This window comes from Rutidosis leptorrhynchoides, chromosome 2 (genome assembly GCF_046630445.1).
Source record: "Rutidosis leptorrhynchoides isolate AG116_Rl617_1_P2 chromosome 2, CSIRO_AGI_Rlap_v1, whole genome shotgun sequence".
NCBI lineage: Eukaryota > Viridiplantae > Streptophyta > Magnoliopsida > Asterales > Asteraceae > Rutidosis > Rutidosis leptorrhynchoides.
Window position 1 is genome coordinate 620360761 of NC_092334.1, and position 72089 is coordinate 620432849.

General features: G+C 35.2%; 2 protein-coding genes and 1 pseudogene across 2 annotated transcripts; 2 read left to right on the forward strand and 1 right to left on the reverse strand.

The window, feature by feature from the left end:
• The first annotated feature begins 18833 nt into the window (after window positions 1–18833).
• On the forward strand, window positions 18834–22889 carry LOC139893546 (glucan endo-1,3-beta-glucosidase-like; annotated as a pseudogene).
• A 3088-nt stretch (window positions 22890–25977) lies between these two features.
• On the forward strand, window positions 25978–27109 carry LOC139893547 (uncharacterized). Its single transcript, XM_071876718.1, has 2 exons — window positions 25978–26733; window positions 26823–27109. The coding sequence occupies exons 1-2, from the start codon at window positions 26112–26114 to the stop codon at window positions 26837–26839; spliced, it is 639 nt and encodes a 212-aa protein (XP_071732819.1). The 5' UTR covers window positions 25978–26111; the 3' UTR covers window positions 26840–27109.
• Window positions 27110–50165: 23056 nt separating this feature from the next.
• LOC139890045 (uncharacterized) lies at window positions 50166–50534 on the reverse strand. Its single transcript, XM_071872952.1, has one exon. It carries the CDS (start codon window positions 50532–50534, stop codon window positions 50166–50168), a length of 369 nt encoding a protein of 122 aa, XP_071729053.1.
• Between the last annotated feature and the right edge of the window lie 21555 nt (window positions 50535–72089).

Below are 72089 nucleotides of genomic sequence, written 5' to 3' on the forward strand. Positions count from 1 at the left end.
TATTGTTACGATTTGATATATATAGGTTAAACCTATAACTCACCAACATTTTTGTTGACGTTTAAAGCATGTTTATTCTCAGGTGAATATTAAGAGCTTCCGCTGTTGCATACTAAAATAAGGACAAGATTTGGAGTCCATGTTTGTATTATATTGTGTAAAAACTGCATTCAAGAAACTGATTTCGATGTAACATATTTGTATTGTAAACCATTATATAATGGTCGTGTGTAAACAGGATATTTTAGATTATCATTATTTGATAATCTACGTAAAGCTTTTTAAACCTTTATTTATGAAATAAAGGTTATGGTTTGTTTTAAAAATGAATGCAGTCTTTGAAAAACGTCTCATATAGAGGTCAAAACCTCGCAACGAAATCAATTAATATGGAACGTTTTTAATCAATAAGAACGGGACATTTCACAATACCTATTAAAGAAGAAATTATGTTAGCCGAAAAATCTCAACTCCCGGTAAACCCAGAGGAGGTTCCAGCTCCATCCAACTCTAGTTTTCCGGAGCCACAGTATCGTTGGCATGGACCCATGATCCCTGGAATAAACGAGGATCGTCCATTTCTAAACAAACATGGACATTGGGCCAGATACACCGCCGACGGGCGGGTTGTGAAGATTACGCCTGGCAGATTTCGGTTCATGACCACCGGTACATATTCTTGTACACATGATGCAGACAGTTCGTCATCATATTCTCCTACACATGACTCAGACAGTTCGTCATCAGACGAGATCAGTGAGGAAGAGAATTTCGCTAATGAAATAAAAGAAGTCACTAAGGAGAAATTCCAACTTGCTATAGATAATAAAAACAACCACAATAATAAAAAGTCCTTAATTATTAAAAAGGAACAGGACCATTCGATTCGTCACCACCCTTACCATAGTAAACCCACCGAGGCACCGAGCACCTCAAAACCCCAACCAAAAATTAAATACACTGCTAGAATGTCTGTCGGACCATGTGAACACAAACAATTGGCAGAGAGAACCAAATGGGAAGAAGTTTTTGATAGTTCTGAATAAATGACCTCGCATTTTACATGCGCTATTCTATTGCTTATGTGTGCTACTCTATCTTGTTATGTAGAATAAGCATATGTAAAATATCGGTATTGTATGGTATTGTATTATTTTGGTTTACTAATAATAAATGCATGGAATGATTATTTGTATTATTACTACTTCTTATTATTATTATTACATAATAACGTAGTAACTCGCTATAATTTTTCATAGTAGAATATTATTAGGATTTTAGTAGTTAATTCCTTGTACTAGCTATTATGTATGAACTTAACGGGTAGGTAATACCCTAGAAATAATTATAAAATGCTAATAAGAAGAAAAGGCTTTTATAATAATTGGTTCATATTATTAATATGCTATGATTAACTATTGACAACTCATTTTACCTATAATATTCTATATGATTAAATTATCTCTGTTGTGTTTATTGAAGAAACATGTCTCAAATGTCGGATGCTGAGTTTGAGGAACTAGTCGAGAAACGTGTGAATAAAAGAATTGCTGCAGCCGAGGCAGCAAAAGCAACAGCTGAAGCAGTAGCCAAAGCAGCAGCCAAAGCAGCAGCCGTAAACACAAACTCACGAAACGGATGCTCATACAAAACTTTTCAAGGATGCAAACCACAGACGTTTAGTGGAACCGAGGGACCAGTCGGTCTAACCCGATGGTTTGAAAGGATGGAGTCCGTTTTCAAAATCAGTAATTGTACGGAAGGAGACAAGTCAAAGTATGCTTCGTGCACGTTGCAAGACGGTGCACTTACTTGGTGGAATAATTATGCTAAAGCAGAAGGAGTAGATACGGCATATGATATCTCTTGGGAAGAACTAAAAAAGATGCTAATCGAGGAGTACTGTCCTCGAAACGAGATCAAAAAAATGGAATCTGAGTTACGTAATCTGAAGATTTTCGGCGCGAATCTCAATAACTATGAAAAGCGTTTCATGGAACTAGCCTTGTTGTGTCCCGAATTGGTGCCAAACGAGAAACGAAAGATAGAAATGTATATTGACGGTTTATCGATCAATATCAAAGGAAATATTACATCGTCCAAACCGAATACAATGCAGGAAGCCATGATAATGGCACACCAACTCATGGACCAGATCACAGAGAGTTCGATTAAGGTACCAATTACCGAAGTCAAGACAACTGAAGGAAAGAGGAAATAGGAAGACTATAAGGGCAAAAGTACTCAACTGAAGAAACAAGAAACTTTTAAAGGTAAACAAGATGGGGCAACTACTAGTCCAAACTATAAGGGACCTCATCCGTTCTACAAAAGATGTTACACACATCATGCAGGTTATTGCCAAGTGGTCTGTGATAAGTGCAACAAGAAAGGACATGTGGCGAAAGATTGTTATGCCACCGTTTCTGAAGTAAAGACAAAATCGACCGATGTCAAGAAATGTTTTGGATGCGGGAAGTCTGGTCACTTTATAAATCAATGCCCTGATAAGGAGAAGAACAAAGAACCCGCACGTGGGAGGGCATTTAATGTTAGTGCCAGTGAAGCACGTGAGGATCCTAATCTTGTCACGGGTACGTTTACCGTTAATAATTAACTAGCTTCTATTATGTTTGATACGGGTGCTGATAGAAGTTATATGTGTAAAGACTTTAGTTCTAAACTAAAATGTGCATCATTGCCTCTAGAGGATAATTATACTATTGAATTAGCTAATGGTAAACTGATAAAAGCCGATAAAATTTGCCATGGTTGCGAAATAAATCTCGCTGGTGAAACCTTCAAAATCGATTTGATACCCGTAGAATTATGAAGTTTTGACGTAATCGTTGGGATGGACTGGATGTCCAAAACAAGAGCGGAAGTTGTTTGCGCTGAGAAAGCAATCCGCATCCCTCGTAAGGATGAAACGTCATTAATGATTTATGGGGAGAAGAGCAACTCGAAGCTGAACCTTATCAGCTGTATGAAGGCCCAGAAACTTATAAGAAAAGGTTGTTATGCTATTTTGGCACACGTAAAGAAGATCGATACTGAAGAAAGAAGCATTGATGACATGCCGGTTGTAAGAGAATATCCCGGAGTATTTTCAGAAGAATTACCGGGGCTACCTCCACACAGATGTGTAGAATTCCAGATTGATCTCGTACCAGGAGCCGCACCTGTAGCCCGATCCCCATATAGACTTGCACCTTCAGAAATGCAAGAATTACAAAATCAGTTGCAAGAATTATCGGACCGTGGATTTATTCATCCCAGCTTTTCACCTTGGGGTGCTCCTATTCTGTTCGTCAAAAAGAAGGATGGATCTATGAGAATGTGCATAGATTACCGAGAATTAAACAAATTAACGATCAAGAATCGGTACCTATTACCGAGGATTGATGATTTGTTTGATCAATTGCAAGGATCAAGTGTTTATTCTAAGATTGATCTACGCTCCGGATATCATCAGCTGAGAGTGAAGGAAGAAAATGTTCCTAAAACCGCGTTCAGAACCCGTTACGGTCACTGTGAATTTTTAGTCATGCCTTTTGGATTGACTAATGCTCCAGCAGTATTCATGGATCTAATGAATCGCATCTGTAGACCGTATTTAGACAAATTTGTCATTGTTTTTATCGATGACATATTGATTTACTCGAAGAACAAGGAAGAACATGAGCAACACTTAAGACTTGTACTAGAGATACTCAAGAAAGAAGAATTGTACTCAAAATTTTCAAAGTGTAATTTTTGGTTACAAGAAGTACAGTTTTTGGGCCATGTTGTCAGTAAACATGGAATTAAAGTTGACCCTGCCAAGATCGAAGCCATTTGTAAATGGGAAACACCGAAGACTCCAACACAAATCCGCCAATTCTTAGGTCTTGCTGGTTACTACCGAAGATTCATTCAAGATTTCTCTATAATCGCCAAACCCTTAACTGCATTGACTCAAAAGGGAAAGAAGTATGATTGGTCCACAGAACAGGAATCCTCATTCCAGTTATTAAAGAAGAAGTTAACGTCTGCACCCATTTTGTCATTACCAGAAGGAAATGATGATTTCGTGATCTATTGTGACGCTTCGCGCCAAGGTTTAGGATGTGTATTAATGCAACGCACAAAAGTTATCGCATATGCCTCACAACAACTAAAAATTCATGAAAAGAACTATACGACGCATGATTTGGAACTTGGAGCAGTAGTTTTTGCACTCAAAATATGGAGACACTATCTATATGGCACCAAGTGTACAGTGTACACCGACCATAAGAGTCTTCAGCATAATTTTGATCAAAAACAACTCAATATGAGACAACATCGCTGGGTAGAGTTGTTAAACGATTACGATTGTGAAATCCGTTACCACCCCGGAAAGGCTAATGTTGTAGCTGATGCCCTAAGTCGGAAAGAAAGAGTAAAACCTCTTAGGGTCCGAGCTTTGAACATTACATTTTGTACTGATCTCACAAAGCAAATTCAAGCAGCACAGTTAGAGGCTTTAAAAGCAGAAACCGAAAAAAGCAAAATGAGCAAAGGGTTAGAAAAACAACTTGAAGTAAAAGCCGATGGAACCCTGTATTTTGCTGGTAGGATATGGGTACCAAAACATGGTAACCTAAGGCAACTAGTACTGGATGAAGCACATAAAACGAGGTACTCAATTCACCCAGGAAACGGGAAAATGTACCACGATCTCAAGAAGTTCTATTGGTGGCCTAATATGAAGACAGAAATTGCTACTTATGTAAGCAAATGTTTGACATGTGCGAAGGTCAAAGCTGAGCACCAAAAGCCGTCAGGATTACTGCAACAAACAGAAATTCCGCAGTGGAAATGGGAAAGAATAACCATGGATTTCATTACGAAATTACCAAGGACTGCAAGTAGTCATGATACTATTTGGGTGATATTGACCGTCTAACTAAATCAGCTCACTTCCTACCAATAAAGGAGACAGACAGTATGGAGAGATTAGCACGCCTATATTTGAAGGAAGTAGTTTCCAGGCATGGTGTACCTATCTCCATCATATCTGATCGCGACACCCGATTCACATCACGTTTCTGGCAGTCATTACAAAAAGCATTGGGAACTCGATTAGATATGAGCACCACTTATCACCCACAGACAGATGGTCAAAGTGAAAGAACAATACAAACATTGGAAGACATGTTACGGGCATGCGTGATTGACTTTGGAACCAATTGGGATCGACACTTACCGTTGGCAGAATTTTCATACAATAACAGCTATCATACGAGCATCAACGCAGCGCCATTTGAAGCACTTTACGGTAGAAAGTGCAGATCTCCTATCTGTTGGAGTGAAGTAGGAGAAAGACAACTTACTGGACCAGAAATTATTCATGAAACCACCGAAAAGATCATTCAAATACAACAGCGATTGAAAACGGCCATGAGTCGCCAAAAGACTTATGCTGATGTAAGAAGAAAACCGTTAGAATTTCAAGTGGGCGACAAAGTCATGTTGAAAGTGTCACCATGGAAAGGCGTTGTACGATTCGGTAAACGAGGAAAGCTAAGTCCTAGGTACGTAGGACCCTTTGAAATCACGAGCAGTTGCTTATCGATTAAAGCTACCGCAAGAACTTAGTAGTGTTCATGACACATTTCACGTGTCAAATTTAAAGAAATGTTTAGCTGAAGAGGATGTCGTAATTCCTCTTGACGAAATACGAATCAATGATAAACACCATTTTATCGAAGAACCTATTGAAATCATGAACCGTGAGGTCAAACAATTAAAACAAAGCAAAATACCGATAGTTAGGGTTCGTTGGAACGCTAGACGAGGACCCGAGTTTACTTGGGAACGTGAGGATCAAATGAAGCAAAAGTATCCACATTTTTTCACTGATATCGCTCATAAAACAGGTACTACTCAAAATTTCGGGACGAAATTTTCTTTAACGGGGAGGTACTGTGATGACCCGGAAAATTTCGACTAATTTAAACCAATTCTCTATATGATTTAATATTATGTAAACCGGTATATATATATATATATATATATATATATATATATATATATATATATATATATATATATATATATATATATATATATATATATATATATATATATTATAAGATGTACAAGTAAAACACTATTTGCTAAAGTGAAAATGACTTTGCTACATCAAAACACTATTTGCTACAGTGAAACGACTTTGCTACATCAGCTACAGTGAAAACGACTTTGCTACAGTGAATTGCTACAGTGAAAACGCCTTTGCTACAGTAAACACTATTTGCTATAGTAAACACTGTTTGCTGCAGTGAACACTGTTTGCTACAGTAAACACTATTTGATGTCGACGAACTAGCAAATAAAAGCGGATCAGGCGGCCATGTGATCGCATAGCAAAAACACTGAAAACTCATGCGATCGCATGAGCTACAGGAAATTGAAAAGTATTATAAATACGCCAGTTTGTTCGACGGGATATTGCACATCTTTTCTTTTCTTTCGTCTATGATCAAATATTATATTTATAATTTATATTTTATAATTTAAGTTTAATAATAATAAGGTATATACGCGGGTGTTTTTAATTCGGGTTTCAAACCGTTTTAAGCTAAGGAAATATTGGGTATTGTTCGGGGTATTGTTCTTGAATCCAAGGCCAACCATACAGTCGTCTACCATCATTACGTCTACGCAATTTGCCTACAATATTGAGTCTCAATATTGAACCGTGAGTTTATAGTATCCCTTTTTAAATACTTTAAATAATTTTTGGGCTGAGAATACATGCAATTTATTTTAAACACAATAGGACACAATTACATACTAAATTCTACACTGAGTTAAACCAAAAATCCCTTAGCTTTGGTAACTAGTAGCTGCCAGTACATAGGATATGGACTGGTGGGCGCGAATAAATGTATATGAATCCATAGGGCTTGACATCCCCGTCCGAGCTAGAGCGCTAGCCTTTTAACGGACGTATGTTATTTGAGTTTATGACACGTTGGTTGCGTGTATTAAAACGAATGGGGTAATTATCATTATAACGTTAAAGTTTAGTTACCAGGGTGCTCTGTTACGTAGAATCTATTGATAAACTTTTGATGAAATCTTGCGGTCTATCTTTATATATATTTATGACTCGAGCAATTAAACCTATAACTCACCAACATTCGTGTTGACTTTTTAGCATGTTTTATTCTCAGGTCCTTAGACTGCTTCCGCTGTGATGTGCTTGTTTCCTGCATGGAGTCTCTCATGCTTTGTACAAAGTTTATTGCATTCAAAATAAAACTGCGTTGTGTAATAAATAATTGGACTGTGATGTCAACCTGTAAATTAAAGACTTATGTATTTTGGGGTTTTTCTTATACCTAAGCACTCGCCCACATGTTTATAACTTTCTATGTTTAGAAAGTCACTTATTTTAATGAATGCAATATTTTATCAAAACGTATCATATAGAGGTCAAAACCTCACTATGGAATCAATGATTAACGTGCCGCGTCAATAGCGATTTTGACGGGTCGTTACAACATCTGTATTTTTGAATTTGATGATTGATTCGAAATTGGGCTATTGATTAAAACAAGTTGCGAACAGAGGTATCGAGCTTATGTTCTTGAATTTCTGGTTTACAAATCAGATAGCAGCTGAAGGAATTATAACGGATATGGATAGTGGAAATCGAATAAATTTAATCAGTAGTACAGAATGATCGATTGTGATTTATTAAAGGTGTGTGTCGACAGGTTATCACAAGCAGAACAGAGAAAACAGGAAAAAAAATAACTGATATGGATATATTGCGTAATTATCTGTATTTATAAGTTATGTTTAATATTAATAATTAATAACTATATTAAATATAATAATATGTTAATAATATAATGTTGTTAGATAATATTACCTAGTTCTTAATTTAGTGAACTCATAAAATTAATAAATAACATTAATAAGTAATAATATAATAATTATCATAATAATAATTAATACTAATAACAATAATAATAAGTTGTATAATAATAATGATAACAATTATTACAATAATTTTAATAATTTTAGTGATATTGATAATGATAACACTAATAATATTAATTATAATATTAGTAATTATAATAATAATAATAATAATAATAATAATAATAATAATAATAATAATAATAATAATAATAATAATAATAATAATAATAATAATAATAATAATCATAATAATAATAATAATCATAATAATCATAATAATAATAATAATAATAATAATAATAATAATAATAATAATAATAATAATAATAATAATAATAATAGTATAACAATTTTAATGATAATACTTATAACGATAATGCTAATAATAATAATAATAATTAGATAATAATAATTATTATTAGATAATAATAATAATAACGATAACAATAACAATAACAACGATAGTAATAATAATAAATGATAATTTTATCAAAAATGAAAATTTTCATAATAAGGATGTTTTTAATATTATGAAAGCTAAATAATTCATTTAACAAAGGATACGAGGCAATCATTGTAAAGCATGTATTGAAAATTAATCAGGATACTCCATTAACTTTTGTCTAACCTTTGTTAGTTGACACATTTATTTTTATTTGTAAATCACTTTACCAATTTTTCCGAATACCGTTAAAAAGGAAAGGTTTCCTAAATCAAATTGGACCTCTCAACAGAGACTCGTAATCATACAATGTATCCGATAAATCAATCATTTGATATTATCTTCTAATTCCATCGATAAACATATTGAAATAAATACGTTCATGTAAAGTACTTTACGTTTAATATTTTATTAATATTCTCAAGTTATAATATATATATATATATATATATATATATATATATATATATATATATATATATATATATATATATATATATAATCATATCCATTTATATAATGGTTCGTGAATCGTCGAAATTTGGTCGAGGTTAAATGAATGTATGAACAAAGTTTAAAATTTTTGAGATTCAACATTACAGACTTTTTGCTTATCATGTCGGAAACATATAAAGATTAAAGTTTAAATTTGGTCAGAAATTTCCGGGTTGTCACACCTATATATCAAGGATGTCTAGTGTAGTGCTATAAGTCCGATAGCGCGGGTAAGGGAGGCGCTATGTAAATAGCGCGACTGGTCTGTACGTAGTTACTAAAAATAGTATGTGTGTAACTTCCTAAAATAGACCAACCCCTTGCCTTGTGATTCGAGTCCGTTATTTATAGTTACAGTGTTGTCCGTTCATTGGAGCCACGTGTTCTATGTTGCTTTCTTGTCTGCACTACCTGGTTATTTCGTGGAGGGGACCAGGGAACAAGACTATCTCCTTTTTCGCTGGCTGTCGGCTCTTGTATAGAAATCGTGGCAAGTACAGGACACGTCACCCTCATGCAGCGCGCCATCATCTAGATGGTGCCTTTAGCGCACATTTACTTGCGCCAAAAGTGCTATAGCGCGGAGGATATGCACATGGTTCAAGTGTGATGCGCAACACGAGCCAATCGGGTATGCGTATTATTAAGTCCCCCAGTTCGATATTATGCGCAAGTATTGAGCATGGTATCGAACTCAACTGCCATTAATTTCATGACAGGTGTGACGTGACAGCCGTCACGTCACCCGTCAAATTGCATTAAATTCTCTACTTTAGATGTCTTCTGACACGTGTACGGTCAAGATCCATTATGGCCGTCTCTTCCCCTTCTATAAATAGAACGTTCTTCATTCATTTTTCACTTCCCTCTCTCTTCTCTTTCTGACATGGCTTATCACGCTGATTTTTCCAACGTTGGCTCTATTCCTTCGACTATCTCCGCCGAATACGTAGCGCATATCTCAAAGCGTTATCCTCCTATGATTTCCCTGTCGCCCGTCGTTCCTGGACATCTAGACCGGGCTAACGTGCTCCTAGAGGAAAGGTGGCTGTTTATAGTGTAGTTTTTGAGCGGGGAAATATGCGCATTCCGCCGACGAATTTCATATTGCACGTGCTTTCTCATTTTAACATTGGTGTGGGTCAGTTGGATCCTGATAGCGCCTGCTGCCTTGTTATTTTTCAGATGTGGTGCAGGGCGCACGACTTTATTCCTACTGTGAATTTTTTTAAGAACATATCATCTTTTGAACGGCTTGACACATGTTGGTTTTCTTTCCGTGACAATGTTCGCTTTACCGGCGAGCCGTCGTAGGAGAATCCGCGCGACTGGAAAGAGCGTTACTTCTTTGTGGACAGTACCTTCATTCCGTTAGAGTTCTCAAATGTGAGTTCTTGGCAATACGGTTTTGACGATAGCTTAAATATCGCGCCACCCTTAAGTTCAAGTGAAAAGTCAATGCTGGATAAAAGCGTAGGTCGCGCGCTTCCTGTACGCACGTATAGCAACAGCGTGCTGTATGCTGGTGGGATATCCAAACACTGGCCAGATCCCAACTATTATCCTCACTTCAGTCGCCATTTGCAAGGTATGTAGAGCTTTTTACCTTCTTTTATTCCGCGCCTTCCTAAACGCTGCTATCCTTTGTTGACAGCGATTTCCTTCTCTGAGTATCTCGAGTTCTCTTCTTCTACTTCTGTAGTGGTGGATCGTATGCCTTTAGGGAAAGGTTTTTCTACAAAGCGCCCCGTAGCCGCAGCTTCCGCTTCTGGCCCTTCACGCAAGAAGTAAAAGAAGAAGGTTGCGGCACAATATGCTGACTTGCCCAAGCAATGCCCTCGCGGGAAACTTGTTCCGCCACATCTTGGCGCGCCTGCTCCGAAGAAGCGCAAAAGATCTGCCACTTCTTCCCCTTCAAAGCACGCTCGTACAGGTATATCGCGCACCTCCTTTGTTATTTATTTTGTTTGTACTTCGGCATTAATTGTTATCATTCCGATACAGATGATGGGCACGGTAGTAATGCGAGAGGGAGTGCAGATAGACCTCATCCATCTCCCATTCAGATCAATAGTGACTCTTCTGTTGAAAGGCAGTGCCCGAACTCGGCGGGTTCCTGTAAGGGTAAGAAAGTCCAGAGCCCTAAGCCGAGCAACGAGTCTTACGACGATGAATTCTCCGTGATGAGGGATCCCATAATGTGCCTTTACGACAAGCTTGATAAGGCGCAGCAGGCGATCAAAAGTGTTCAGGCGCATCTAGATCGTGCTAACCTTCAGAACAGCTATCATGAGGAAACATTCGTGCGCTACGCGCACAATGCACTGAGTCAGAGCAGCGAGCGAGGTCGGCTGCTCACGAGTTTGAGGTGCTAAAGGCAGGTCTTCCTCGTATAGTGGATCATGCTTTAAACAGCGCTGCCGTAAATGATCGCTATGAGAGCGCTTTAAAAGCTATACAGGATGTCGAGCATCTTCACTTTTGGGATATCGTAAAGGAACATATTCAGGTGCCCCCTATTCTTCCCAAAGCTATTCGAGACTGCCTCAATCCTGGAGCGTGAAAGGTCGCTAGGGAGGCCTATAGAGCGCTACATCACATCCCTATTCCCCGATTTGAGGAGTTGTTACGCGACCCGCGAGTGTCGGCGCGAGAGTTGATAGATTCTAAGTTGTAATTTTGCTTTGTAATGTCATAATGCGTCACGACGCGTGTAATATTTTGTATTAAGTGTATTTTTCGCAATAAATGGAAAATGTGTTATCGCGATGTAAGCGCGAGATGTACTTACTTTTCGTATTCTTGTTTTATTACTAGTAATTATTGCTGTTTTATACTCTTGGCGTGCCGTCGCTAACCTTCATGTGTGCTGATGTGCACTCAACACACACTTGGGTCACGCGCTCGTAATCGCGTCGAAGAGTCTTCCAAACGTTAGTTTGGGACTGTGGTCAAGCGCGACCAACGCTTTTTATTTATAGTCATGACTTGCAGATCCATAGGTCTGCTCGGGTGGAACTAGGTCAACCCAATGACTTCCGCTCTCCGGTAATAAGTCTAGTCTGTCGCCAAACTGACTTCTGCCGCGCGGGAGCTAGGGAAAGTCATCCCTTAAGTAGGCAGGAACGCGCTAGTATTTTACTGTGCGCGTGCAGTTCAAATTATAAAGCTATTCAGCTCTGAGAGGCACGTGAAATCATAACCGAAGATGACTTAATGCTTTAATATAATCAAAAAACGAGTTTACAATAGCGCAATACACGGTCGAACTACAAAGGCGCGTTGTTTAGTAATTACATGTAAGTCTAGACAAAGTAGGTGATTGATCAAGTCTCCTATTTTCTATATTACATGTCACATTTTTTAAGCGCGGTAGCATGCCAGGTCCGCTTGATTGGATTTCCCTTAAGCTCTGCCAGTTTGTAAGTTCCGGTGTTACTGATCCCAACGACCTTGTAAGGTCCTTCCCAGTTTGGCCCTAACTTTCCAGTGTTCTGGGCCCTGCTTGCTTGGTTGTCGCACCACACAAGGTCCCCCACCTTGTAAGTTCTTGCCCTTACGCGCTTGTCGTAATATTTTGCAATGCGCTGCTTGTTGGCGGCTTCTAGGATTGCTGCCATTTCCCTAGCGCTCCTCGGCATAATTTAGGTTAGCGCGCAACCTTTCATCATTCTCGCCTTCGCTGTATGACAAAATCCTTTCCGTTGGAACTGTTATTTCCGCTCGTATTACCGCCTCTGAACCGTACACCAAACTGAATGGTGTCTCTCATGTGCTGTTCTTGTGCGTTATCCTGTGCACCCATAGGACTTTTGGTAGCTCATCCACCCATCCACTGTGCTTCATTCTCAATCTTGATTTGATGGCGTGCACAATGTCTCTGTTCATAACCTCACATCGACCATTAGCCTGAGCGTGCGCCACGGAGGTGAAGCGTTGTTTGATATTCAAATCCTGACACCAACTGCGGAAGGGGTTGCCCTCAAATTGTGTACCGTTTTTGCTAATAATCTCGTTAGGTACGCCAAACCTACATACGATGCTTTCCCAGAAAAAGTCTCTGACCTGCTTACTGGTGATAGTGCGTAGTGGCTTTGCTTCCACCCATTTAGTGAAGAAGTCGATAGCTACCACCAAGTACTCAGCATTTCCCGCTCCCTTTGGGAAAGGTTCCACTATGTCGATAGCCTATTTGCAAAATGGCCATGGCGATACGATAGGTATCATAGGATGTTGAGGCGCTCTGCTAACGGGCGCGTGCAACTGGCATTCCTGGAAAATCTTATCCTTTCAGTTGTGTCAGCGTACATTCTGGGCCAATAATACCCTAGTCACTTAATTCTCTCGGTGACTGTCCTCCACCCAAAATGCAACCCGCAGGATCCCTTGTGAACCTCATCAATAATCATAGCAGCTTCTTTAGGTCCCACACAGCGCATGGATGCGCCTAAATAAGACTTTCGATATAAAATTTCTCCTCGAAACTCGTAATTCGGTGCTTTTACTCTGATCTTCATCGCTCCTTCTCCCCTTCAGGCAAAGACCCAGTTCGCAGGAATTCTACGATGTCTGTCATCCAAGTCGCTTCTTCTTCTTCTTCAACGGACACAATCGTCATTTCTGGCTCTGTGGATTTCTTGAAGACTTGCTCCACCAATATTTTCTTCTCCAGATGGTTGAAGGTGAGAGCCGCCAGCTTACTGAGCACATCCGCCTGCTTGTTCTGGCTCCTAGGGATTTGGCTGATCCTGAAGTCAGCGAATGTATCGGCTAGAGAGTGAACCAGAGCGAGGTATGATTGCATAGAATTGTCGTTGGCGTCAAATGTGTCGTTTATCTGATTGGCGACTAGCTGTGAATCCACGTAAGCTTGTAACTTCTTTACTCCTAATTCTCGAGCTATACGCATCCCTGCTAGTAGCGCTTCATACTCTGCCTCATTGTTTGTTACTTTAAAGTTGAACCGTAACGCGTATGTATGCTCTTCCTGATGCGGACCGGTGAGGATTAGCCCTGGGCAAGCGCCCTCAGGGCTTGCTGCGCCGTCTGTATAGAGCTCCCATAGTTCGAGCGGAGGCACGGGTAGTTGCTCAGGGTCACATATTGCCGGCATGTCAGCGGCCGTTTCGGCCAAATAATCAGCCATTACCTGCCCCTTGATAGCGCTTCTAGTGCAGTACGCGATTTCATGCTCGCCTAGCTCTATTGCCCATTTGGTTAGCCTACCCGATATCTCGGGTTTATAGAGCAGTTGTCGAATAGGTTGATCGGTGAGTACCGTAATTGGATGTGCTTGGAAGTACCTGCGCAAACGTCTAGCAGTAACAACGAGCGCATATACGAGTTTTTCTATGGGGAGATAATTCAGCTCGCTTCCTGATAGTGCTTTGCTGACGAAGTATGTCGGCATTTGAGCATCCCCCCGTTCAGCGACTAAGACGGAACTAACGGCTTCCTTAGACACCGCGAGGTAAAGTATCAAGGTTTCGCCAGCGATTGGCGCTGTTAATGTGGGGAGGTCTTTAAGGAGCACTTTCATCTCCTGGAACGCCTTTTCTGCCTCGTCTGTCCATTTGAAATCCGAATTTTTAGCGCAGTTCTTCAATGTATGAAAGAACGGGAGCGATCTTTTAGCAGCCTTAGACAGGAATCGCGTCAATGCGGCTAATTTTCCATTGAGGCTTTGAACTTGCTTTTTCGTTTTAGGGGAGGGCATCTTTTCAATTGCTTATATCTTCTTTGGGTTAGCCTTGATTCCACGCGGAGTCACGATGTGCCCCAGAAAATTCCCATCTTCTTCCCCAAAGCTACACTTGGCAGGTTTGAGCTTCATGTTGATGCTCCTGAGTGTATTGAAAGTTTCGAGTATATCGGCCAACAACTGTTCCTCGGTGTTACTCTTAATGACGAGGTCGTCAACATACGCCTCAAGGTTGCGCCCAATTTGCTTAGCGAATGATGTGTTGATGGTTCGCTGATAGGTAGCGCCTGCGTTCTACAGTCCGAACGGCATCTTGGTGTAATAGTATATCCCTTGGTCTGTGTGAAACGCGGTTTTCTCTTCATCCTCTTCTGCCATTTGTATTTGGTGATATCCTTTGTAGGCGTCTAGAAAGCATTTGAACCTAAAACCGGCGAGCGACTCCACTTTCCAATCTATATCTGGCAAAGGATAGTTGTCTTTGGGGCAAGCTTTGTTAATGTCTTTAAAATCAATACAGAGCCGCCACGTTCCATCAGACTTGGCCACCAGCACAGGGTTGGCTACCCATGTCTGGTAGTTCACTTTGCGCAATATGTTAGCTTTAACCAGCTTATCCACTTCTCTGCGCAACCACTCACTTCTTTCTGGTGCCATGGGTCGCTTCTTTTGCTTGACAGGGTTCAGATTGATGCTGGCGCGGAGGTGATGCTGCGCTATCTCTCGTGGTACTCCAGTCATGTCAGCATCACGCCAACAAAACACGTCGGAGTTGGCGATGAAGATGTTCCTCAATTTTTCCTTAGTCTCGTGTATGAGGCTCCCCCTATCTTTACCTTCTGCTCCGGATACTCGGGATTAACTATAACCCACCATTCATTCACGCCCTTTTTTTCTGGAGTAGCGATCCCCTTGTCAGTAACAGACGCGCACAAGGCGTCTAGCGGCGTTGACTCGAGGGTGGCAACTCCTTGATCCGTCAGGAATCGAACCATCCCGTGAATTGTGGATGGTACAGTGCCAAATTTCTGATTGGAAGTCCTTCCGAGTATAGCATTGTATCTAGAGTACGAGCGCACAACGCAGAATTCTATGCTCTCAGTGCGCTTTTTTAATTTATCCCTGCTGTCTCTCAGCTCTAGCTTCAAATCCAAGATTCCGATAGGCCACGCTGATTCTCCTGAAAACCCGGATAATGCCGTAGTCGGAGGCTTGATGGTTCTCCTCACCGTTGTGGGCAGCTGTTAGAAGCAATGCTCGTACATGATGTCAACGCTACTGCCGTTATCCATGTGGAGGCGCTTAACTCCATAACCAGACTCGGGCAGATATCCCTGCATTACAATGGGTGCGCAGGAAGTATTGAATGTCTGAATGGCGGGGAACGATATCTCCATCATCCTCGGGCTTCCGTCAGCGCTAGCTGTACGCTTTGTTCCTAGCTGTGGTCGGCAGTTGGCCATTGAATGCATTTATTTCTCGCGACAGGTGCATGTATAGAGAAAATAAATGAGTAGTGGACATACAGAGAAAAGATCAAATCAAAACCTTTTAACTTGTGTGTCCCACGGATAGCGCCAAATGATCAAGCATAGAATATTCGGGTCAGGTTCGGTCCATGCTTGACATCACTAAGAGGGGATTTAAGGATCAATTGAGTTTAACTATCCGGTCCGGAGTACCGTGAATAACCCCTTGCGAGATGAGGATCTCGACAGGGGTGGTTAAACGTAGACCCACCATCTGCGGATAGTCCGGTCATCGATGGCTCGCGTCGGGAATATGGTTTATGTTCAAGGAATGTTACCTGTATATCAAGGATGTCTAGTGTAGTGCTATGAGTCCGGTAGCGCGGGTATAAGTCCGGTAGCGCTGGTAAGGGAGGCGCTATGTAAATAGTGCGACTGGTCCGTACGTAGATACTAAAAATAGTATGTGTGTAACTTTTCAAAATAGACCAACCCCTTGCCTTGTGATTCGAGTCCGTTATTTATAGTTACAGTGCTGTCCGTTCATTGGAATCACGTGTTCTATGTTGCTTTCTTGTCTGCACTACCTGGTTATTTCGTGGAGGGGACCAGGGAACAGTACTATCTCCTTTTTCGCTGGCTGTCGGCCATTGTACAGAAATCGTGGCAAGTACAGGACACGTCACCCTCATGCAACTCGCCATCATCTAGATGGCGCCTTTAGCGCACATTTACTTGCGCCAAAAGTGCTATAGCGCGGAGGATATGCACATGGTGCAAGTGTGATGCGCAACACGGGCCAATCGGGTATGCGTATCATTACTAACCTAGAGGTAGAAACCTTTTAGAGAGAGTGTGTGTATGTGTGATCATGAGTGAGGGGAAGTTTGAAAAATAGAAGGGTTGAATGAGCTATTTGTGAAAAATGGAAGGGTTGAATGAGCTATTTATAGACACAAAAGCTGACAGTGATCCGTTTTGATTGCAAAGGGTGGCAAGCGTTTTAATTGAGCTGCCGTTTCAATATGCAAGCTTTATTGTGAAACAGTTGTCCCTATTTGGTAACGGGTCACCGGGTCTGGAATGGTACGCCATGGTTGATCAATAACGGATCAACATAGACGTTTTGGGCTGGTGACCCACAACTGTTAGTCGTTTCTGCTTAGATCTGGCCGTTTTGGTTACAGTGACCGGTAGTTTTGACTGTGCCTGGAGTTGTGACTTGGTTTTCACTGATTTCGCTCTAACTTATTCGTTTAAGTTCGATTTTTTTGATTCTTCCTGCATTACCGACGTAATCTCATTGTCTACAAAATGAAGCAAATAAAGGATTGTTTGTACTTAAAAGTAAAGTATTTGATTAAAAATGGGTCATATATCGATGGTAAAAACATGATTTTTGACCGATATCCGTACCTCGGCCTCTACAAAGCTTGATTGGTAGCAAAAGGTCACAAACATCAAGTTTGGATTTATTGTGATAAGACTTTTAGCCCAACTATCAATTCAACAACCATCTCGGTTCTCATCCTGCGTTCCCAACTCTGTCGAAGTATCAAAATAGACTTTGACTTTCTCAAAGTTCCACATTTTTAATTATTAATTTTTCTAATTTTTATTGATCAATATATAAATCTATACACTAAATTACTCATCCAAAATCGTGAATAAAACTACATATAGCCATATAACTACGAGTTCCCAATAGTCTCTACGGTAATACTCCCCGTCACAATTCTATTATTCCCAGACAAAAACATGCAGTTTAAGAAAAAATGACTGACATATGTACTTTTTTGTTAACATTATAGTTTTACTTCTTACGTTTTATCTATTTTTTTTTTTTTTGTCTTACATGTATAAATTAAAGGCATAAAAGAATTTTATCACATTATTTTTATATATATTTATAAAACCGAATAATTAATTTAAAAAATCTGAAAAAGAATATAGATGATAGGGAGGGGCAATAAACTAAGATGTATAGTATGTAATCTATCTACTGAGTATATAAAATTGGGAAGAACGTAACGTTTAATTTGCAAGATACGGAAGATGATTTAGATTTTGATGATGCGGCTCAAAGACTTTTTCAAGATCTTCCTTCGGGTAGCGGTGTTGTTGGTAGTACTTTGAATCCTATTGGTGTGGATGGATGTGGTTCCTCCTCAAATAAAGTTGCCGATTTTTTAGACGATGCAATGAAAGGTTTCGAACATTTGCGAGTTGAAGGTAAGGTTCTTAGTTTCTCACCCGTCCACAAATCAAGGAAGGGTACGAAAAATGTTAGAAAGGTTCATGGTGCCGAGTTAGATAAGTTTAATGTTGAGGGCATTTGATTTCTTTGTTGTAGGTTTGTCGGTTTTATCGTTTTGTGAGGTAGATGGTTTTGGAATCGTGACGGGTGGTTTGTGATTCTTCGCCCTCATTTCCTTTCTTTCTCCAGCGATTGTTGGTGTAGGTTTTTGGTTTGGGTGTTTTTTTTCTGGTTGTTCGGTTTGTTAGTGTTGTGTTTTGTTTCGATTTTGTTCGTAGGTTGCTTTGTTTATTTCTCACTTATTAATAAAGTTATTGTTATTTTTGACAAAAAAAAAAGTAAAAATATAATAATCTAACGAGTATATAAGATAAGATTTGAAGTGAACTAACGTAGAAATGTAGGAATCATAGTACCATTGTTGTACAGAAAGCACACGTTTTATCCTGTCGTTTTACGCGGTGTCCGATTTCAAACACAATTACATTTCTTTATTCAAACATGTTGTCTCGCCACCAAATATCACCAGGTCGCTAACATACGCACTATGCCCAATCACACCCCTCTGACAACTCGCCAAACACCCCTACAAAACCCACTCACAATTTCTTCCACTTTTCACATTTTCACCTGTAAAAAAATGAATCTTCAAAACATAATCACCCTCCTCCTTTTTACCGTCACCGTCATCCTTCCGGCCACCGTCATCTCCATCGGAGTCAACTACGGCACACTCGGCGACAACCTCCCTCCACCATCTCAAGTCGCCAACTTTCTCAAATCCAACACAAACATCGACCGGATCAAAATCTTTGATGTCAATCCGACCATCATCAAATCATTCGCCAACACAAACATCCTCTTAACCGTCACCGTCCCAAACGGCGACATCCCATCGTTAACCAACCCACGTAACGCACTTCGTTGGGTCGATACAAACATCAAACCATATTACCCAGCTACCAAATTTCATTACATTTGTGTAGGTACAGAAGTCCTTCACTGGGGCCCACAAAACTTGGTGGATAATTTAGTACCTGCAATGAAAGTGCTTCATGCTGCGTTAATTAAATCTGGGATTAATGATGTGAAAATATCGAGTCCACATTCGTTAGGGATATTATTGGAATCTAATCCACCCAGTAATGCTTCATTTAGACCCGGATGGGATGTTGGTAATTTGGCTCCGATGTTGGAGTTTTTGAGGAAAACCAAAAGTGGGTTTATGGTGAATCCGTACACGTATTTTGGGTATTCACCGGCGAATGCTAATTTTTGTTTGTTTAAACCAAATGCTGGTTTGTTTGATAAAGCTACCGGAAAAAGGTACGACCTTTTTGATTTTTACCAAATATAAGTAAAGTAATTGTTTCTTTAGGTGATAATTAATTGATTTGTAGCTGCAACTACCATTTTTAACTCACGTTACGGTAAAAAGCAAAAACATAATTTGTTTTCCATTTTTTGTACAAATTACCAATACCATACCAGTGATTATATGATTCTATTTAAAACAAGTTAGCTAAACTGTAGAAAATTTCAATGCCTATTTATATTTATATATTAAATTATAAAACGTCTAGATTTGATAAATCTGCAGTAATTATACATTAGATATTTGTATTGGGTATATACGGAGTATTGTCAAATTTAATGGTCAAAATATCGATATTTATAATATTTACTCCGTATAATGTATGGTCTAGTTTATGATTAAATTATTGATTTTCATTAATGATGGAAATAATTGAAGGTATACAAACCAATTTGATCAATTATTGGACGCGGTATACGTGTCAATGAAGAAGCTAGGTTACCCAGATGTTCAAATAATTGTAGCGGAAACAGGGTGGCCATCGGGTGGGGACCCACAAAATACTCACGCAAATCCGGCGAATGCGGCGGCGTATAACGGTGGTGTGATAAAAAAGGTTACTTCCGGAGTTGGTACACCTTTAATGCCCGGAAGAAAGTTCGAGACTTATATATTTTCGTTATTCAATGAGGATTCAATGAGGTCCTTCACTGGATGAGAAGAATTTTGGACTTTTTCGACCCGATTTTAGCCAAGTTTACAACATTGGCATCTTACGTGGATCACAGGTAATACTATTTTGATACTCATTGTTTTTCATTATAACTCTTTAAAGTGAACGTGTTGAATCTGAAATAACCTAAAAAACAATTACCGATACTTCCTTATTAAATTTGATCGCGTATGCATATATATGTTGATGTTGATGTTGATTTTTACGTGGAGCATTGGATGCGGGTATATCGGAAAGTTGATAAGGTGGGTGTGGGCCCGTGTGTCAGGATTTTGACTAATATGACGTGTATTTTGACTTTTCTTTGTTCGAAATTTCAAATTTGATTGATTGTTTGACTACTCCATATCTTTGACAATTGACACATGCTACACCATTCATCAGTCGACAAAAACTATATAGGTTTTTAAATGATAATTTATGTGTATTCTTTTTTTATATATTGTCTTTGTTGTTGTTTAAGGTGATCTTGAAATTGTATTGTTAGTGTAGAACAATTTGTTAAGAGGTCTCTAAAATAGTTCATACACGTCCTAAAATAAATGTCTTATTCGTGTCTTCCATACAGTTTCAGGGACATAAAAATAGTCAAATGTCGATTTTTCTCAACTTCGAAGTGAAGCACTTATTTTACGCCAAATTAAAAGGGAATGTAAATACTTATTTTGAAACGAGAAATTAAAATATAATAAATAAATAAAAATCAAATATAAAATGCTCTAGTATAAATGGGATCAAAAAGTACTACATGGGCTGGTCAGGTGTGTGATTGTCATCCATTATATTACAAATGTGATTATTTGAGTAATTGTTTATAGTTACTTTAGGCAACGGCACCAACGTTCACAAATGACCCTACATGTGACGCCAGATCACCCAGATTATTTTTTTACACTTAATGCTAGATCTCATATTTTATTGAATTATTTCACTAAACTAAACCTAGTTAGCTGGTCTAATTGTTGGCTTAATCTCACATATCATTTATCAAACATACCGTTCGAAAGTGGATCATCTTTTAAACATCTTTCACGATTGACACGTGACACATCACTGTGATATAATGAGCTTGAATGATAGCTACTCATCATTGTTTTGATCTACGCTTTTGTGGGCGAACCAGGCTCCTTCGCAATCACCAATGCTTGCTCCTTCCAATGCGCCAGTGTCATCCGTTCGTCCTCCTATTGGTAGCAGTTCAAGTGGTGGTCGTTCTCTTTCTTCAAGTTCCGCTAGCTCAAATTCTGCTTTAGCCATCGAGTCAGCTCTAGTTATCGCCTTCTTAGTGACATGGTTCTCATAAACCTCGAGTAGGGTCATGGATATATACTAGCTAGATCGAATAAATTGTCATGAATATTAAATAAATTAGAGGTCTTTTATAACACACGAGCTTAATGTTTAGAATAGTGACTTCCACTTATTATGTCATAGAATGCGATTTGAGAACATAGTATATGTACAAAGTACTAATTTTAACAATATACAATATTTGGTTGCTTTATGGATGTACTACTTAATGTTGTACACCTAGTGTTTAAAATTGCATCATTTTCATCTATCATGTTGTCCGTGGGACTGATCTCTGGGAGGACGCCAGATAGCCGGTTTTATTTTTATTATTTATTGTTTTACTTTCATTATTTAGCGTTTAATATTGCCCATAACTTAATTTTTATTGTGGTGGGTACTACAGCAAGTGCCAACAGGTCCATCACAAAAGCCATCATTACCAGCACCATCAACACAAGGCAAGAAGTGGTGCGTGGCTAAACCAGATGCCACTGTTGCTGCGCTCCAGTCTAACATAGACTATGTTTGTAGCAATGGGGCTGATTGCAGGCCCATTCAGGCTGGTGGGCCCTGCTTCGAGCCTAATAACGTGCAATCCCATGCAGCATTTATTATGAATGCTTTCTATCAGACTAATGGTCGTAACGACTTCAATTGTGATTTTGCTCACACTGGACTCGTCACCTTTACTGATCCAAGTAAGTTTCATTTAACCTCCAACTGATTTATTTGGTTATATTTACAAATCATATTTCATATTTAATATCTATATTTATTTATGTTTATGAATGGCCCATAGAAGAAAATCAATTCACACAACCAAACGAACTTTTTTCCATGAATGAATATATACATATTGTCAACCCCTGAACTTGAAAGGGGCCGTTCAAAAAAAACTTACTCCGTATATCATTAGGCCAATGACCTTTTCGCCCTTTGGTATTGACAAACGATTTTAACAAGTCTGATTTAAATTCTTATAGGTAACGGCTCGTGTAAGTATCTGTCTTAAGCTAGGAAGAAGATGTTGACTGTATGACGTAGGTAAAAAAAGGTTGGATTTGTGTTGGTTGAGGTTGTGATTGTTTATTCTTTTGCTGTAACTTTTAATCATCTACGGAACTTAAGTTATGTAATTTTCCCAATATTATTAGTCTAAATAAATCTTCAGGTTAGTTATTATATTTCCTTAATATTGAGTGATCTAAAAATTTCAAAAACAGCCTTTGCATCACATGATGATTGTTTGAAATGCAATTCACTTTAGAAACTTGACATCTTTATCTTGTAATATAAAATAATTAAAATTAAACATAGTGACTTCTCTTTTATCAAAGGGACAGAAGACAATAGGAATGTTTCTATAAAGATGTGCTTTTTAAAATTGTTTCATAGAAATGGTGGAAAAATAATAATCTTGTGTTTAAAAAAACGGATTTTCGCAAATTTGTATGCGGACCTTTGACGCTAGTGTCAGCCTTAAGTACAATAATAACCCTTCAACTTCAGCTAACATTATATATAAACCCTTTACATTTTGACTTTACCACTTTGATCTTCGTCTTGCTTCATGCCATTGTCGTAATCTCTTTGCTCATCTTGTCCGCAAATCTTTATTAACATTGTCGTATCACCGGTAAGCACAATATTTTCGAGTATCAATACATATCCTTCCTAGTATTCACATCCATACTTCACGGTAGAAATATATGTAGGATTAATGTGCAAGGTACAACATATAACTATATGGCTAAATTTATTTGAGCCTTCGGGGTCACACACATATACACCTAGACGTCAAATGAAATATATATATATGATGTATATATATATTACTCAAGTAACGAAACAAGTTAAAATAATTAATTATGAATTGATTAATCAATATGAATTAATTATTAATTAAATTAGAGATTTAATATCTTAATCGATAAAATCATACTCCATATCCTATTTGTTTTTAAAATGCAACATGACCATCTAGAGATAATATAACATATATGTATTTATTACTTTCTGCCTATTGCACTTGTTTTAGTCACAAAAAGAAAGAAACTTCTTGAGTGGGTGTGCACTTGTAAAGAAAAAGAATAAGAAATAATTATTTATACGCATTTTCTTTCTTCACTTTTTTAGAGAGTCAGTTTATTAAGCATTATATATATTGAGCTAGAGTTGAGAGTTGCAAACTACTGAAAAGAACTTAAAAGGAATTCTTTCATGTTTACGCACGAATACCAAAAACAGTCCATGTTCTCTTAGGAGAACAAACATAAAACATATCGGGAGTATTATTAATTACTTCACTCAATTAATCAAGGGTTGATTAATTTGTTACTTGGGTATTGGACTAGCATCCATTGGCGGTCGTTTGAAGTGTAGTGTGGACTATTCAAAGAGACGGTCATACCTTTGATCGTATGTTTCTCTCTGTTCATCAGTTTCTTCAAGAAAGGTATATCGTTAACTCACTTTGTGAATTTATATATTTTGACAATTATTAGTGGTGTAATTGGATCTAATGGAACCGTTAATCGTGTGTATGTTTTGTAATGTAAAATAAGTTTATTTTAACTATCCGCTGCGTTAATCTCCGTTAATCTCATTGAAAAGTACACACGGTTTTCCATCAGTGGTATCCGAGCCGCTTTTACACCATTTTAATTGTCACGTGATTTTCTCAGATCTAGTTTTGTGAGATGGTAAAAAGTAAATTTTTTTTTTTTTATAATTTCAACATGTTTGTTTTAAATTAAATCTCATGACGCACAAATAAGATCTGAAAAATATCACTGTTATAAATTTTGAATTTATTTATTATGGCTTGAATAATTATTGTTTATTTCATTCCATGGTTGTACACATGCATTGTAACCATGGACAAGCCATATGTAGTTTTTAATAATGTAGTTATTAGAATTGTGATTGCACACATAGCCCATAATGCCCCGGCCTATGTATGATTGTTGTGATTGTTGATTACAGCAATATTGTGTCATGTTGATTATTTGTATTATAAGGCCATTTTGAAGCCAAAATTGTATTATATTTATTTTCCATTTTCATAGTATTGTATTTAAGTTTATTTCAATTTGTAAAAGTACTAGTTTAGTTGTATTTTCAAATTTAAATAAATGTAACAAGATGAAGATTGAAGAAAAAATACAACATGCTTTTGGCTTAGAAGATGGCGAACAGGTCAAGTTGACAACAATGGCGTTTGTCAAGTTTTCACTTGATTCTTGAATCAAGTGGGAGCTACGATATTACCCTTAGTTTGACCTCTTGATCCCATGTCGGCTCATGGGATCAAGCATAGGATTTTTGGGCTAGGCTATGTGTGTGTGATGCATGGTATGTTTGTGTTTTATTTTTACGCATTTATATTTAATTGTTGATTATAATATATGCTAAATGTTTTTTTGATGAAAACATCAAATAAAACTAGTAACGAGTTTCAAAGGTTAAAATTGATGATTTTAAAAAGTTAAACTCTAACGAGTTTAAAGTTAAATATTTTTTGAAACTCAAATAATATATATGAGCAACATCTTTTAAAAAATGTTTTAAAATGATACACAGTGTGTATTTGTTATTTATTTTTATATAAAATAAAATAACAAACTTGACGCATAAACACGATCGACATATATAAAATTGGTTAAAATGTTTTTTAACAAATTGTAGCGAATCTTGTGTGCATGCATTATTCGTTAACACAAACATTTTTAAAATACCCGTCAAATTTAAGTCATGCCATCCAATGAGCTTGCAAACACTCCTCGTTATTTTTTGATTACGGTGAGACCTAATCGAATTATAGCCACGAGGTGAATTTTCAGTTACGAGTGAGACTAGGCTGAATTTCCACTGTTTCCAAATTGGACGACTTAATCGTATTCACGGTGAGACCTGAGATCGAGGCAAGGATGGGACAAATATGCCAATAGATAATAGTGGTTTGTTAGACTACACATATCTCAGGGTCCCATAAAGATCTAAGAGTTGCATCAGTGATGCAATTGGTACTCGCTACCTACCAGTAGACTCTATAACTGCTAGCTGATCAACAGATGTAGTTATGGAACCTCTATGTGGATCTTAGGCTTTCGTAAATTAATTGTTTTTAAATATATTAAAACTTGGGTAATTAATTTATTAAAGTACAATATCGAAAATACTAAAATTGAATCTTGTTCTCTTGTAGATGTCAAACAATCAAAACGTAAACCAAATCAACCTCCGTTCTTTGTTGGAGAAGGAGAAACTTAATGGTTCAAACTTTCTCGATAGGCACCGCAACCTGAGAATTGTTCTCAAATTTGAAGGGAAGTTGAACAAAATTGAAGAACCCTTACCCGAAGCTCCTCCTGAGACAGCTACTGCTGCTCAAAAGAATGCTTATCAGAAGTTGTTTGATGAGCAAGAGAAGATAGCTTTAATCATGCTTGCTAGTATGACTTCTGACCTCCAAAAGGAAATGGAAGATCGTACAGCATATGATATGATGACTGAGCTGAAAAATATGTTTCAGAAACAGGCTAGTCAAGAGTTATATGAAACTTATAAGCTTCTTCAAACATGCAAAATGGAGGAGGGTCAATCAGTGAGTTCTCATGTCTTAAAAATGAAAAGCTACATTGACCGATTGGAAAAACTTGGAACTACCTTGCCGCCTAACTTGGCCGTGAACACGGTTTTGGTTTCACTACCAAAATCGTATCACCAATTTGTGATGAATTACAATATGCAAGGTTGGGAGAAATCTCTGGCAGAGGTGCACTCGATGCTCAAAACTGCTGAACAGGATATTCCATATAAGGTTTCCAATCCAGGTGTCCTTATGATTAGGGAAGGTAGAGTGAGAAAGAATAAGCCAAAAACTTGGGGAAAAGGAAAAGGCAAGTCAATTGCTAAGAAAAAGATTCCACCACCTCCCAAGAAAGAAAACCCAGCGAAAGACGCCGAATGTTTCCACTGTGGAAAAGTTGGCCACTGGAGGAGGAACTGTCCTTCCTACCTATCTGAGTTGAGAAAAGGCAAAGCTGGCCAGACTAGCAAATCAGGTATATTTCATATACAGTTATATACTTTTTCTAGTGATTCCTGAATTTTTGATACTGGTTGTGGTACTCACATCTGTAACAATATGCAGGGAATGAGAAGAAGTAAGAGACTGAAGAACAACACACTAGACTTAAGAGTGGGCAATGGGGCTCGAGCTGCAGTCGAAGCTATTGGCACCTATGAGCTTACTCTACCTAGTGGTCTTATTGTTTTGTTGGAACAATGTCATTATGCTCCTAGTATTACGAGCAATGTAATTTCAGTTTCTCTTTTGAAAAATGTTGGTTTTGAACTTACATTTACGCACTTTGGTATTTCAGTTTCTAAGAATAATGTATTTTATTTTAATGCTATTCCACGTGATGGTATTTTTGAAATTGATATGCATGGTGTAATTTCAAATAATAATTCTGTATATACATGTACTGCCAAACGAGTCAAGAAAGACTTGAATAATACCTATCTATGGCATTGTCGTCTTGGTCATATAAACAAACAACGCATTTCAAAACTCCAATCTGATGGGATTTTGGAATCAACTGGCTCTGAGTCATTTGATGTATGCGAGTCATGTTTATGTGGAAAGATGACAAAGGCTCCTTTCTCCTGTTTAGGTGAAAGAGCTAAAGATCTTTTAGGACTAATACATAATGATGTATGTGGCCCTTTTAGAACTATGTCTAGAAATGGTGAAACATACTTCGTTACATTTACTGATGATTATAGTAGATATGGTTATGTTTACTTGCTGAAACATAAACATGAAGTTTTTGAAACGTTCAAAATCTTCCAAAATGAAGTAGAGAATCAACTTGGAAAGACCATTAAAGCCCTTCGTTCTGATCGGGGAGGGGAATATATGAGTCAAGAGTTTTTGGACCACCTGAAGAATTGTGGGATTGTCTCACAATTCACTCCACCTTATACACCACAGCACAATGGTGTGTCGGAGCGGAGGAATCGAACTTTACTTGATATGGTTCGATCTATGATGAGTCTAACTACTCTACCGATGTCTTTTTGGGGTTATGCATTAGAGTCTGCTGCACGCATACTCAATATGGTTCCAACCAAGAAGGTAGATAAGACACCATATGAGTTATGGCATGGAAAGAGTCCTAAGTTATCTTATTTGAAAGTCTGGGGTTGTGAAGCGTATGTGAAACGTGACACTTCAAACAAGTTAGAACCCAGAGGTATCAAATGTCACTTTGTGGGATACCCAAAAGAAACAATGGGTTACTACTTTTACTACCAAGCTGAAAACAAAGTGTTTATTGCTCGGTTTGCTGAATTCTTTGAAAGAGATCTTCTCTTACAAGAAGTCAGTGGGAGTAAAGTAGATCTTGAAGAAATTCAAGAATCACAAGGTAACATACCTTTTGAAGGCACTAGTTATCCACACGTTGAAGCTGAGCACATTGTTGATGAGCCAGAACGTGTTGCACCTATAATTCGTAGATCTAGTAGAACTCCTCATCGACCTGAGAAGTTAAATCTTCTGATTAATTTAGATGAATCTCATCTAGGGGATTATGATGAACCCTCTAGCTACCGTGAGGCCATATCAGGTTTAGAATCTGAAAAATGGGGAGATGCTATGAATACAGAGATGCAGTCCATGAAAGAAAATCAAGTATGGGACTTGATTGATCTTCCACCCAATTGTAAACCAGTTGGGTGTAAATGGGTCTACAAGAAGAAGGCTGACATGGACGGTAATGTAAACACTTTTAAGGCTCGATTGGTGGCAAAAGGTTATACTCAAACTCAAGGAATTGATTATGAGGAAACTTATTCACCAGTCGCGAGCATTAAGTCAATTAGGATACTTATTGCCATAGCAGCTTTTCATAATTATGAAATATGGCAAATGGATGTGAAAACCGCTTTCCTAAATGGCGACCTAAGTGAGGACGTATATATGGTTCAGCCGGAAGGGTTTATAAATCCAAAGCATCCTAATAAAGTATGCAAGCTTCTAAAATCCATTTATGGATTAAAGCAAGCATCCAGGAGCTGGAATCTTAAGTTTGATCAGAAAATCAAAGAGTTTGGTTTTTCTCAAAACCAAGATGAGCCCTGTGTTTACATTAGAGCTAGTGGGAGCAAAGTTGTCTTCTTAATCTTGTATGTTGATGACATACTACTTATTGGAAATGACATTCCAACTTTGCAAGATGTCAAATCTTGGCTTGGAAAATATTTTGCCATGAAAGATCTTGGAGAAGCTAAGTATATTTTAGGAATCAGGATCTATAGAAATAGATCCAAAAGGCTTATTGGTTTGAGTCAAAGTACATACATTGACAAAATCTTACGAAGATTTAACATGCAAAACTCCAAGCGCGGAGCATTGCCCATGCAAAAGGGCATAACCTTGAGCAAGTCTCAAAGTCCTATCACACCTGATGAGATAAGACGAATGAAATGTGTTCCTTATGCTTCGGCTATAGGATCCATTATGTATGCTATGTTATGTACTAGACCTGATGTCTCGTTAGCTTTGAGTTTGACGAGTCGTTATCAACAGAATCCAGGTGAAGAACATTGGATTGCTGTTATGAGCATTCTTAAGTTTTTGCGGAGAACTAAAGATATGTTCTTGGTTTACGGTGGTTTGGAAGAAGAGTTGAGTATTAGATGTTATACAGATGCTAGCTTCCAAACTGATCGAGATGATTCCCGATCCCTGTCAGGGTATGTCTTTGTCATGAATGGCGGGGCAGTTGATTGGAGAAGCTCAAAGCAGACCACAGTTGCACAGTCTACAACGGAAGCAGAATACATTGCTGCCTCAGAAGCTGCTCAAGAAGCTGTCTGGATTAGGAAGTTTATTGCTGAACTCGGAGTAGTTCCCAGTATTGAATCCCCTATGGAAATGTACTGTGATAATTCAAGTGCTATTATACTTGCGAAAGAATCACGTGTACGTAAAGGTAGCAGACACATTCTTCGAAAGTTTGACTACATTCAAGAAGTCGTTGAGAGGAATGATATTAGTATTCTTAAGGTTCATACAGATGATAATGTGGCTGACCCGTTCACGAAGCCCATAACACACAACAAGCATGATGATCATGCTAGTAGTATTGTACTTCGTTATGCTGCTGATCTTTTTAATTTGTAATTTAGTATTTGGATATTTTTGGAACATTAAACAGTTTTATCATAATGAATTGATATATTGATGGTATGATCATTTTCATTTATATCACTATGTTCTATATTAGCATGTTTAATCCATGAGTAATTGTTGATTATTCAAAATCTCCATAATCGATCATGTTATGGGAATAACATGAATTAAGATTAATATGAAGTTTTGGTTTATATTTATTGATGATATATAGTTAACTTGTAGAGACCAAAATTCATATGTATTCATTGATGATGAATATTGGAATGACCCAACCGAGATATCACTACATGGATGGTTGTCAGTAGTGAATCTTTTAGTGATTATGTTTTTATGTCCTTAGACTTGAGATGCACGCCGGTTTTGATGTGTGAAATATTGTACTTTGATATGGTTAAATGCTGTCCTGAATAAGGCTGTAATAAAGGCCATTATTGGGTATAATGTAAAGCTCGTGAGAGACACGTGTATGCAATATAGGATTTGTTCCTCCAAAATGTTTGGAGTTAGATACTTTTGAGCTCCTCGATGAATGAATAAGATATTTGTGTGGCCGCACCCAGATGTAATTAAGATGATACTTAATTAATTTGGTGATCTAATTCAGTTCTAAGATCGAGAAATAAAATTGTTAAATGAATGAGAATGACCGATGATCCATATCTCAAGTTTAACTAAAGTATCTGAAACAAAAGGACGAATGACATTTAACACTTACTATAAGCAGTTCTGAGAAACTATCCTCACGTGAATTTAGGGACAATGGCGTGTTGCTAGACGCCATCCATTGTTTGTATAGTTACCTGGGGTTGTACCAAGCACAAGTGGGAGTCTGTAGGATTAATGTGCAAGGTACAACATATAACTATATGGCTAAATTTATTTGAGCCTTCGGGGCCACACACATATACACCTAGACGTCAAATGAAATATATATATATGATGTATATATATATTACTCAAGTAACGAAACAAGTTAAAATAATTAATAATGAATTGATTAATCAATATGAATTAATTATTAATTAAATTAGAGATTTAATATCTTAATCGATAAAATCATACTCCATATCCTATTTGTTTTTAAAATGCAACATGACCATCTAGAGATAATATAACATATATGTATTTATTACTTTCTGCCTATTGCACTTGTTTTAGTCACAAAAAGAAAGAAACTTCTTGAGTGGGTGTGCACTTGTAAAGAAAAAGAATAAGAAATAATTATTTATACGCATTTTCTTTCTTCACTTTTTTAGAGAGTCAGTTTATTAAGCATTATATATATTGAGCTAGAGTTGAGAGTTGCAAACTACTGAAAAGAACTTAAAAGGAATTCTTTCATGTTTACGCACGAATACCAAAAACAGTCCATGTTCTCTTAGGAGAACAAACATAAAACATATCGGGAGTATTATTAATTACTTCACTCAATTAATCAAGGGTTGATTAATTTGTTACTTGGGTATTGGACTAGCATCCATTGGCGGTCGTTTGAAGTGTAGTGTGGACTATCCAAAGAGACGGTCATACCTTTGATCGTAGGTTTCTCTCTGTTCATCAGTTTCTTTAAGAAAGGTATATCGTTAACTCACTTTGTGAATTTATATATTTTGACAATTATTAGTGGTGTAATTGGATCTAATGGAACCGTTAATCGTGTGTATGTTTTGTAATGTAAAATAAGTTTATTTTAACTATCCGCTGCGTTAATCTCCGTTAATCTCATTGAAAAGTACACACGGTTTTCCATCAATATATGTACCATCGAAATTTGGCTTGAGTGGTATGGGATGGAGATTCAACTTGAGGTATTGCTAATCCAGGTTCAATTCTCACTCCAAGCAGCAAGTTTCTAACCTTTAATGGTACCGCTAACATCAATGAGATTCGAAAAGGTCTCTGGAAGGGGTTTTCCAAGATTCGTAGGTACTGTCATTCGCATCTGAGGTGTCATTCGCATTTCCAAAAACTCCATCTTGATTCTGTTCATGTCGAACACATTACAGTACTGTTCACATACTTTTGCATAAAACTGCTCCCAGGTGATCATTCTAACCTGTTCTGGAGGAACACTAGCTATCACAGAATCCCACCACACCATTGCTCTATCTTTCAACAATCTACTAGCATAAGTTACTTTCAATTCTGGCTCACACTGACATGCTTCGAATGCCTTTTCAACCTCCCGTAATCAGTTGAGAGTTGTGGTTGGGTTAGAACTTCCTGAGTAAGGAGAAGGTCTACGATCTTGGAATTGTTTAAAGGTACATATTTTTGGTGACTGGTATTGTTGTTGGAATTGCTGTTGTGGAAATGATTGTTGATATATGGGTGACTGGACTTGGTTCATCATCATTGGATTTGGGTACTGGTAGTTAAACTGTGGTGGCGTGATGTACTGAGGGAATTTATTCTGTAATGGGTATTGGTACTGGTTCTGGTGTCTTTTCCATCTGTGCTACAAAACACTCGCACAAAAACTTAGTGGATAACTGTTAGTTTACTAAACACTAACATGCACAACATCCTACATTCACTTAGCCCCACCCCACAGACATGTTTGACTTAACTAGGGGTTTAGAAACAATTACGCGCACGTACTTGCTGCTAAACCACGCTCTGATACCAACTTGTAACACCCTGAATTTTTTATTATTCACGGTGGAAGTATATACATAATTACCAAAATAAACATAGTTAACGTTTACAAACCAAAGTTAACAAATCAACTTAGTTAACATTATTACATCATTCCAAAACGATGATGTTACGTGAAAACAGTACTAGATAAGAAAACATCAGAATAAGCTCATAGTCAAACATGTCTTCAACCTGTCCGCAACACCCTTCTAACCAACAGTACCTAAACTTGCAATGGGTGAAAATGTGGGGAAATTAGCACAACTGCTAAGTGAATGGATGCTATCTAACAGACCAAGCATAAGCAACTGAACATTCAAGGGTCACAGATATGCTAACGTCCTGAACTAGCATATAACTACAACTGACAATATGAGGATCGACGGCTTGTAAGAGCACACGACTTAGCTGATCAGACTACAGTCTACCGATAGTACGCTTTACTTAATCCACTGCATAACCGTCCAGACGCAACACATGCGTCTATCTATGCTATACTGGGCAATCAGTAACATCATGACCCGACCAGGCTACCACGGTCGACCTCACACAAACCCTACCTTGCCGCCTCGGTGGGTTCCCAACCTTGCCTCCTCGGTTGGTGTCCAAATAACAGTGCGCACATAAGATCACAGATAATCAGTCATGCAATCGTCCTAACTAGCATGGCAATATCTAACTACACATGGTATTCATACAGAGTTTGAACATAATAACAAAGAGTCTGAACAAGTAGCGTGTCAGTTATTTAATACTCTATCCGGAGATAGACCCACTCAACGAATACCAGCAATTAGCTCAGATAATCTATCACTGAGCTGCTTCCTTATCCTTATCACCTGAACATAAGGAAAATCAAATTAGTTTCTGCCTGTTAACACAAAATAGCACAATACAGTAAATCAGTATCAAAAGCGCCGCTAAAAAGTCTACTCAACACTTATGCATTTTCAGAATTTACATTCTGATTAACATAAATCACGCGGACAGTATAACCGCTAGACATCAACACTTAATAAAATTTTCACTGCCTAAGTCCATCGGCCGACTGACCAGGACAATCGGCCGACCGTCGCCACATCATCGGGCGAGGGTCTCTTCCACCGACCAAACGTCTAATGAAATTTCATTATCCGAAGGACTTCCACCATCGGTCGATGGTCAATGACTATCGGCCGGTTGTCAGCTACCATCGGTCGATGGTCAAAGACCATCGGCCGTAGGTAGTTCATCAGCTACAGTAGCAGCAAAGTGACGAGTTTCAACCCAAAATCACCAAATCTCGATTTTGAACACGTTTTTGACCTCAAAACTGAACACATCTTGTACACTAAACCTTTTAAGACATAAACCCACAACATTCAAGCACAAACAACTATGAATTGTATTAATTTTGACATCAAACCCCACTTTTATAAAATTTAACCAAAACACCCATTTTGACATTGATTTGATAACGAAATTAAACAAACTTTACCTTGTTAGAATCACAACAACACAAGGAACGATTGGACACTAAAATCAAGCTTTAATTCGAGATCAAATGATTTAGGGTTGTTTGAGATGGTGAAGATAAAGTTGGGAGTGAGAGGAAGGTTCAAGAAACAAATGAGAGGAATTAGTTGATCATACACTTATTTTGGGGTTAAAACCCCATACCCCACAACACACAGGTATTTACCAGTTATCTGATATCTTTCGTACTTAATTTGATAACCCTAACAGAGTCCAAATTAACTAAACGAACCTGTTCTGTGACCCTTGTCACAAACCGGTTTTAATCAAATAATAAAATAACATAAATTATACAACTCAAATAAAAGTATAATTAACCCTACAATTATGCCTAAGGGCAAAAAGATCATCTTACATCTATGCCCGATCTGAGGATGTTACATACCCTGTTACTACACTGTTTTGGCGTGTGAGGGGCGATTGTCTCTCGGGTTGTGAAGGGTACTCGACTCGTGCATCTACTGGGCCTTTTTGTGGGTCGTTTCAATTGTTATCAGAGCCATAGCCTCTCGGGATGTGATGAACACTCAACTCATGCATCTCCTTGGTATCCTCACAAGGTGTGATGAGCACATCGCTCGTGTATCTCTTAGATATGGATCATATGTATGATTATGTTTTAGTCTGAAGAGGACGTCAAGAATCTAATTGGAGGAGTTTGTAACATCTCATTCCACATCAGATAGAGAAAGAATGTATTGCATAGTTATAAATTTAAAGTTGTGGCTAACTAATATCTTTCACCATGGTTTTTAAATGAAACCTGGAGATACATGGTTAATCGATCTACTACTTTAGCATCGATCTACTACTTTAGCTTGTGAGAGACGATTGTCTTTCAGATTGTGACAGACACTCGACTAGTGCATCTCTTAGGCTGCTTTAAGGGTCATTTCACATTTACCCCAGTACATTAAAGGTAGCTTGCTAATGAACTAAAATAGAGAATTACATGTAACTATCCATGAACATGTACTCATATCCTTATTTTAGTGGAAACTTCAACTCCCTTTCTCAAACTAAACTTAGTCGACAATGATGAAGTCAGTCACTAACAAACCAGTTAGCCTTGAAACTTGCTACCGCTACTGGATCACCTACTTCAACTGGGCTGTTGCGAATCGAGCTACACCTTAGGCCTCAAGATTACCAAACAACCACTAAGCACCTGAAATATTTGTAGGATTAATGTGCAAGGTACAACATATAACTATATGGCTAAATTTATTTGAGCCTTCGGGGTCACACACATATACACCTAGACGTCAAATGATGTATATATGATGTATATATATTACTCAAGTAACGAAATAAACTAATACACTTAGTTTTAATTAATTAGTTAATTGGTTAATTAATTAATTAATCATGATGATTTTGGAATCTGATTTTCAAAGATATATGTATACAATATTTATGTTAGTGGATGAAATCATGGAAATTATTTATACCTAACAAATATATTAATATATATTTGGTGTTTGGTTTTACAAGTCGACAAAGCAAAAGCAAAAGTGAGTTTGATTACAATATTTCCACTACTACTATTTCCACTACATTGTGCTAGTTTAATTCTTAAACTAGAGATATAAAAGAAAGGGACAACCAAACTTGAAAAATACAATTCCTTTTGCTTTCTGTGCCGCAAGTAAAAGGAAATCACAAACTCATTCTTTTCAATAAGAAGAAAAATTGATAAGCTCCGTATTCTTATTTCACTCAATTAATCAAGAGTTGATTAATTTGTTACTTGGGATTTGGACTAGCATCCGTTGACAGTCATTTAAAGTGTAGTGTGGACTATCCAAAGAGACGGTCATACTTTTGATCGTGAGTTTCTCTCCATCAACCCAGTTCTACAAGAAAGGTATAACGTTTACTCACTTTGTGAATTTATATTTTTTGACAATTATTAGTGGTGTAATTGGATCTTGTTTGGAACCGTGAATCGTGTGCATGTTTTGTAATGTAGATTATATTTAATTTTAACTGTCCGCTGCTTTATCTGATATGAAAAGTACACACGGTTTTCCATCAGTGGTATCCGAGCCGCTTTTACACCATTTTAATTGTTACGTAATTTTCTCAGATCTAGTTTTGTTGTGAATTGGTAAAAAGTAACAAACTTTTTATTTATAATTTCAACATGTTTGTTTTAAATTAAACCTCATGAGGCACAAATAAGATCTGAAAAATATCACTGTTATAAATTTTGAATTTATTATGGCTTGAATAATTGTTGTTTATTTCATTCCATGGTTGTATACATGCATTGTAACCATGGACAAGCCATATGCACTTGTTAATAATGTAGTTATTAGAATTGTGATTGCACACATAGCCCATAATGCCCCGACCTATGTATGATTGTTGTGATTGTTGATTACGGCAATATTATGTCATGTTGATTATTTGTATTATTAGAATGACCATTTTGAAGCCAAAGTTGTATTATATTTATTTCTCATTTTCATAGTATTGTATTTAAATTTATTTCAATTTGTAAAAGTACTAGTTTAGTTGTATTTTCAAATTTAAATAAATGTAACAAGATGAAGATTGAAGATAAAATACAACATGCTTTTGGTTTAGAAGATGGCGAACAGGTCAAGTTGACAACGATGGCGTTTGTCAAATTTTCACTTGATTCTTGAATCAAGTGGTAGCTACGATATTACCCTTAGTTTGACCTCTTGATCCCATGTCGGCTCATGAAATCGAGCATAGAATTTTTGGGCTAGGCTATGTGTGTGTGATGCATGATATGGTTGTGTTTTATTTTTGCATTATACATAATTGTTGATTAGAATATATGCTAAATGTTTTTTGATGAAAACATCAAATAAAACCGGTAACAGTTTCAATGATTAAAATAGATGATTTTAAAAAGTTAAACTCTAACGAATTTAAAGTTAAATGATTTTTGAAACACAAATTATATATGATCGAAATCTTTTAAATTTTTTTTAAAACGATACACATTTGTGTATTTGTTACTTTTATATATAAAATAAAATAACAAACTAGACGCATAAACACGATCGACATATATAAAATTGGTTAAAATGATTTTTAACAAATAGTGTAGCGAATCTTGTGCATGCATTATTCGTTAACACAAACATTTTTAAAATACCCGTCAAATTTAAGTCATGCCATCCAATGAGCTTGCAAACACTCCTCGTTATTTTTTGGTTACGGTGAGACCTAATCGAATTATAGCCATGAGGTGGATTTTCAGTTACGAGTGAGACTAGGCTGAATTTCCACTATTTTCAAATTGAACGACTTAATCGTATTCAAGGTGAGACCTGAGTTCGAGGCAAAGATGGGACAAACATGCCAGTAGATAATAGTGGTTTGTTGAACTACACATATTTCTAGGCCCCATAATGATCTAAGAGTTGCACTTGTGATGCAATTGGTAACCGCTACCTACTAATAGACTCTATAACTACTAGCTGATCAACAGGTGTAGTTATGGAACCTCTATGTGGATCTTAGGCTTTCGTAAATTAATTGTTTTCAAATATATTAAAACCTGGGTAGTTAATTTATTAAAGTAAAATATCGAAAATACTAAAATTGAATCTTGTTCTTTTGTAGATGTCAAACAATCAAAACGTAAACCAAAACAACCTCCGTTCTTTGTTGGAGAAGGAGAAACTCAATGGTTCAAACTTCCTCGATTGGTACCGCAACCTGAGAATTGTTCTCAAATTTGAAGGGAAGTTGAACAAAATTGAAGAACCCTTACCCGAAGCTCCTCCTGAGACAGCTACTGCTGCTCAAAAGAATGCTTATCAGAAGTTGTTTGATGAGCAAGAGAAGATAGCTTTAATCATGCTTGCTAGTATGACTTCTGATCTCCAAAAGGAAATGGAAGATCGTACAGCATATGATATGATGACTGAGCTGAAAAATATGTTTCAGAAACAGGCTAGTCAAGAGTTATATGAAACTTATAAGCTTCTTCAAACATGCAAAATGGAGGAGGGTCAATCAGAGAGCTCTCATGTCTTAAAAATGAAAAGCTACATTGACCGATTGGAAAAACTTGGAACTACCTTGCCGCCTAACTTGGCTGTGAACACAGTTTTGGTTTCACTACCAAAATCGTATCACCAATTTGTGATGAATTACAATATGCAAGGTTGGGAGAAATCTCTGGCAGAGGTGCACTCGATGCTCAAAACTGCTGAACAGGATATTCCATATAAGGTTTCCAATCCAGGTGTCCTGATGATTAGGATGGTAAGGTGAGAAAGAATAAGCCGAAAACTTGGGGAAAAGGAAAAGGCAAGTCAATTGCTAAGAAAAAGATTCCACCACCTCCCAAGAAAGAAAACCCAGCGAAAGACGCCGAATGTTTCCACTGTGGAAAAGTTGGTCATTGGAGGAGGAACCGTCCTTCCTACCTATCCGAGTTGAGAAAAGGCAAAGCTAGCCAGACCAGCAAATCAGGTATATTTCATATACAGTTATATACTTTTTCTAGTGATTCCTGGATTTTTGATACTGGTTGTGGTACTCACATATGTAACAATATGCAGGGAATGTGAAGAAGTAAGAGACTGAAGAACAACACACTAGACTTAAGAGTGGGCAATGGGGCTAGAGCTGCGGTCGAAGCTATTGGAACCTATGAGCTTACTCTACCTAGTGGTCTTATTGTTTTGTTGGAACAATGTCATTATGCTCCTAGTATTACGAGCAATGTAATTTCAGTTTCTCTTTTGAAATATGTTGGTTTTGAACTTACATTTACGCACCTTGGTATTTCAGTTTCTAAGAATAATGTATTTTATTTTAATGCTATTCCACGTGATGGTATTTTTGAAATTGATATGCATGGTGTGATTTCAAATAATAATTATGTATATACCTGTACTGCCAAACAAGTTAAGCAAGACTTGAATAATACCTATCTATGGCATTGTCGTCTTGGTCATATAAACAAACAACGCATTTCAAAACTCCAATCTGATGGGCTTTTGGAATCAACTGGCTCTGATTCATTTGATGTATGCAAGTCATGTTTATGTGGAAAGATGACAAAGGCTCCTTTCTCCGGTTTAGGTGAGAGAGCTGAAGATCTTTTAGGACTAATACATACTGATGTGTGTGACCCTTTTAGAACTATGTCTAGAAATGGTGAATCATACTTTGTTACATTTACTGATGATTATAGTAGATATGGTTATGTTTACTTGCTGAAACATAAACACGAAGTTTTTGAAACATTCAAAATCTTCCAAAATGAAGTAGAGAATCAACTTGGAAAGACCATTAAAGCCCTTCGCTCTGATCGGGGAGGGGAATATATGAGTCAAGAGTTTTTGGACCACCTGAAGAATCGTGGGATTGTCTCACAGTTCACTCCACCTTACACACCACAGCACAATGGTGTGTCGGAACTGAGGAATCGAACTTTACTTGATATGGTTCGATCTATGATGAGTCTAACTACTCTACCAATGTCTTTTTGGGGTTATGCATTAGAGTCTACTGCACGCATACTCAATATGGTTCCAACCAAGAAGGTAGAAAATACACCATGTGAGTTATGACATGGAAAGAGTCCTAAGTTGTCTTATTTGAAAGTCTGGGTTTGTAAAGCGTATGTGAAACGTGACACTTTAAACAAGTTAGAACCCAGAGGTATCAAATGTCACTTTGTGAGATACCCAAAGGAAACAATGGGTTACTACTTTTACTACCAAGCTGAAAACAAAGTTTTTACTGCTCGGTTTGCTGAATTCTTTGAAAGAGATCTTCTCTTATAAGAAGTCAGTAGGAGTAAAGTAGATCTTGAAGAAATTCAAGAATCACAAAGTAACATACCTTCTGAAGGCACTAGCCAACCGCACGTTGAAGCTGAACACACTGTTGGTGAGCCAAAACGTGTTGCACCTGTAATTCGTAGATCTAGTAGAACTCCTCATCAACCTGAGAGGTTAAATCTTCTGATTAATTCAGATGAATCTCATCTAGGGGATTATGATGAACCCTCTAGCTACGGTGAAGCCATATCAGATCCAGAATCTGACAAATGGCGAGATGCTATGAAGACAGAGATGCAGTCCATGAAAGATAATCAAGTATGGGACTTGATTGATCTTCCACCCAATTGCAAGACAGTGGGGAGTAAATGGGTCTTCAAGAAGAAGGCTGACATGGATGGTAATGTAAACACCTTTAAGGCTCGGTTGGTGACAAAAGGTTATACTCAAACTCAAGGAATTGATTATGAGGAAACTTTTTCACCAGTCACGAGCATTAAATCAATTAGGATACTTATTGCCATAGCTGCTTTTCATGATTATGAAATATGGCAAATGGATGTCAAAACCGCTTTCCTAAATGGCGACCTAAGCGAGGACGTATATATGGTTCAGCCGAAAGGGTTTGTGAATCCTAAGCATCCTACTAAAGTATGCAAGCTTCTAAAATCCATTTATGGATTAAAGCAAGCATCCAGGAGCTGGAATCTTAAGTTTGATCAGAAAATCAAAGAGATTGGTTTTTCTCAAAACCAAGATGAGCCCTGTGTTTACATTAGAGCTGGTGAGAGTAAAGTTGTCTTCTTGATCTTGTATGTTGATGACATACTACTTATTGGAAATGACATTCCAACTTTGCAAGATCTCAAATCTTGGCTTGGAAAATATTTTGCCATGAAAGATCTTGGAGAAGCTAAGTATATTCTTAGAATCAGGATCTATAGAAATAGATCCAAAAGGCTTATTGGTTTGAGTCAAAGTACATATATTGACAAAATCTTACGAAGATTTAACATGCAAAATTCCAAGCGCGGAGCATTGCCCATGCAAAAGGGCATAACCTTGAGCAAGTCTCAAAGTCCTATCACACCTGATGAGATAAGACGAATGAAATGTGTTCCTTATGCTTCGGCTATAGGATCCATTATGTATGCCATGTTATGTACTAGACCTGATGTCTCGTTAGCCTTGAGTTTGACGAGTCGTTATCAACAGAATCCAGGTGAAGAACATTGGATTGCTGTTAAGAGCATTCTTAAGTATTTGCGGAGAACTAAAGATATATTTTTGGTTTACGGTGGTTTGGAAGAAGAGTTGAGTATTAGATGTTATACAGATGCTAGTTTCCAAACTGATCGAGATGATTCTCGATCCCAGTCAGGGTATGTCTTTGTCATGAATGGCGGGGCAGTTGATTGGAGAAGCTCAAAGCAGAGCACAGTTGCACAATCTACAACGGAAGCAGAATACATTGCTGCCTCAGAAGCTGCTCAAGAAGCTGTCTGGATTAGGAAGTTTATTGCTGAACTCGAAGTAGTTCCCAGCATTGAATCCCCTATGGAAATGTACTGTGATAATTCAAGTGCTATTATACTTGCGAAAGAATCACGTGTACGTAAAGTTAGCAGACACATTCTTCGAAAGTTTGACTACGTTCAAGAAGTCGTTGAGAGGAATGATATTAGTATTCTTAAGGTTCATACAGATGATAATGTGGCTGACCCGTTCACGAAGCCCATGACACACAACAAGCATGATGATCATGCTAGTAGTATTGGACTTCGTTATGCTGCTGATCTTTTTAATTTGTAATTTAGTATTTGGATATTTTTGGAACATTAAGCAGTTTTATCTTAATGAATTGATATATAGTTCGTATGATCAGTTTCATTTATATCACTATGTTCTATATTAGCATGTTTAATCCATGAATAATTGTTAATTATTCAAAATCTCCATAAATCAATCATGTTATGGGAATAACATGAATTAAGATTAATATGAATGTTGGTTATATTTATTGATGATAAATAATTAACTTGTAGAGACCAAATTCATATATATTCATTGATGATGGATATTGGAATGACCCAACCGAGATATCACTACATGGATCGTTGTCAGTAGTGAATTTTTTTAGTGATGATGTCTTTATGTCCTTAGACTTGATATGCACGCCGGTTTCGATGTGTGGAATATTGTACTTTGATATGGTTAAATGTTATCCTGAATAAGGCTGTAATAAAGGCCATTATTGGGTATAATGTAAAGCTCGTGAGAGACACGTGTATGCAATATAGAATTTGTTCCTCCAAAATGTTTGGAGTTAGATACTTTTGAGCTCCTCGATGGATGAATAAGATATTTGTGTGGCCGCACCCAGATGTAATTAAGATGATACTTAATTAATTTGGTGATCTAATTCAGTTCTAAGATCGAGAAATAAAATTGTTAAACAAATGAGAATGATCAATGATCCATATCTCAAGTTTAACTAAGGTATCTGAAACAAAAGGACGAATGACATTTAACACTTACTACAAGCAGTTCTGAGAAACTACCCTCACATGAATTTGGGGACAATGACCTGTTGCTAGACGGTATCCATTGTTTGTATAGTTACTTGTTGTTGTACCATACACAAGTGAGAGTATGTAGGATTAATGTGCAAGGTACAACATATAACTATATGGCTAAATTTATTTGATCCTTCGGGGTCACACATATATACACCTAGACGTCAAATGATGTATATATGATGTATATATATTACTCAAGTAACGAAATAAACTAATACACTTAGTTTTAATTAATTAGTTAATTGGTTAATTAATTAATTAATCATGATGATTTTGGAATCTAATTTTCAAAGATATATGTATACAATATTTATGTTAGTGGATGAAATCATGGAAATTATTCATACATAACAAATATATTAATATATCTTTGGTGTTTGGTTTTACAAGTCGACAAAGCAAAAGCAAAAGTGAGTTTGATTACAATATTTCCACTACTACTATTTCCACTACATTGTGCTAGTTTAATTCTTAAACTAGAGATATAAAAGAAAGGGACAACCAAACTTGAAAAATACAATTCCTTTTGCTTTCTGTGCCGCAAGTAAAAGGAAATCATAAACTCATTCTTTTCAACAAGAAGAAAAATTGATAAGCTCCGTATTCTTATTTCACTCAATTAATCAAGAGTTGATTAATTTGTTACTTGGGATTTGGACTAGCATCCGTTGACAGTCGTTTAAACTGTAGTGTGGACTATCCAAAGAGACGGTCATACTTTTGATCGTGAGTTTCTCTCCATCAACCCAGTTCTACAAGAAAGGTATAACGTTTACTCACTTTGTGAATTTATATTTTTTGACAATTATTAGTGGTGTAATTGGATCTTGTTTGAAACCGTGAATCGTGTGCTTGTTTTGTAATGTAGATTATATTTAATTTTAACTGTCCGCTGCGTTATCTGATATGAAAAGTACACACGGTTTTCCATCAACATTTTGCACCAGAGCTATTCTTTTAAGTCTCAAAATCTTCTCACAATCAAGTGCAATGTAGGCCAGTTTTTCTTTCAGGTCTTCTACCAATTCTCGTTGATGTGGAGGGTTGTCTCATTAATTATGCACTATGTTTCCTAACATAGAACCCATATAAATTCTAAACTTTTCAATACATACAAGGGGTAATACTACTAAAAAGTTATTAATAGAGAAAATATTTTTCTTCAAAACAACCACATTAATGTGTTTTATCCTCACATATTTGTTATCCCGTTATGTTTAAACTATTCTTTAAATAAAACTATCTTCATAGATTTTTTAACATAAATATGTTGGTGAACTCTTTAAAGTGAATACTACAATACACGGAGTACTATTTAACATGGTTTGACATGTTGACTAGTATATGGGGCCTTTTAACTATACGGGCTTGATAGATATCACACTTAGGGGAAAGAGTATCAACGTTTCGCGAAGAAGTTGACTCTGAAAACAGAAAATACTACAATTGCTTCGGCTATCAGAAAACGTACGAAAGGGTGGGAAACATCGAGTTGATTTCTATCGATTTATATTTCAAATTTAATGAGAAAACTCTGATAAATAAAATAAAATCTCATGATAATATGGCGATATAAGGTATAATTCTTGCAGAGCCCTAATAAAGTAACCTGCGGGTTACTCTACTTCTCAAGGTCAGCCCTTAGGAGTAGAATTTAGGTCATTGCTCATAGCCCACTTTTATAATAAGCGCATTTTACCTATCCAGTGAGATATTAGATATACATGTATCTATATTTATAGTAGTTTAGCCCACTTAATGAATGAGCCCAGTTAAGTTTTTATTATTTTGTTTGTTGCCTCAGAATTCAGAAAACTAATAATCTGGAGTCTTGGCAAATCAATTGAATCTAGTTTCCAATGTTTGGAATCAAAACTTTAACACTTAGAAAAAGAAGATAATTAATTAGATCTACATTTACGATGAAACAAAAAAAAAAAAAAAAGGGTCGAACATCAAAAAACCCTATACAACAACTTGTAGAGGCTTTTACTAAACTAGTGACCCATTTATTCTTGCACAAACTTCCGTCATTATATTCACTAAATTTGAACTAACATCTATCTAATATCTCTCTTTGGATTTAAAACTTATAGAAATTTGATTTTACCATTTTCAATGCGACTCAATTTTATTTTTAAATTTTTTTTTTTTCGTCGGATGTCCACTCGAAAGTAATTTCTCTATCATTCGAATAAAGAGAGAGATGACTTTCTCTACTTTTGAAAGGTTTTTCACTCTGGATGGAAAAATGACTTGTCTTTATTCTCGGATATAAGAAGGATTGTCTACATCTCACCTCACCCATACACCACTTATGTGGTATTGGGTTTGGTTGTTGTTGTATCTATCTAATATTTATTCTAAGAGTGTTCCCAATGGTGACACTCCTTCCTTTCATGATTAACTTTCACATCTCGGCAGCTTGATTGGATAATCTCCCTACGATGCTCTCAAGATTTTGGAATGAGACTTTTTGATGCCTTAATTGTTGCTTTAAGAACAAATTCTCCTTTATCACTTCATTCCTAGCATTAAACACTCTCAATAGTGACAATCATTCTGTATATTTTAAATTATGTTTTTACTTAAATAATTTAAATTATAAATAATTATCTAAATAAAACTAATTTTTTTATTAAAAATTAAAAACATTACAACGATAAAAATTAAAAACATTACAACGAAAATTATTGAAAAGCGACATAAATTAAAATAAAATACTAATCAAACTACTCGTCCTCCTCGTCCGAAGCTTCAAATGCCTTCGCATATTTTTTTTTAATTTTTGCCCGAGCTCTCATCATCATGTCGTATTCGTCGAGAGGCAAGTTTTGGAAACCGGTTTGGAAAGAAACTTCAAATCTTTAAACATTGCCCGCATGTCGCTATCTTCACATAGCTTATCCAAGGCTTGATTCGCGAATTCTTGTGAAGCTTCGGTGGATTGAATAATATTTAAACGTACTTCATTGAATGACAGACGGCTCGCGGCATCGGATGTGTACTCGGACCTTTGACTTTTTGCTCGACTTGAAGGGCGTCGGATTGGGTCTTGATCCCTAAACAAATTTTCAAGTTGCCTCGGGTCCGGGTACGTGCTTGTGTTCGGGTTGGAACTTTCGTCGTTGACATTTATTGGTATATCGTCGGCTAGTTTCCTTTTGTTTGTAGCCGTGATACCTTCACCTCCTAAAAACTTCTGGCAATCCCTCAAAACTCGCCACAATCTTCAAAATTAAATTGCCTTTTGGTTTGTGTCTTGAATTTTTTTCGGGTCGCGTTCATAAAATCTTCCCCGCACATCCATTTTGCCACATTTTCTCGAGCTTTGAATAAATTGCTTAACATCCCGTGCAATTTTAGCCCATTTCCCACTTATTTGATCCGCACGCGTTTTCTCCAGAATAAGCGAATTATATTGTCTTCGGACTTCACCCCAAAATGAATTAAAAGTTTGGTCGTTTCCCGCATCCGGATGTTCAGAAACATACACATAACGGTCGGCTAAAATTCTAGTTTCCAAGTCTGGCTAAACAACTTTCAGACACTTGACTTTTTTCCTTTCAGATCGGCTACGGGTTCGGGTTCAAGATCGGGTTCTTCACGTTGAGTTTCAGGAACTTGTTCTTCATCGGATTCGTTAATGTAGGATATAAGGTGTTTGTGTTTGGTTCAGGTAGTATGGAATTTGTTGTGATTGTTGTTGGTTTGGTTAGTATGGAAGTTGTTGTGATTGTTGTGTGTGAACATTTGAAAACATATTCGCAAACGGATTGACATTTGTAAATTGAAAAAAATCGGTAGTTTGTTGCGAAGAGTAAAGTAACTCACACAAAATATCTCGACCGACCGCGTTTTGATCTTGAGCTTGTGCTCTTTGTTTGCCTTTTCCTTTGTTGGTATTTTTTATGGAACAAATTTTTTGTACATAAAAGTGATAAAAAAATTGAGAGTGAAAGGGATGAATTTGAAATGAATATGAGAGTAGTTGTGTGAATAAAGAGGGGTATAGATGTGTATATCTATTTATAGTTTTTATTAAAATGTTAAAATGATGATGTAATAAATACTCTTTTTTCTTCTATAAAAATAAAATCAAAAAAGAAAAAGAAAATTTATGAGCACCTCTTGCTGATGTCATATCATAAACATAATTATTTCACAATTAAAAAAATCAACTTAAATATTAAATTAAGTCAACAGAAAAGAAAATAAAGGAAAAAGAACTCGCGTGAAATCCATAGTATAAAGTATAAACCACAATTCAAAACTTTTCTGGTCTCAAACTCCTAACCCTAATTCTCCAGCCTTTTTCTCTAATTAAACTTCCAAGCTTCATTGATAATTACAACACGACCCCTACTTTAATTTCTTCTCAATTGCTTTCACCCAAATCAAATTTGAAGCTCTGTGTTCATTGACGAATTTAATTTGAAACAAGTCTATTCGTTATCGCATTCATCTTCTCTCCAGTAATCTTCACTTGGTATATTTTTTTTTTGTTTTCATTATTTGTTACTATTCAAGTTCGATTTCAAATACAAATCATTTTTTTGGTTCAGGTTCAAAATCCAAATGCTTAATCTGAAGTATTTGAAGGTGATTTATACTTAACGTCCATCAAATTACTTAACCTGTTGATGTTGTTTCGATGTTCATCATGAGGTATGAGATACAATTCGGTTTTTCATTTTAGCATTTAAACATCATTTGAAGTTATGAAGTCATAGTAGACATATGAAAGTTATAGGTGTGATATGAACACCAATACTTAGTCTTTTTAACTGTTATAAGGATTAGAGCACCCAAGAAACATTATGTAATTATAGTTATGAATGAGTAGAGAACGATGTTATGTTTCTTTTCAAAATCCTAGATGATGCATATTACGTGTTTGATGAAATGTCAAAATGAAAAAGAACATAAAATGTTGTGAAGTTATTAAGTTGTTTGCTTTTCATTTGTTGCATTGAGTTACTATTAGTCCCAAAAAAAAAAAAAAAAAAAAATCGGCTACAATTTGCATATTAATGAAGTTTTTTTCGTTTAATCTAAAGCAATGGTATTGTATATGGTTTAATTTTTTTTGTTGTTGTTCATATGCTAAACACATATGCATTAAATGTCATTGAGTGACAAAACTTATTATACAAGTAATATTTTTCGGTTGCCATTCTATAAAAAGTATATCTTAAAAATGACATAATGAGCAAAATGTAGAATTTGCAATTAATCAAGGACAAAAAATATTTGATACCATAAAAATTTTTTTTATCCAATAATGTTACAAATTTGTCCAAAAGTTAATATTTTTTCAGAAGAATATTATTATATAAAAATAAAATAATATATATATATATATATATATATATATATATATATATATATATATATATATATATATATAGTTTTACGTATTACTACGTATTATGTTCTTATTAAACAGTATAGGATAAATATTGTTTAAAAAAATAATTTCTTTGAAAAAAATATTTTTTTACACATAAAAACACATTCGGGTTGTTCTAAGATAAAATCCATATAAAAGTGTAAGTTGCTACCGTTCATATATCACGACAAAAACAATATATACATCCATTATACATACAACAAATACATTCACTTGTTATTGTTACTAGTTACTGGTTGTGATATACAAAATATTGTTTTAAAACAACAATATCTTTTCTTAAGAATATCCAATATTTCAGATTCAATAAAAGCAAGTCATTCATAAATCATACAATCAAAATAAAAACAAGAAAATCTAAAGAGCTAATTCATACTACAAAATCTTCATCCATTATGACGAGATTAGATAAAGGTAATAATATTGTTATCCAACGATAATATTGTTATCGAACATTAATATTGTTACCAAACAATAACCGAACAATAACATCGTTACTGATAATTATAGACGAATTCACCATCCATTATAACGATATTAAATAGTGATAATATTGCGTACAAAATATCAATATACATATACATATAACAACATATTATTGATGAATATTACTAAAATAAAATAAAAATATATAATATTATTTATCATGTTGTTAACAATAGTGGCCGGAGGTCCTTAGGAAGCAGCCTCTCTGCCCTCTAGTATAGGGAGGGATGACTTCTTCTTTCCACGGACCGATAGGTATCCATGGGTGGATGAATGACTTTCCTTTTACTCTAGGGTAGAGGAAAAACTGTCTACATTTAACCTCCCTCATAATTCACTTTAGTGGAATTGGGTATTGTTGTTGTTGTATGTTATTAACAATAGTATAGTAGTATATGATAAACATTGTTTTTAAAGAATAAGATTTTTTTAAAAAAATATTTTATTTGTACACATACAGAAGCAAATTTTCAGTTTGTTTTAAAATCAAAATTATCAAAATGAGTTTAGTAGTTAATAAAATTAGAGAAATACAAATCATATATGAAATAAAAAATTAATACATAAATTTAAAAGCTTCAATTTTTCAATTCGAATCATATAGTTATTTTCAGGTCCTAAAATAGATTAGAGAGTTTTAAGTGATTGATTTGGAACAACTTTCGTGTTGAAATCATTGCCTAATAACTCCTAGATTCAACTGAAAATTCTGTTGTGTACATTCAACTCAAAGTGAGGGTTATTGCTCTCTTTTACATTTGCGTTTAATGTTGTTGAAGAAGATAACCTGCCAAAAAGAGTTAAAATGAAATCTAAGACATAGTATTTCAGATTAACATTTGTAGCTCAAGTGGTTAAGATGCATAATTGCTGAGCACAAGGTCCTTAGTTCGTTCCCAAAATCTAATGAACTACGGAGTAATATTTATCATATTATCTAATACACAAAATTTATGAACAGTAACTAGGGGCATTTTTTACTTTTCACTTTTTTTTTTCCTTTTTAATTTTATCTAATTTTCATTCTACCAACAAAGCCCCCCACACTTTTTTGGAAAAAATCAAATCGACCCCCCAAACAGGGGTGTAAAGTGTCAAATAACCATTTTCATAAAAAAATCTTAAATAAACTTCCCCCAAATAATCAACGGTTCATATCTTCTCGCTCGCAAAGAGTTAAATTTTTCCGACGCCATCGTTAAACTTGAAATAGTTTTAGGAACACAATGTCACTAGCTATACGCAAAACAGACGCTTTTTAAAAAACGATAAATATTTGGGGTACTTTTCATATACGTTGATTTTGTGTTAAATTTTTAAAAGTCGACAATTCCATAGTGAAACGTGGAGATGCACATATATTGTTAATTTAAAATAACATTTAAATCTTTCACGAGTTATACCTTTTAGTTCGACTCGAGTTGCGTTTCAACGATATCGTCGTTAGCCACGAAATAATTTTACAAACTAAACGCAATAAAATACATTGAAAATCGAACCCCCGGCGCGAAGGAAGACTCAAAAATTAGTTTATTATTAAAAAGGAAATTTAAATTTTAACCAAAGAAGAAGACGATGACCTCGAATAAATACAATCCCTTTTTTTTTTTTTGAAAAGCAAACAAATATTATATATTATATATTATATATTATATATTATATATTATATATATAATATAAGGAGAAAATATACAAGGATTAGAGTTATGGCAGTGCCATGAAGAGCAAACCACCAATCATTCTGATACCCGAACAATACATCGAAAGATAAAGATTTATACACCCTAAACTAACTCGAAATTTTTACATGAAGATATATGTACATATTAAACGAGAAGCATCGCATGACGTCCACCGTTAGTTAAGCACTCCCTCATCCCGGATCAAACTGAAGGGTGCAATTATGGCCCGAATTCTTCGGGTCCAGCATCCATTTGTGCCAATCAAGCGTTATCGTCTTTGATCTATTATTGATCCACTCATAAGTTTTCACTTGAATTTCATTCACCATCTTTGCGGTTGCCCACGAGTCTTTATGGAAGACTTTGAGATTCCTATTTTTCCAAATTTGATAGCCCGTGACCCACTCGACCGCTTGCCAAATTGATTTATCAAGACCCGAAAGACCATTACCACCTTCTCCCGCAAACATATTATTAATACGTGCATTAGGAGGAATATTGAAACCCCACCACTTGTAAACCCCATTCCAAATATCCAGTACGCTTTTGCATAAGATCATGGCGTGTTCCACGACTCCGCAACCTCATTACATAATGGGTTAATGTAAATACAATCCTTTTTGAGTATTGAGAAAATCATATTGCATTTATTGTCAATTATGGTAACTGAAATTACTATTTCAGCTATTTACCTTTGATAAATAATGACTTTTCTGCTCCGTTGGTCCCTGTATTATACCCCATTTTGCTAACAGCGTCTCTTGGTTATTAATTTGGCATTTAGAATCCTTTGTTTATAAAAAAAATTGCAATCAGCGTCCCTCGAAGGGATGCTGTTAGCAAAATGGGGTATATTGCAAATTTGCAATCACCGTCCCTCCGTGGGACACTGATTGCAAATTTTTGATAAACAAAGGATTCTAAATACCAAATTAATAACCAATGAACGCTGTTAACAAAATGGGGTATAATACAGGGACCAACGGCGAAAAAAATAATAAATAATAACAATAAAATGACATTGGAAGGCCATGACTATTTTAACATACTCGTACATGATAATTGGAACTCTAAAGTGGATTTTTCCATTGAGATTACTTTGAACGAATGCACCTTATTACGAGTGAGCACAATGTATTTATAATAATATATACATCATGTATTATCTTTGAGTGGTATGACTGGTATCCTCATTCCTTGTATTTGGGGTTGATGTTGAGGTCGTGAATTCGAGCCTCATTCAACTCACCCTCTTAATTAATCGATCTGATATATGGAGCTTTAAATTGACATTAATGCGGGTTTTCTCCTGGATATTCAGGATTCAAACATGCTCCTCCGCCTACCCAGGGTGGGTAAGGATCGCGTTCCTGCAAGGGCATTCGGGTTTTCTCCCGAAAGTGCGTGCGTGGAGGGCCGTCTTACTGATTCTAAGGGCCCAGCTCAGACATAAAAAGGGCCCTTAAACGTTAATTACTTTTTGGATTACATTGATCCGATTAACTTTGTGAACCAACACTAATTTTTAGGATTAAATGTATATAATCATAAAGGATTTACAAAAGTTTTGAGCCCCTTAAAATGTTCGGTCCCTATGCGATCACACACTTTGCACATATTCTAAGACGTCCCTGTGTACATGAGTGCTAAATGATCGCAAAGGTGATTAATACCTCTTGGGTGATGCCAACAACTTGATTTAAAAAAAAAATCATGTATTATCTTTGAAATGGTCATTTTGTTATAACTAGTTGTGGAGCCCTCGCTTTGCGCTGGCAGCTCCGTTTTGAATGCAAGTTAAAAAAAAAAAGTCTTGATCTATTTTGTAAAAAAAAAAAAATTTCGACATCTAACATTGAAGGGTTGTTCCTTTTATGAAAGTTGCTTCTTTTAGCGTTAAAGTTAGTTGATCTAATTTGTAAAAAAAAAAAAAATGTTTTTCGACATCTTTTGGTAGCATTGAAGGGTTGTTCCTTTTAAGAAAGTTGCTTCTTTTATCGTTGGAGATAAAAAAAAATGTAGCACAGTAGTGGCCTATGTGGGTCCTATTGTTTGAGCGCAGTGTACAAGTCGGTAAAGCGTGATATGTGTTATTATTCAGTATTTTTGGTGTTAGTGATGAGATAAATAATAATTTAGAATATAGGTATAAAGTGGAGGGTTCGATTTGTATTTTAATGAAAATTAGGGGGCTAGGTTTGTGAAAAATAAAAAACTGAATAGTATTATTCATAACAAATAAGACACATTATTAATTATATTGGTAAATATAACTGAATAGGGGGCTAGGTTTGTCTATTAGTTATATTGGTAAATATAAGCCGTAATAACTAATTAATTAATTAATGATACATTATGTAGATACTAGATGGATAAGTAAATATACACCAATAAGTAAAGATACTTTTTGGGAGGTAAATAATTACCGGACGACACATGATATGATTGATGAGCATTTACATGTGGAAGAACGTGATTGATTCCATCGAATTTTAGTGAAATATTATCTCTATGCATATTATGAGTGAATTATTAATTAATAACAATAAAAAGGAAATAAAATTTCGCGAAAAGCTAAAGCTGCTTTCAAAGTTAGAGAGCCGTCTTTCATTTTCACTACTCACTTACTTTCATGCATGCTACTTATCTCTTTTAGACCCTACACTATGGGTGACAATAATGGGCAATTGTTGTGCCACAAAAATGACAATATTCACTATGCTACAACAATCGACCTCGTTGTTGTTGTTGTGGTGTGGTGATGAAAAGTCACGATGGCCACAAGCAATGTCAGAAGCAGGATTTTACTTTACTGTGGGCGAATTTTTTTTTAAAACCGTAACAACTTTTTTGGACAAAATACTGCGTTTTTGGGGCAAAAACTGGAGGTTTTTAGGCAACATATTGAGATTTTTGGACAAAATTTGAAGGTTTGCGGCAAAATTTGAAGGTTTTTGGGCAAAATATTTAGGTTTTGGGGGCAAAAAAAAAAGAGAAAAAAATCCACTGAGAGCGAAGTCGAAAAATTCAAAATTTTAACACTGAAAATTGCAAATCCACTAGGGCCGGCGGCCCCCGGTTCCCACATAGAACCGCCCCTGGCCACAAGGAATATTAAACCAATCACTTTTTTTTTCTTTTTTAATTATAATATTAATATTAATTAATCCAATACTAATTATATTTTACCCACAACATCACAACACCACAACAATATATTACAATAGCGCTCTTTTCATCCCACAACAATGTCACGTTAGCAAAAAGCACTCCCACAACACCACAACGCCACAACAATCCTCCTTGCGTAGAGAATAGTCTAATATATTACATTTCATAATAACGTATGGATGTGTTCCCGAGTACTGTCGATCGGTTCGAGTTATCGCCCGAACGTGTGTGTTACGTGCAAATGATAAGGGTCGTTGAAATAAATGATACGCTGATACAAAAATCGTCGTTAATAATAATAATAATAATAATAATAATAATAATAATAATAATAATAATAATAAGTTGTTATACACCATAACTTGGGTAATTTCTTGAGATTGCAAGTAATGTAGGTTCAACGTTATTTTACACAATTCATGTCTTTTTTCATTTATTTTGTGAATCTATGTACATGGTCTTTAGTGTGAAGAAGCTAAGAGCACGCGGCGTCCATTCATTTTTTTCGCCATCCCCCAAAATTGACGCCGGCAATCGACTGTCGGTGGAAGTTGTGATGTGGTCCAGCGGTTGGTGGTCTGCCTCCTTTAGGGGAGGTCAGGAGTTCGACCCCCGTTGACTACATATTAAAAACACAATTTCATCCATGCCATGAAGTATTCACCCATATCGTTTTAGGGGGGGGGGGGTAAAGGGGAGGGGGTTTTACTCGGCCGTGCCCTTGGATCGGTTTCAAGGTTTCCTCCCGGACAGCGATGAGGGTGGGGTTATTATCGTTGTATCGGCATAGTCGAAACGGGAGATGATCGCAACGGGTGGTTTAGTCCCCCCTCGGGTGATCCCAATCGTTGTCTAAAAAAATCGACCGTCGGTGGGCACCTGTGATGACCCGAAAATTTTCGAACAAATTTAAACTTTAATCTTTATATTATTCCGACACGATAAACAAAGTTTGTTAAGTTGAATCTCAAGAATTTTAAACTATGTTCATACATTCATTTAACCTCGACCAAATTCCAATGATTCACGAACCATTATATGAACGGACATGATTATATATGTATATGTGTATATATTATAACTTGAAAACGTTAACAAAGTATTAGACTTATAATACTTTACACGAACGTATTTGTTTCGATATAGGTTTAATATAATTATCAACGGAATTAAAAGATAATATCAAATGATTGATTTATTAAATACATTGTATGATCGTGAGTCTCTATTGAGAGGTCCACTTTGATTTATGAAACCTTTCCTTTTTAACGATAAATAAATCACTCTGTATATTTCCTAGCTTAAATTTTAGATTAGTAGTATGGTACTGTAACAAGTGATACACGGGTATTTTAATTCGGGTTACAAACCGATTATAACTAAGAAAAACTATAGGTTATTGCCAATGAGGTTATGGGTAATATTCGGGGATATATTTATGAATCAAACCTAGTGTTTATCATCTCCGTTACGTCTACGTACTTTCCTACAATATTGAATCTCAATATTGATATGTAAGTACTTATATTTTATCTTTTATATAATAATTGTGTATCCATGTCTAGTGCTAGAGTATATATATATATATATATATATATATATATATATATATATATATATATATATATATATATACATGCTTGTATGCTAAATTTCGTCGCTAAACAGTTTATAATGAATCACGAATTAAATACATATATTACTGATAAAAGGTATATGATATACATGTTTTTGGAAATCTAGCGAAAAATCAATAACTTTTCATTTAGATATCGAATAGTTTCGATGAACGGATTAAAAGATATAAGCAACTGAATTATGATTGACGTTAATTGAAATTGCTTTTGAATCTACAATTAAGATTTAAACAACTTGTTTACGAGATTGATAAAATGGATTTTTAAATATTACCAACCGAGTAAATGAATCCTTATATAAGGCATGTCTCGTTTTGTTGAACTAAAGTCAGAATGACTTTTTGAAATGACTTTTGATAAACTTTTGTATGTCGATCTCGAGCATTAGGGTTGTGATACACTATGACCAGACCTAGCTTGATAGACATTTATTGACCAACATATGTTCTCTAGGTTGAGATCTACGATTATTTGATAATCTGAGTTTCGGTCACATTACGATGAACAACTTTATATGCTGCTAAGGTGAGTTTCATTTGCTCTTTTTAAATGCTTTTGCAATATTTATTTTTGGGCTGAGAATACATGCACTTTATTTTAAACGCAATGGATACAAGTACATACAAAATTCTACACTGAGTTTGAACCGAAAATCGCTTAGCTTTGGTAACTAGTAACTGCCGGTTATAAGAACTGATGGGCGCGAATAGTTGTATATGGATCCATAGGGCTTGACATTCCCGTCTGTTCCATGTATAGAAACCCTAGCCTGAACTATAAAACAGACGTATGCTATTTGAGTTTAATACACGTTGATTTGCGTGTATTGTACATGTTGGTTGCATGTATGTTAAAACAGGGGTACTTATTATATATACGTTAAAGTTTAGTTACCAGGGTGCACAATCTTGTAGAATATTTTGATAAACGTTTCTGGATGAAACAACTGAAATCTTGTGATCCACCTTTATAAACAGATTATGCATAACACTAAAACTATGAACTCACCAACCTTTGTGTTGACACTTGTTAGCATGTTTATTCTCAGGTTCCCTAGAAGTCTTCCGCTGTTTGCTTATATGTTATACAAGCCATGTGCATGGAGTCATACATGATTTATTCAAGAAAACGTTGCATTCACAAAATCATCACCATCTATCTTATTTTGACTGCATTGTCAACGGAAGTACTATTGTAAACTATTATTTACGGTGATTGTTTATATGTAGAAATCATCAGATGTCGAAAACCTTTAATTTAAATATTCATATATGGTGTGCCTTTTCAAAAGAATGCAATGTTTACAAAACGTATCATATAGAGGTCAAATACCTCGCAATGAAATCAATGAATGACGTGTTCGTCCATATGGATTTGGAGCGATCGTCACAGTTGGTATTAGAGCGTTGGTCCTAGCGAACCAGGTCTTGCATGAATGTGTCTAACTGATAGTTGTTAAGATGCATTAGTAAGTCTGGACTTCGACCGTATCTGCATGTTAAAAGTTTTGCTTATCATTTTTTATCGGAAATTACATGCTTATCATTCTTAATTCTAGATACGTTTTCCTGCATTTATTGCATAAATAGTGTATAGACAAAAATTCATATCTTAGCGTATCTGTTACTGTAAACTTTTCCTGACATCTTCCGAAAATTTCTCCGTGATTATGAAATTTGGTATTATATATACATATGTAAATTATGTATTGAAGAATACTAAACTAAATTCTATAATCTAATTCATATCAAAAATCATCTCCCTAATTATACAAGATGGATCCCGTATCTAATTCAAATTCCTTAAACTCCGACAGCTATTCCGATATGGATATTCACCTGAATTCCGAAGATAGTGTAACCGGAATGGATCAACCAATTAACCATCATCTATTCTGGATGAATTGGGGATGGGTTCGTAGTCTACTTAATCATTGGAGACAAGAAGAAGGTGATCCCTTCCATCCACCACATTGCCCTCTTGGCGAAGAACCTGAAGCACTTACTGACGAACCTGTTCGAGACACCATTTTCTCTCTCATTTCCAGAGTATCTCGTCACGATAATATATTATCTCAAATTCTAGATCTTATTCATCCGCTCGTTCGAACCGCCAATCATCCCGATGTAGTAGAAGAAGTCAACGATCTTCGCGCTCGGGTAGTGGCTTTGGAGAATATGATGCAAAGGTTACAAGCACCAGCAGCATCACCGGCATCAACAGTACCACCGACAACAACACCAACAGTACCATTACCACAACCAAAAACATCCGCATCGCAAACCTCAACTTCACAATCTGTTCCACGAGCATCAACGTCATACGCACCGTAGTTACCAAGAAATACCAGCAACAATAACCGATGAAGTATTAACTCATTTCTCCTGAAGAAATTTTATGTATATTTAATATATATGAATTTTGAAATCAAAATAAATCTTTTCGTACTAAGCTATTACGTGTGAATCTTAACTGGTAGGTACTACCCGGTTAGTTCATATTACTAATATGCAATGATGTACATCCTTCTTTAACAACTTAACCATCGTTAACTACAATATCTGTTTCAATCCAATGAATTTCATTTCATAATAAACCAAGTGTATTATTCAATTACATAATTAATTTTACATTTTCATTTTCGATGTACTCGAAACTATCCAGAAAATATCATCTGTGCCTTGTAAGGTTCACAAGAATTTCACGAGCATCAACATCCTTCACCAAGGAATATCAATAAGAATAAATAATGAAGTATTTATTTCATTAGCGAAATACCCCGCAAAGATTAAGTAATCTTTAATATTTTAGAGATTATTCATTTCTAATTCCAGCCAAAAATCAAATGAGCTTAATATGATATTAACTCATTAAATCTGTATTACATCTGAAGAAAATATACATACATATATTTTCATAAAAACGGTAATAAAAATTCTTTTGTACAAAGTATTAATTGTGAAATCTTTAACGGGTAGGTAATACTCGGGAAATATATAAGTTCACAACTAATATGTTATACTGTACATTCTTCAACTTTGATTCAAAAATTATTAACAATGCTCACAACGATATATAATCGTTTTCATACAAATTCGATTACATATTCTGATATTGACGGATCAGAATCCAAGTCATAACTCTGAAACAGTAACATCATTCTTAGATCTCTACATCTTTCAAAGCTATACTTTGACTTCAAAACTGTGCAAGATCCTTTAGCGTTGTTAATATCGAAAATAATCTTGCTATCCTTTTCAAAGTATCCAGTATTATCAACCATTTAACCAGTCAACGACAACCTTTCAGACTTGAAACTTTGGTATATACGTTTTTGTTACCGGGGAACCTTTTATGTTCCACCACATTAGCAGTAGATTTACCAACAACTCCATTGATCTTTGACCTCTTGAAAAATCCTTATACTCATTGAAACCGTATCATGTACTTATCCACATCTTGTAACGGCAATTGCCATACCAACTACCGGAAATTAGCAATCAGTATTTTGAAATCTTGCAGCACGTCTACTCCAACAGTTATATGTGTACATATAACGTCTACCTCCTGGACTTACATACTTTGAATGTGAAGTTTCTGAAAAACACCCTGAACTGCAAACTAGTTCTCGAAATGCTGATGAAGCAGCAAAAACTGTAAACGACTTTAACAATCAAAAGTTTGATGATAAAGAATGGTATGGTGGCAAAGCTAAAAAAAAAAGAAGGTTTGGAACTGGAAAACAGATTGAGCAAAGTATGAAGGAGGCTGTGGATAAATCACAAAGACTGAACCTGCCTTTAAAGAATCCAAATGATTCAGTGTCTGCTGAAATCCTTAGTAAATACCTTGCTTCTTATTCTAAAACCTTTGCGGACGATATTCTTCATCATCATCATTATCTTAAATATTCTAAGATATTATCATATCTTTCATTATAAATATCCTCGATATTTTTGAAGATATTTTCATAACCATTCTTATTTGAAATCATTCATCTCTTCGCGCTATCTGTGTTATAACATAAAAGAAACTATTTTAGTTTCTAAAATTCTGAAAAAATTCGAAAAATGGATGTTTGAAGTAATGTTGGAAATTGAAGCATGAGTTAGTATAATATAATGACACTTGATCAACGTGATTATATTACAGTAAGTCATGCTGAGTTTCTAATGGAACGTGATAAAGGTTCACAGATCACACCCTCATCATGAACCATGTTACATAACTCTTTCATTCTATATAATCTCTAAATATATCAAGAAAATATATTTCTTGATGATTCGGTCTTTTCCAGATATTCTGGTAATTTGACAAATCAAGATCGTGCCATTACAATTTCTTTCTTAGAACATTAATTATGTTCATCCGAAATTCATACCTACAAATTCTGGACCATTATCCGCTTGACTTAAGGTCGGGAAGAGAAATCGAAAGCATGGAGCTCCGAAATATAAAGGAGAATATAGGCCCGATAACAACCCCGAAATTTACAAACCGTGTATATCAATGCGTATAGTAATATAAAGACACGGGAGAATGAAAAACACTATAACCCCAAGGTAATGGTAGAAGAAAGTAACTTCCTCTGGAGGTAGATGAAAAAGAAGAATGACAGATATGAAAGTTAGGAGTATATCAAGAATCAGAACTGGATGAAGCATTTCACAATCTTTTAGAAGTATGAAATAAGGAAGAAAATGTAGGAGTTGTGAAAATAATGATGAAAGGACCCGTCCTAATCTACCTGGACGAAGTCATCAACATTTGGTCCCATTGCGATGATCGGCTCCAAGTAATGTCCTTATATTGAGCAAATGCACAGCGAAAGACTTAATTCGTATATGAGAATAAACATGCTTTAAAGTGTCAACTAAAAGGTTGGTGAGTTCATAGGTTTATCATAACAATCATTTCAATATGTTAATAGACCACAAGATTTCATAATCATAAACATAATACACTCGCAAGTGTATGTAAAGCATTCTAAGTGGTTGAGCACTTGGTAACCATACTTAACATTTAATCAACGTCGCATATTCCCTTTATTATGAAATCTCACTACACCGTACCAAGTGTAGTCACCAAAACAAAGTACTGTGCAACCGTTGAATACTGGTCGTCCAGTCCGGTTGGGGTTGTCAGGCCCGATAGATCTATCAACAGGATTCGCGTTTACAATACCCATGTAAATAGTAGTTACCAAGCTACAGGGAAATATGCCAGTGGTACAACTCAACGTAGAATATATTTTTAAGTACTTGTTTCTATTTTGTAAACATTTATAAAAGCAGCGCATGTATTCTCAGCCCAAAAATATATATTGCAAAAGCAATTAAAAAGGGAGCAAATGAAACTCACTTTTGCCTTGAAAGTATTTAATTCGACTTGGTCTCCGATAGATATCACGAACCTAACCATATATATAATATATCAACATAATTTCTTTTTAAGTAATCGTTACATATATATATATATATATATATATATATATATATATATATATATATATATATATATATATATATACTTTTAATACTTTTAATATTTTCTTAGTCCGTAGTTAGCAGTCCGATGTTAGTGGTCCACAATTAGTTGCTTAAATAAAATAAATAAAGACCCCATCATATTCGTATTAATCAGAATTAATCTCGACTCATGGTACCATGTTGTCAAATGACGTGTTACGTACATAAAGTACCGTGTTGTCAAATGACGTGTTGCGTACAATCATGAGGTCTTATGATTAATCTTCTCGTGTTGTTTACGGGTGGTCCTGAAATATATAAAATCAAATCATAAGTAATTATATATAAAATATCATATTAATTAGAAAAGATATGATTAATTTACTTTTTCTCCAAATATTTTCGTAGCTAAACTAGCTTCGGATACTCAATCTTGTTTTAGTCGTAGTTTCTTCATTACAACTCCGTTTTTGTTGGTTCAACTTGCCACTTCCCTGGATTGAGTCAAATTTTAAGAATATGAACTGAAAATACCTTAGTTTGTATTCGAAATCATAATTTATAGGTCAAACTTTGGTGAAACTTATGAAAGTGATCATTTTCCATCATAAAAACAACATTTAATGATCATTTTTCTAAAAATACTTACACTTTGAGTTAAACCATGAAATTTTTATGTGTTAACATATTCATAAGAAATATTATTTTTCCAGAACATGAACTTCCAATTCAAAGTTCAAGATGGTTTTTAATTATCCAACCCAAAACAGCCTCCGGTTGCACTCCGACGACGTAGATTCAGTTTTTAAGATGTTCTTTGTAAAACCAAGTTATATCTTGTTAGGTTAGCATATCATTATGATATATTACAGGTGTTTAAGTGTTTTAAAAGTCAAGTTAGAAGGATCTATTTAGTTTGCGAACAAGTTTGAAATCATTCAAACTATGTTCTTGTTGTTAAAATTTTATACCACAAAATAAGATAGCTATATGAATATGAATTGAATAAGATTATGAACAAGGTTACTACCTCAAGTTACTTGGACAAAGTTGCTGCAAAATATAAGAAATAATCTTGGAATCAAAGAGTGGTGGAGTTAGATAAAAAGGTTGGAAGTAAACTTCTTCAAATGAGTGGTTATTTTGATATGTTCTTGAAAGAGTTTTCTTATGGTGTTTAAGGCTTGTAATTGAAGCTAAATGATGGGGAAAATACTTGGAGATGATCAAGTATGAAGTTAGGAGTATTTTGAGAGAGAAATGAGGGTATAGGTATGAGAAAATGGAGTGAAGAAATGGTGTTCATTTATAAAAACGTTTTTAGTTTATAAAGAAAGAAAAGGATTCCTAATTTTGTTTTCTTACTAATAATTCATACTACTTGACAAATCCTAGTTACCTCATATCTAGGGCAGTAATAATGTTGATTAGGATGTTGATTTGATGTGTATATACCAATAGTAAATACGTATAGAAGCTGGGTATGATACGGGTACATATACCCTAGATATACGTATAGAAATCTTGAGGAAACGGAACGAGAATTCAAATATAGCTATCTTTTGTGAATATACTTATATTGTTTTATGTATTTAAGTCCTTAAAAAGTGATTAAATACATTATATATACGATACATGTATAAGCATTATAGATTATAAGTATATATATCAAAGAATGTTACGTATAGTTATCGTTTTGAAAACTTAAGTTAGTAGTTTCAAAATATACTTATAACTCATTGTCATTAGTACACAATGAGATGTTAAACCATTCTTAGATCATGTTAAATATATATAAATACATATATATACACAAACGTATAATTATCGTATGTTATATAGTTCGTGATATCATCGGTCATATTGGACGGTCAAACGTTGTGTAAAACTCTTTTCAAAAACACAAGTCTCAACAATTTGGATTGCTTATCATGTTGGTATGGTTTAATTTATGTAAATATTAATCTCATAAGTATAATTTGGTCGGAAAATTCCGGGTCATTACAGTACCTACCCGTTAAAGAAATTTCGTCCCCGAAATTTGATAGAGGTTGTTCTGGATAACAATAAGAAGGTTTTCATGACAAATATAAGGTGATAATGGAGTTTTATCATCATTGAGTAATGTAGATAAAATGATTCGATTATGCAAAGAATATAAATGAGACTATCGTAAAAGAGTGAGATGAGTAAAATATATTCGTCTTAACCGATGACGTAGTTATGATTGATTTCCGAGATTTAAGGGATTTAAAGAGAATCTTACGTAATAAGATTTAGTTCTTTGTTGATTAAGGAAATCAGGATCTTCTTTGATTATATGCAATAATCTGTTTCGATTGCTCTGTCGGATATTTCACTATAAATTCACCCCTTCGTTTCCTTATTTTCCATGACTCACACCTTCTATTCTTTCTCCCTTGATTCTTACTTTAAAGCATTCATCAATATGCTCCATCCAGTCCTGATTCTTGATATACTCCTAACTTTTATATATGTCATTCTTCTTTTTCATCTACCACCAGAAGAATCTATTTACTTCTACTATACTCTTGTGTTTATAGTGTTTCTAATTCTCCCGTGTCTCTATATTGCTATCTGCATCGATATACACGGTTTGTAATTTCGGGGTTATTATCGAAGTTTATATTCTTCATTATTTTTCGGAGCTTCATGCTTTCGTTTTCTCTTCCCGACTTCGAGTCAAGCGAGTAATGGTCCGGAATTCGTAGATATGAAATTCAGAATGAACATAGCTAATGCTCTAAGAAGAAAATGGTAATAGAACGATTTTGATTTGTTAAATTACCAGAATACCCTGGAAAAGACCGAGTCATCCAGAAAAATATTCTCTTGATATGTTTAGTGATTAGATAGAATGTAAAAGTCGTGTAAATGGCACATGATGACGGTACTGTGAATCATCATGCTTCATTAGAAACTCAGCATGACTTACTGTAATATAATGACGTTGATCAAGTGTCATTATATTATACTAATCCATGCTTCAGTTCCCAACACTACTTCAAAACATTCATATTTTAAACTCGAAGGTTTCAGAATTTAGAAACTAACACAGTTTCTTTTATGTTGCAGATATTACGGAGAGATAAATGATCTCAGATAAAAATAGTTATGAAAATATCGCCAGAAATATGGAGGATATTTATAATAGAACATACGAGAATATCTTAGAATTTCTAATATCAATGGATGATGAAGAAGATTTGTCTGTGAAGGTTTAGAATGAGAAATAAGATGTTTGCTAACGATTTCAGCAGGCACATAATCATTTGGATTCTTTGAAGGCAAACTTATTCTTTGTGATTTGTCCACGACTTTCTTCATAGTTTCACATAATCTGCTTTTCGGTACTAAATTTTCTATCGAGCGTTCCTAACACTCCTTTCTTTATCATCAAACTTTTGGCCATTAAGACCATCTACAACATGCTGCTTCGTCAGCATTTTCAAAGTTAACTGATCTGGGTCATCGGTTATTGAACCGAGGTAGTTTCAGGAGAATTGTGTTTTTAGAATGATTAATCGCTGATGGTAATATTGTGGAATATAAAAGGTTCCCCAGTAACGATAAAGAGTACGCATATATATCGCGGTTATAATAAAGTTGTTTCGGATAAAAAGTCAGAGTTGACTTGCTGGAGCTGTGACAAAATTAGCTACTTTGGAAAGGGATTGCAAAACGATCTTCGGTAATAACAATGTCAAAGGAACTAGAACAGATACGTGTCAAACGTTTACTCAGTTTCCGAGGGTTTTTCAGGTGCATAACTATATGCATCAATCTTTTCTTCCGTAGATGAAGTGCGGTTGGTTTATCCTCTCGATTGAGGTGTTTTAAAGAATCATGATAGATTTGAACGCTGATTGTAATCGTCGAGATATAATGAGGTTTAAAATGAAATCAAGTGGCAATCTTGAAGAAATGTTTAGTTTCATATGTTATAATCAATATTTTAATTCATTTTAATTGTCCAATGTCATTAGTCCACAGTCGATAGTCCACAGTAACAGTCCAATAATTCATATATAGTTTAATATATAATATACGAATTAATTAATACGTGTCGTGACCCGTATACCTCTCAGACTCGATCACAACTCAAACTATATATATTATTATAGAATCAACCTCAACCCTGTATAGACAACTCGATCATTACTGCATATAGATTATCTATGGTGATTCCAAATAATTATATAGATGCATCGATATGATATGTCAAAACATTGTATACGTGTCCCGATATTTAAAGTGCGTAAAATAATTACAGAAATTAAATGACGATAAATAAAAGTGCGATAATTAAATTGCGTTAAATAAACTGCGATAAATAAAATGTAATCAGTTAGCTAGGAACAGTTAGCTGGAACAGTTAGCGTGGATTCTTAACAAAATTTTTCATAGTTAATTTGTTTGTTTCTAACAGATTTTATTTTGTCATATGTTTTCTTCATATGCCACTTGTTGGATTCTGGAAAGTCAAAATCCAAATATGAAATTGAATGAAAATGGTTATTCTGCGGTGAACGGATACGTATATCGGTGGTTGTAAGTAGGATAGTAAATGACTGTTGAATCAGTTTCGACGAATGTACAATGTAACTTATTAAGATGAAATCTAATTATTCCTCGGGTATTACCTACCCGTTAAAAAAAAATTCACCATTAATATTTTGTACAAAATAACTTTTAATTACAATCTTTATGAAAACATATATACATATATATTTTCTTCAGATGAAATCATGAATTTAATGAGTTAATATGATATTAATCTCATTTGCTTTTCGGTTTGAGCTAGAATAAGAAATCTCTAAAACTTTTTGAAACCACATATTCTTCGCAGAATATCAATGAAGTTATGGATCAATACTTCATCGTTCATTATTGTTGGTACTCCTTGGTATCTATGGTGCGTATGATGTTGATGTTTGTCGGACAGATTATGATGTCGAGACGTGTGATGCGGATGTTGTTTGTTAGTGGTGATGATGGTATTGTTGATGTTATTGATGGTGGTGCTAATTATGCTGCTGGTGCTGCTGCTGGTGTTTGCAACCTTCGCACCATGTTCTCCAAAGCCGTTACGCGAGCGCGAAGTTCGTTAACTTCTGCTAGTACACCGGGATGATTGGCGGTTGGAGCGAGCGAATGAACAAGATTTGTAATATGGGATAGTATATAATCGTGACAAGATACTCTAGAAATGAGAGAGAAAATGGTGTTTCGAATAGGTTCGCCGGTAAGTGCTTCAGGTTCATCGCCAAAAGGGCAATTTGGTGAATGGAATGGATCACCTTCTTCTTGTCTCCAGTGATTTAGTATATTACGAACCCATCCCCAATTCATCCAGAATAGATGATGGGAAATTGGTTGATCCATTCCGGTGACACTGCTTTCGGAGCCCGAATGGAAATCCATATCGGCATAACTGTCGGAATCTGAAGAATTCGAACTAAATGCGGAATCCATCTTGTATAATGGGGAAAATGAATTTTTGGTATGGAATAGATTATAGGAGTTAGATTTGGTACTCTTCAATACATAATTTACATATGTATATATAATACCAAAATCCCGTAAATTACGGAGATTCTTTGAAAAGATATCAGTCAAAGTTCGCAATAACAGATATGCTAAGATAAGAATTCGTCTATACACTATCAATGCAGTAAATGCAGTAAAACGTGTCTAGACTTATGAATGATAAGCAGGTAATTTCCTAAGGATGATAAGCAGATGATTTCCGACTAGAAATGATAAGCAAAACTTTTGACATGTAGACACGGTCGAAGTCCAGACTCATTAATGCATCCTAACAACTACTAGTTAGACACACTAATGCAAGACCTGGTTCACTACGACCACCGCTCTGATACCAACTGAAAGGACCCGTCCTAATCCACCTGGATGAAGTCATCAACATTTGGTCCCATTGCGATGATCGGCTCCAAGTAATGTCCTTATATTGAGCAAATGTACAGCGGAAGACTTAATTCGTATCTGAGAATAAACATGCTTTAAATTGTCAACTAAAAGGTTGGTGAGTTCATAGGTTTATCATAACAATCATTTCAATATGTTAATAGACCACAAGATTTCATAATCATAACATAATACACTCGCAAGTGTATGTAAAGCATTCTAAGTGGTTGAGCACTTGGTAACCATACTTAACATTTAATCAACGTCGCATATTCCCTTTATTATGAAATCTCACTACACCGTACCAAGTGTAGTCACCAAAACGAAGTACTGTGCAACCGTTGAATACTGGTCGTCCAGTCCGGTTGGGGTTGTCAGGCCCGATAGATCTATCAACAGGATTCACGTTTACAATACCCATGTAAATAGTAGTTACCAAGCTACAGGGAAATATGCCAGTGGTACAACTCAACGTAGAATATATTTTTAAGTACTTGTGTCTATTTTGTAAACATTTATAAAAGCAGCGCATGTATTCTCAGCCCAAAAATATATATTGCAAAAGCAATTAAAAAGGGAGCAAATGAAACTCACTTTTGCCTTGAAGGTATTTAATTCGACTTGGTCTCCGATAGATATCACGAACCTAACCATATATATAATATATCAACATATTTTCTTTTTAAGTAATCGTTACATATATATATACTTTTAATACTTTTAATATTTTCTTAGTCCGTAGTTAGCAGTCCGATGTTAGTGGTCCACAATTAGTTGCTTAAATAAAATAAATAAAGACCCCATCATATTCGTATTGATCAGAATTAATCTCGACCCATGGTACCATGTTGTCAAATGACGTGTTGCGCACATAAAGTACCGTGTTGTCAAATGACGTGTTGCGTACAATCATGAGGTCTTATGATTAATCTTCTCGTGTTGTTTACGGGTGGTCCTGAAATATATAAAATCAAATCATAAGTAATTATATATAAAATATCATATTAATTAGAAAAGATATGATTAATTTACTTTTTCTCCAAATATTTTCGTAGCTAAACTAGCTTCGGATACTCAATCTTGTTTTAGTCGTAGTTTCTTCATTACAACTCCGTTTTTGTTGGTTCAACTTGCCACTTCCTTGGATCGAGTCAAATTTTAAGAATATGAACTGAAAATACCTTAGTTTGTATTCAAAATCATAATTTATAGGTCAAACTTTGGTGAAACTTATGAAAGTGATCATTTTTCATCATAAAAACAACATTTAATGATCATTTTTCTAAAAATACTTACACTTTGAGTTAAACCATGAAATTTTTATGTGTTAACATATTCATAAGAAATATCATTTTTCCAGAACATGAACTTCCAATTCAAAGTTCAAGATGGTTTTTAATTATCCAACCCAAAACAGCCTCCGGTTGCACTCCGACGACGTAGATTCAGTTTTTAAGATGTTCTTTGTAAAACCAAGTTATATCTTGTTAGGTTAGCATATCATTATGATATATTACAGGTGTTGAAGTGTTTTAAAAGTCAAGTTAGAAGGATCTATTTAGTTTGCGAACAAGTTTGAAATCATTCAAACTATGTTCTTGTTGTTAAAATTTTATACCACAAAATAAGATAGCTATATGAATATGAATTGAATAAGATTATGAACAAGGTTACTACCTAAAGTTACTTGGACAAAGTTACTGCAAAATATAAGAAATAATTTTGGAATCAAAGAGTGGTGGAGTTAGATAAAAAGGTTGGAAGTAAACTTCTTCAAATGAGTGGTTATTTTGATATGTTCTTGAAAGAGTTTTCTTATGGTGTTTAAGGCTTGTAATTGAAGCTAAATGATGGGGAAAATGCTTGGAGATGATCAAGTATAAAGTTAGGAGTATTTTGAGAGAGAAATGAGGGTATAGGTATGAGAAAATGGAGTGAAGAAATGGTGTTCATTTATAAAAACGTTTTTAGTTTATAAAGAAAGAAAAGGATTCCTAATTTTGTTTTCTTACTAATAATTCATACTACTTGACAAATACTAGTTACCTCATATCTAGGGCAGTAATAATGTTGATTAGGATGTTGATTTGATGTGTATATACCAATAGTAAATACGTATAGAAGCTGGGTATGATACGGGTACATATACCCTAGATATACGTATAGAAATCTTGATGAAACGGAACGAGAATTCAAATATAGCTATCTTTTGTGAATATACTTATATTGTTTTATGTATTTAAGTCCTTAAAAAGTGATTAAATACATTATATATACGATACATGTATAAGCATTATAGATTATAAGTATATATATCAAAGAATGTTACGTATAGTTATCGTTTTGAAAACTTAAGTTAGTAGTTTCAAAATATACTTATAACTCATTGTCATTAGTACACAATGAGATGTTAAACCATCCTTAGATCATGTTAAATATATATAAATACATATATATACACAAACGTATAATTATCGTATGTTATATAGTTCGTGATATCATCGGTCATATTGGACGGTCAAACGTTGTGTAAAACTCTTTTCAAAAACACAAGTCTCAACAATTTGGATTACTTATCATGTTGGTATGGTTTAATTTATGTAAATATTAATCTCATAAGTATAATTTGGTCGGAAAATTCCGGGTCATTACAAATGAGACGAAAGGGGTTAATTTATAAGCGAAATAACAGACAGAGCAATCGAGGCAGGTGACCTCATTTAATTAAAGATCTTAATTTCTTTGAATTCTGAAGAATCAAATCTTATTTAGATTATGAAGACTTTCTATTCCATAAATTTCGGAAATCAATCGTTACTACGTCAAGAGATAAGACGCATCTCTATTCTCTATTTCACTTTATTACAATAACTTCCCTCATACGCTTCGAGTAATTGGATTGTTTTATCCATATTATTCAACGGTGATAAAACTTTATTTATCGACTCATATTCATCATAAAAACATTTTTATTGTTAGCCATGATGACCTCACTCAAATTTCGGGACGAAATTTTTTTAACGGGTAGTGTGACGATCGCTCCAAATCCATATGGACGAACACGTCATTCATTGATTTCATTGCGAGGTATTTGACATCTATATGATACGTTTTGTAAACATTGCATTCTTTTGAAAAGGCACACCATAAATGAATATTTAAATCAAAGGTTTTCGACATCTGATGATTTCTACATATAGACAATCACCATAAATAATAGTTTACAACAGTATTTCCGTTGACAATGCAGTCAAAATAAGATACATGGTGATGATTTGGTGAATGCAACGTTTCCTTGAAAAATATGTCATGTAAGACTCCATGCACATAGCTTGTCTAACATCTAAGCAAACAGCGGAAGACTTCTAGGAAACCTGAGAATAAACATGCTAACAAGTGTCAACACAAAAGTTGGTGAGTTCATAGTTTTATTGTTGTTCATAATCTGTATATAAAGGTGGATCACAAGATTTCAGTTGTTTCATCCAGAAACGTTTATCAAAATATTCTACGAAATTGAGCACCCTGGTAACTAAACTTTAACGTCTATATAATAAGTACCCTTTGTATAATAATCTTAATAATACACGCAAACCAACGTATACGCTTCTCAAATAGTATGCGTCCATTAAAAGGCTAGTGCTCTAGCTCGAACGGGGATGTCAAGCCATATGGATCCATATACAATTATTCGCGCCCACCAGTCCATATCCTATGTACTGGCAGCTACTAGTTACCAAAGCTAAGGGATTTCCGGTTTAACTCAGTGTAGAATTTAGTATGTACTTGTGTCTTATCGCGTTTAAAATAAATTGCATGTATTCTCAGCCCAAAAATATTTAAAGTATTTAAAAAGGAATCTATAACTCACCTTAGCAGCATATAAAGTCGTTCACCAAAATGTGATCGAAACATGGATTACCAAATAACCGTAGATCTCAACCTAGAGAACATATGTTGGTCAATAAATGTATATCAAGCTAGGTCAGGTCATAGTGTATCACAATCCTAATGCTCGATATTGACATACAAAAGTTATCAAATGTTGTTTCAAAAAGTCAATTTTGACAATAGTTTAACAAAACGAGACGTACCTTATATAAGGATTCATTTACTCGGTTGGTAATATTCAAAAATCTAATTTATCAATCTCGTAAACAAGTTGTTTAAATCTTAATTGTAGATTCAAAAGCAATTTCAATTAACTTCAATCATAATTCAGTTGCTCATATCTTTTAATCCGTTCATCGAAATTATTCGATATCTAAATGAAAAGTTATTGATTTTTCGCCAGCTTTCCAAAAACATGTATATCATATACCTTTTACCAGTAATATATGTATTTAATTCGTGGTACATCATAAACTTTTTAACAAGGAAATTTAGCATACAAGCATGTATAAATATATATACTCGAGCACTAGACATGGATACACAATTATTATATAAAAGATAAAATATAAGTACTTACATATCAATATTGAGATTCAATATTGTAGAAAAGTACGTAGACGTAACGGAGATGATAATACTAGGTTTGACTTGCAAATAATACCCATGAATATTACCCATAACCTCCTTGGCAATAACCCATAATTTCCTTAGCTTTATCCCGCTCATAAAACTATTTTGAAAGTGATACGCTCATGACCTCGTCGTAGTATTTTATGTATAATACTAATAATAATACAAATACTACTAATAATAATAAGATTAATAATAATATTAATCTTAATAATAATAATAATAATAATAATAATAATATAATTAATAAATATAATACGGAGTAATTTTTAAATTAAACCAGAGGCAGATATCTCGAGCTTTATAGGTGTGGCCTGTCCATGACTGCCATGCGATCGCATGGCCTCCAAGACCATTTCCCATGCGATCGCATGGGATGGATTTCCAGCTCATGATCTTTTAACTTCTAGTTTGTCGACATATTTTTTAATTATTAATATAATATATTTAATTTATATAATTAATTATATATTATATTAAATTCACATGCATAGTTGACTTATAATTTTCGTTCCGATAAGTCGTACGTCGTCACTCGACTTATGTCCCGGTTCCGGTTTTTCGAACGTCCTATCGTATACTGAGAAAACTTGTACTTTACGTTTCGTGAATCGTACCTTTGTCAAAATATAGTCTTAAATCATCCATAAACTATACCACTGTAGCAAAGTTACTGTAGCAAAGTCACTGTAGCAAAGTCAATTTCACTGTAGCAAATATTGATTTTCAAAAACACTGTAGCATTTTGGGTACTGTAGCAATTTGAAAATGTTACTATCGTTTACTAAATAACTTGAAATTATATATATGTATATATCTTTTTATTATATATAAATCAGTTTTTAAATACACATTGGAAGTTATTTATAAATAAATTTTAATAATAAATATTTCAACTTATCATATATATTCAAATAGATATTTAAACCAATAAGTTTAATGTACGGTATCAAATAATTAATACATTGTTACCTTTTCAAGTTATAGTATATATGTATCTATTTACATATAATTGTTCGCGAATCGTCGAAAACAACCGAAGGGTATTTAAATATATAAAAGTAGTTCAAAAATTTTGAGATTCAGTTTTACAGACTTTGCTTATCGTGTCGAAAATGTTAATCATACAAAGATTAAGTTTAAATTTGGTCAGAAATTTTCGGGTCATCACAGGTAGGTACTGTGATGACCCGGAAATTTTCGAACAAATTTAAACTTTAATCTTTATATTATTCTGACACGATAAGCAAAGTTTGTTAAGTTGAATCTCAAGAATTTTAAACTATGTTCATACATTCATTTAACCTTGACCAAATTCCAATGATTCACGAACCATTATATGAACGGACATGATTATATATGTATA

Coding starts and splice junctions, on each gene's coding strand:
- LOC139890045 (XM_071872952.1), bottom strand. CDS start 50,534: ATGATCTTATGCAAAAGCGTACTGGATATTTGGAATGGGGTTTACAAG.
- LOC139893547 (XM_071876718.1), top strand. CDS start 26,112: ATGCTTGCTAGTATGACTTCTGACCTCCAAAAGGAAATGGAAGATCGT.